The sequence below is a fragment of the Megalobrama amblycephala genome, linkage group LG3 (genome assembly GCF_018812025.1).
Source record: "Megalobrama amblycephala isolate DHTTF-2021 linkage group LG3, ASM1881202v1, whole genome shotgun sequence".
NCBI classification, from domain to species: domain Eukaryota; kingdom Metazoa; phylum Chordata; class Actinopteri; order Cypriniformes; family Xenocyprididae; genus Megalobrama; species Megalobrama amblycephala.
Window position 1 is genome coordinate 1,563,400 of NC_063046.1, and position 72,089 is coordinate 1,635,488.

General features: G+C 39.3%; 1 long non-coding RNA gene across 1 annotated transcript; it reads right to left on the minus strand.

Annotated features, from left to right (window-relative positions):
* Positions 1 to 44,712: 44,712 nt before the first annotated feature.
* On the minus strand, positions 44,713 to 55,328 carry LOC125264094. The gene is made up of 3 exons (XR_007183972.1): positions 55,187 to 55,328; positions 54,877 to 54,996; positions 44,713 to 45,297 (listed from the first exon to the last, which is right to left on the minus strand). It is a non-coding gene; the product is annotated as an uncharacterized LOC125264094 (long non-coding RNA).
* Positions 55,329 to 72,089: the final 16,761 nt, after the last annotated feature.

Sequence of the window (72,089 nt, forward strand, 5' to 3'; positions counted from 1 at the left end):
ACATAACGATGCACTTATTGCCTGTTCTAATGATGGAAAAAACACGACATTCGCTGGTCTTCGTAACTTATTTAAGTTTGAATTTGGTAAAATGTTAATAATATAATGACACACAATTATATGATCATATATAAGCCACAATATAATATATATAAATATGTGTATATATATATATATATATATATATATATATATATATATATATATATATGTATGTATATTGCCTATGTCACAATATGAGGTAAATCCAGCCCTGCATGATTTCATTTTTATTATCTGCTCAGTATTAATAATTTTTGTTTCCTCTTTTACTTCATTGATTTTCTAATATGAAATGAAAAGATCAAAAATTGTGTGAACCCATAAGAGACAGACATGCTCTCTCTCTCTCTCTCTCTCTCTCTCTCTCTATCTTGTCTGATGGCACTTTTATCTACAGCAGTAAGAAGAATCTGACAATAACATTTTTTTTGGCCCATCATCCTAATGGTCAATAAACTGAAAGGTCAGTCATTTCAGGCCCAGATATTGCTTACGACGGTGGAGAGAATGGTCTGAGTGCGGGGGCAAGAGATTGGTTAGCAAATCGCAATATGAAGCTTTACAGGGTCCCGTCAAGCACTATAAGCTTTGATGGCGGGAAATTGTGGGACAAAACATTTCATCCATTTACCGCAGGGCCTCTCTTTCACACTCCGAGCGCTGTATTTGCGTAAAGGTCAGCTATAGAGTGACTTCATGCTGATATCTGCACAACAAACATGTGAACCTTTCCTGTCACATGCTAGCATAGATTAGCATTGCGAGATCAAATTATTTGATTAGAAGGTGTTTGTGTTTGGATGTTTTCAGATGTCAGCTGATTCCTGTCGCTCAAACAGTAGAGCATGGAGCTACAGTATATTGTAAATGCACACATTTATCTGGACTTATTCCATTTTTTTTATTCCACTCATTTGAGATTTCAGTATTGCTGGCAGGTGACAATTCACCAAAAACTAAATGCAGTTACAGTGTATTCTTTCAACAATGTACATATGGGGTGGTAAACAATTACAAGATGAACAATCATGATGTTTTCAGGATATTTTAAATATAATAATATAAACATAACAACAATGTACATAAGAGACTGATATTTCTTTTATAACAATTGTCCTGATGAACAGAACAAACAGAAGTCAAAGATCCCTCAAACGATGTTTCAGGCAGAGCAGGATTAACTGTAACACATTACTTATTTTCTTTATATTAAAATATATTTGCCTATAACTGACATTTTGACTCAAATATCTATGACATGTCAGCAGTCATTATCCAGGTAAATGTGCTTAATAAAATCAGATACACATTCAATAAAACCCCTTCTGTATGAACGCAATGAACAGCAAAAGAAACGATTATGATGTGGATTTATACAGCATATTTTCCTAGTAGATACTAATGTAATTAAATACAAAACATATCTGTTTAAAATGATGTATGATTTAATGTCTTACAAAATAATTAGACAAAAATGGCAAAAAAGTAAGACAGAAAACTGTACATTGATTAATCTAGTTTTGAACAGAGCCGATTCAGAATTCTTTCAGTTGTTGATTTTATTTAGTTTTGCGATTTACTTTTTTTTTTTTTGTAAATGAAAGCTCTAGCGTAAGTTCTGCCAGGAAGACTCAATGTTATGTCACCTATTAGTTTAGATCTAACCAATCATTATCTTACACTTGGAGTATAAAAGATCGCTGACACATGTCTGAGTCCGCAGATGCTGACGTCAACCTTCACCTTCACCTCCATCCTCCCCACCACCAGCAGGACGGTCCCTGTCCATACCTCCCAGAGGGTCGGCTACACCCCTGCCTTCATATTCAGAGTCCGCAACCCTTTAGGATGTGAGCTATGGATGGGGCCTACGCCAAAGAACTTTATCTTACAATATTTTGCTTGCTGATTGTTAATAAATATCGTTGTTACGTTATCTTGCCTCCCGAGTCTTTCTGGTAGAACTTATAATACTGAAATGTGTGATTTATTCTGGGAGGTAACTTAAAGTAAAGTGGTAATTCAAATTTACTTTGACTACTATTGAGGCAAAATGAAATACTGAATTTATTTGTGTTGTCAAAGTTTTGTTTTGTTTAATAAGAACTATATCATTTGTTTTGCATGTTTGGATGACACAGGTTGAGTTTATGGCCAATTGACCCTTAAATAAACATCACTAATGAAATCCAGAGAACACACTGTTCCTGTAGAGATGGAAACATAACATGCTGAAATGCAGCAACACATTTTGTTGCAGTAATTGTTTTTTTGAATAATGATTACATGCTATTTGTGTACGTATTCCTCGTCTGATGAGAGTGATCAGACTAATACACTGATGTACCTGCTGCAGGGCAGACGTGTTTCCATCGGGTTTCGTGACAGTACATTACACTGATTCAAAGTCTAGGTGGATTTCTGTCCTCATCTGGTCTTTAATACAGTTTTCATGGCATTTCATGCCTGATCACAGGCCTGGCTGAGTGAGACCTCTGGATAAACTAATGTCAGATTGTGGCAGAAGGACAATATTAAGCAAATGTCCAGCGCAACAGTTGAAGTGTCACTTGTGCTTTTCACCTCCCAGCTCTGACAAAGTCCAATGAAATTCTGTCATTGTGAGGGAACGAGAAAGAAAAAAAGAAGTTCGGAGGGAAAAATAGATCAATATTTAATTTTCTCTGCTGGTGATATGTTCAGCGTCTAATCAGCAGGGACTGGGAAGATGACACCAGGAATGTCAATTAGATGAGAGTGTTGTGTGCATCTCTCCTCTTCATCAGTCACGTTACCCTTGAGCTCAAAGCCAGGGTTCAGAGGTCAAATGTTTGCTAGCTATTCTGTTCGATAGGTCAGTGACTTCTTGGGGTTTTCCACTGATCTGGGATCAGATGAGAAGACAAATTAGGACTAGCCCTTTTGGTGTCCATAGGGGTACATTTGACATCGGAGTTGGGTTCATTTGGTTGATGTGTCAAGAACACGGATGTTAACAGAGAGAATGTCCTGCTCATTTCTGCTTGCCTTCGGCACAAATGGACTAATGGGTGTCCTAATGCTAACCAATCAGACCTCAAAATACCACCATCACCAATCAGGAAATGAAAAGTCACACAATCATCATTTTCATGATCAATAATTGCTTTAATGATTAGGGATGGGCACTAGTACAGGATTAATAAAATTAGATTTCTTTTTTAAACCAACTCTTATATACTGATGTTTTTCATACACACTAGATTTTTAATGTCACCTACAGAATAAAACAAAAGTGTGCTTTGTGACGTTTTAGTGCATTTAGCATCAGTGTATACGAGTAGAGTCTGAGGCTACGTTCACACTGCAGGTTGATGTGGCCCAAATGAGATTTTTTTTTGCCCACATGTGACTCATATCAGTTTTCCCCATGACAGTGTGAACAGTACTAACCACATGGAATCTGATCTTTTCAATTCCGATTTGTGGCACTTCCATATGTGGTACTATGTAATCCGATACAGGTCAGATGTTTTGCAGATTTTTGAAAATGCGATTTTTACATCACTAGAGATTAAATCTATTCAAAGATTTTACATACCCAACTTTATCAAGACAGTTGCGAAAGGTAGTCAGTAGAAAAGCAGTGATGTGGCAGAACTCGCAGCTCTATAATACAAGCAAAACATGAGGGCTCGTATCATAAAAGTTTCAAAACTCTGCTCTCTTTTGTCACATCATTGTTTTCATTTTTCATATTGCCTGTGCATAATTTCTCCCTGCTTCCGCAGCAGATCACACTATAAATAAACGCGTAATCGCTTACTTTAATGCCTTCCGTGTTTACTCCCGTATGACAGCGCACTGTGTGGAGCCAAGTCCGTGATTTTCCCGCAGAACTGGGTTACTTTTTCACTGTTTCCGCAGGTTGTTTTGCAACTCCGTGGGTTTAAGCGACCGGACTAATGCGATAGTTAACCCCTGGAACAAGATTTTTACCGGGATACCCCACATAACGCGATTGAGCTAGTTTTGGACTAGTTGTAAGAAGCAATTGAGTGGATTCTGTGGTAAACACCTGGCAACCTCGTTTGTATCGTTCTTTTGTGCACGCACTTCAGTTCAGAACCATGATCTGTTCACACTAGAAATCTGATATTGGCCACATTTACAACAACGTGAACAGCTATACAAAAAAATCAGATCTGAGCAAAAATCATAATTGAGCGTTAAGGTTCACAGTGTGAATGTAGCTTGAGTCTTCTCAGTTCTGTACCTCTGCATCTGACGTTCAAGCTGTTTTACTACTTTTTTTTCTTCTCATCTCTTTTGCTTGTATTAAGTTGGTTTGTTCCTAAATTCACCAACATTTTCATTCACTCGTTCACCAGCAGTTGCTTTGTTTCTCTTCACTTGTGCTTTTTTTGAAAACAAATCCCTCTTTTCTTCCTCTCTGTCCTTCCATGTCTCCTTCATAAGTGAGGGGGCGGCAGTTAGTGGGCACTCTTTCTCTCAAATGCTTGTGCACTACACAGCTGTCCACAACTTAGCCCAAGAAAAAGAGCAGAGCAGCGCCTTCTTTCCTTCCTCTCCTCCACATTACTGACGGGTAGAGGCCTATTTTGGTGGCATAATGAGGCACAGAAGAATATCAGCGTGAACATTTGACTGAAACACCCTCGCCCAACATGTTTAGGAACTGAATGAGGAACTTTGCATCTGGAATTAGATCCTAAACCCAGAGACTGACGCTCATCGTCTCCTACGGGAGCTCGACTTAACAATGCCTTTCATTGTCACCATTGAAGAAACAGCCTGTGGCTCAGTCTGTTAGCTGCTATTTATTCTCTGTTATATAAATAACATGTTATTTATATGTTATTTATTATTAGTTATCTCTCTGTGTTTTTATGTTTCTTGTGCTGCTCCTGAGCGTTCTAGATCATTGATCAGATGATGGACAGCCAATCACAGCAGCAGAAATGTGTTCGGACCCAAGTTTGAACATACAGATAAAACATGAAATGAAAAAAATTATCTTATTTAAATTCTTAATAATTGAAAAAATAATAATATTAAGTAAAGTAATGCCACAACCTGACTGTTCATGATGATCCACTCAAACCTGTGTGTCCTGCTCTGCATGTATTTCCTGCTGATTATCTTTCACTTCAGAAATGTGTTTTTTGAATGTTTTCACAAGTTAATGATGTTGTTGTCTTTTTAAGGAAGGATTCACATTTTTGCAGAAGAGCAACAGCACTGCAGTGATGATCCGTGAATAGGGCTGTGGATGAAATCTAATGTGTGCCGAGCGTTTCGCCGTCCAGCATCCAGCTCACCGCTCTAAATCAACACAGCCGACATTTACAGGAGAGCACTTGAAATGTCAGTGTTGGTGTTCAGCAGGTGTTTCTGTCTCACTCGAGTCTCCAGGGAACACGGGAGGGATGAGAGCGGATAAGGTTGGAACAGTCGTTCTGTCTTCATATTGCACCCGCAGAAACTGTGGAAAGGTTCAAATAATGTCCATGATCATCAATATCTCAATTGTCACTTATTTGATTATAGTTTCATATTGCATAATGAAGCATGCGTATGAATCAGAGAAGGGTTTATTAAGAACGTGCAGCGATCCGTGAGGATGCTGGAGCCTCTCCCAGTGTCTCTGGCCGCAGGCCGGGAAACAGCCGGGATGATTGACCAGTCCTCCTCTCTCGCTTACACTCGCACCTGCAGGCTGTGTGTTTATATATGGCCTTCTTATAGTCACTTTACAAAGGTTTAGTTATTATTAGTGTTTTTGTTTTGTAAAAAAAAAAAAAAAAAAAAAATAAACCCACTACTTTTTAAAACATTAAAATGCTTTGAAACAAATTTGGAATGTTTTTTTGTTACGTTTGAGTACCGCTACTGTTGACAACACAATTCAAACAACAAATAAATTCCTTGTGTACCAATAAAAACTTCTGAAACTCTTGAGTACCAAGTTGATACTGAAGTTATAATAATATGATGTTCCTTCTGGTATAGTAGGCTACTGAGTACAGACTCGCTGCTTTCAAGCATTTCTGTGCATATTTGTGTTTGGATCATCAAAGATTTCTATTTACAATGTGTTTTTGCAGCTTTGAGCTTTGTAGCCAATCAACACTTAAAAATGCTGGGTTAAAAACCACACAAGTTGGGTTAAAAACTCACAAACCAAGCGATTGGGTTGTTTTAACCCAAAGGTTGGGTTAAATGTTTGTCCAACATGCTGGGCAGTTTTATTTAACCCAACAATTGTTTAAAAATTACTATATGACTAGCTTAAATTGAACCCAAAATAGGTTGGAAATTAAAAATCAGACACATAATTACTAGAAGCAACAATAATAATCAAAATGAGAACATTTATTAATAAGCAATGTAATGTTTATTATATAATTATTATTAATTAAACTTATTAATAAATATTCATTTATTAAACATATTAATAAATGTTAATTTTCAACATATTTTAGGTTCATTTTAAGCAAACAATACAGTAATTTTTAAACAATAGTTGAGTTGAATAAAACTACCCAGCAAGGGTGGGCAAGTATTTAACCAAACCACTGGGTTTATCCATTTTCAACCCAACCTGGGTTGTTTTCAACCCAGCATTTTAGTGTAGAGTGTAGAGATGTTTGTTGAGCTCATGAACGCAGTGGCAGAACCCACTTAAAACTGATTTTTTATTCAGCGAGTTCTGCACGCTCACATACCCTCTAATCCTAACCAACAAAGTGTAAACATCGTGTAAATAAGAGATTGATTGTGCAGTGAGTGCAGAGACTCACTGAAGTGACTGACAGCTGCAGTCATTATAAAGGGACTGCTATTTGCTCGCTTTCTGTGTGGAATCCATTCACATTTAGAATTAAAGTTTAGTTCCCTTTCATGGGGACTGTCAACGCTGCATCATTACGCATTGGGAACGCCTCTGTGTGATTGCGTCGTGAAGCACTCGTGTATCTAACCAATAATGTGACGAGACACCAGAAGCGGGGAGACATCACGGACCAGGAAACTATAAAGCATACCCAGAACAAAGAATGCTAGCTTCTGTTGTCTTCAGCAAGCGCTCAGTGTTATCTTGTGTGTCTTATTTCGTGTTGTTTGTCTCTTTACAAAAGTCACGATCTCTTCGTCTGAGGACTAGAGTATCCCACACCTCTCATATACATATATATATATATATATATATATATATATATATATATATATATATATATATTTAAAAAGACACTATTATGGCGGATAAACAGCAATTCACCAAGTGTGTTCATCCTTGCACTCGGTTTATCACGGGTGGGGATACACACGAGATGTGCGTTGTCTGTATGGGAGTTGAGCATGCCCAGGCAGCTCTCGAGGGAGCTGTCGTGTGCATTGTGAGAAGCTCACTCTCAGAACACTGAGATCACGCCGGGCACCCTTTGACAAAGATAAAGAGGGTGCCGCGGCCAGTGTTCCCCACAAATCGGGTCCCGCTGCTGCCGAGGCAGAGCGGCAACTCCATTCGTGGGGTTCACAGATGGATCTGACAGACGGGTTTGAGACGGGCCCAGCCTTATCTCTGCCTTCACCTGTCAGACCCAGTGTCTCTTCTCTGGTGGTGGAAGCATGCGCTGCAGTTTCTTCCCCCCGGAGAGAGACATCAGCGCTTCATCTATCCAGCTCCGAGGAGGTAGATGTGGTGAGCGTAGAGGCTGGAGAAGAGGACTCGCCATCCTCTTCTCCAGCATATGAGGAGCTTTTAGAGGTAGTGACCAGGGCCGTAGATAAATTAAAAATTGACTGGCCCGCGGAGAGGAGCGAAGTCTGCCCTTCTTTCCCAACCTCCACACCGAGGTGTCGAGGTCGTGGAAGAGGCCAGTACAATATCGTGTCTTCAGCCCCCAGACATCAACATACAGTAACATCATGGGGCTGAAACACCATGGGTATGGGGCAATGCCTTGGGTTTAAGAGACGCTCGCGAGCTATCTCTCGCCCGAGTCTGCATCGTCCCTCAAAACCTGTCCACCAAACCCCTAAAAACAACTTTGACTTTGGTGGGCAAAGCTTATTTGGCGGCAGGTCAGGCGGCAGCATGTCTTCACACCATGTCTATATTACAAGCCTATCAAGCCAACCTGCTGGGGGAAATAGATGAGAGCGGGGAAGCAACATTTGAGTCTATACAGGAGCTCAGAAAAGCTACAGATCTAGCTCTCTGGGCCACCAAGGAGTCAATAGTCAATAGGCCACTCTATGGCAGCCTTGGTGGCCACGGAGAGGCATTTATGGCTCAATTTACAGAAAGCCAGTGTGGCTACCTGTGCTCCCCCGCAGAAAGCTTGGGGACCGGGCGGTCAACACAGGCGAAGCCTTCAAGGGGTAAAGCGGATCTGAGCGGATCATTATTATCGCCAAGAAGGCTTCAAAAAGGTCTTGACGTCAATGGCCCAGGACCCATGAGGGCAGCCCCCTCCGGAGATGGTCGGGTATTAAAATATCTGGCACCCGTCCCTCTTCGGCGCCCTCAGGGGGCTGTTCTGCCAACCCTGCTACCCAGTGTGCTTCAGGGCGCAGCGGTCTCCACCGACCCTCCAAGGAGGGCCGGTCATCACTTGATTCGGCTGTTCTCTGCCGGTTCGCCGCTTCAGAGCGCCGAATCAAGTGCTCCAAAAACACCAGAGACCAGTCTCGAGAGACTGGTTCCCTTAGTAAATTTTCTGGCAGAATGGAATGAGCTTAGGCTCAATTCAAAGAAAAGTGTGCTAGTTCCGGCTCAAATTACCAACTACTTAGGGGTAGTTTGGGACTCCACCATGATGCAGGCACATCTGTCTCCTGCTCGTGTGAGTTCCATTCTCAATGTCGCGAATGGGGTGAAACTAGGCCAGTCACTCACTGTCAAACAGTTTCAAAGACTGTTGGGTCTCATGGCAGCTGCGTCCAACGTGATACCTTTTGGCCTTCTGCACATGACACCCTTGCAGTAGTGGCTCAGGACCAAGGGGTTTTCTCCGAGGGGAAATCCTTTTCGCACGATCAAAGTCATGCGGTGATGCCTTCGTGCTCTGCTCATGTGGAAAAGGCCTTGGATCCTGTCCCAAGGACCTGTGCTGGGGGCTCCTTGTCGTCCTGTAATGCTTACGACGGACACTTCCCTCACAGGTTGGTGGTCTTATACATCAACTTTGCAAATTGGCCCGTCGGATCCTCCTGTGGGCCCATGGGAAGCTCCTCTCACTGAGAGCAGCTTACATCCCAGGGCATCAAAATGTGGGAGCAGATGCCCTGTCGAGTCAGGGGCCGAGGCCCGGGGACTGGAGACTCCACCCCGAGGTGGTGGAGCTCATTTGGAAAAACTTTGGTCAAGCGGAAGTTGACCTATTTGCTTCAGGGGAATCAACCCAGTGTCCACTGTGGTTCTCCCTGTCTCATCCAGCACCATTGGGTCTGGATGAGACATTTCCCCTGTTCGCTCTGCTCCCGGGAGTTCTGGAGAAAGTACTCCAGGAAGGGGTCAGTCTAATATTGGTAGCCCCGTACTGGCCAACCAGAATATGGTTTTCAGACCTAGTGTCACTTCTAGACGGCTCCCCGATGGAGCTTCCTCTCAGGCAGGACCTTCTGTCTCAAGTGGGCTGCATGATAATTCATCCACGCCCAGAACTATGGAAACTGTGGGCCTGGCCTCTGAGGGGGCCAGGTTCATAGATGCTGGTCTCCCAACTAAGGTTGTGGAAACCATACTCCACTCCAGAGTTCCCTCCATGAGGAAGTTGTATGCGTATAAAAGGAAACTGTTCTCTACTTGGTGTAGATAATGCAATGTGGACCCTGTCCACTCTTCTATTAGCCTTGTGCTTCAATTTCTCCAAGACAAGTTCTCGGATGGTTTATCCCCTTCAACCCCTTGAAGGTTTATCCCCTTGAAGGTTTATATTGCGGCCATTTCGGCCTATCATGCTCCTCTGGGGGATTCCTCAGTAGGTCGAGACCTCCTTGTTATACTCTTCCTCCGTGGTACTCTGAGGCTGAGGCCCTCGGTATGTACAAAAATTCCGGCCTGGGACTTGGTCGTGGTGTTAGAAGGGCTAGCTGAGGCTCCCTTTGAACCACTAGAGGAAGTTTCTGAGAAATTCCTCACCTTAAAGACTATATTTCTACTGGCTATCTGTTCTCTTAAAAGAATAGGAGATCTTCGTGTTTGGAATTTGCGCCTGGAATGGTCAAAGCTTTCCTGCACACTAGACTTGGCTATGTGCCAAAGGTCCCCACCAATGTCCCAGGGCCCATTGTACTTCAGGCCTTCTGTCCTCCTCCATTTACAAATCCGGAAACTCTATCTGCTTTGCCCAGTGAGGGCTTTAGACACCTATGTCCACAGAGCTGCCCTGTGGCATAAAACAGATCAGTTGTTTGTGTGTTATGGGTCTCCTAAGAAAGGAGGCCCAGCATCTAAGCAGAGGATGAGCAAGTGGGTGGTTGAGGCCATCTCACTTGCTTATGAAGCGGCCGGACAGCCATCTCCCTTAGCTGTCCGCGCCCATTCTACTAGGGGTATGGCGGCCTCAAAGGCTGTAATGTCAGGAGTTTCTATCCAAGATATATGTGATGCAGCTGGGTGGTCTTCCCAGCATACATTTATTAGGTTTTATAACCTTGATGTTGGCTCCACTCTGGGGTCAGCTGTGCTGTCTCAATGATAACAGACAGGTACTTGGCACTACGGTGTAGTTGGGACAGCGTTCCCATTGCGTATCGATGCAGCGTCGTCAGTTCCCATGAAAGGGAACGTCTCAGGTTACGTATGTAACCCTAGTTCCGTTAATAGGGAACGAGATGCTGCGTTGTGTTGCCGTACCCCCAGAGTACCTGTGAGCGTCTTGCTTCAGCCATAATCCAGAAGCTAGCGTTCTTTGTTCTGGGTATGCTTTATAGTTTCCTGGTCCGTGATGTCACCCGCTTCTGACGTCTCGTCACATTATTGGTTAGATACACGAGTGCTTCACAACGCAATCACGCAGAGGCGTTCCCAATGCGTAATGACGCAGCGTCTCGTTCCCTATTCAGGGAACCAGAGTTGCATATGTAACCTGAGACATTTTTCATTCTGCTAAGAGGATCATCAACCACTTACACACTGCAAAGTCAGGAGTGACAAACGCATTTAAATGACGCAAAATTAAAATCACACTGCCTACTATTCATGCTACATTAGGGCTCAAATAATTTCCAGTAATATGTTTGTGTTTAGCATGACATAGGCCACAAAATAAACACGTGTTGAGTAGCGCTGCTCTAGCCAATGATTTGCCCTTTAAAGTGCCCCTATTATGGATTTTTGAAAATTACCTCTTATGTGGTGTGTAACATAGCTCTAAGTGAATGAAAACATCAAGTTTTCATTAAATCTGAAAGTGCACCGTATGTTAAGTTATTGTCTTTCAAAAGTAAGAGTCAACTCTGAATCAATTAAACGAGTCGTTTGTAAAACAAATCTTAAGCCGTTTCGTTGTGACGTCACAACGAAACATTAGCACATTGCCCGTCCACTTATTGCGTGCGCAGACCCCAGGGAAAACTTGAAACCAGAAGATTGTGCTGTGTGTTCCCGTCATTTTACTGAAGGCTGCTTCTTCAACCTAAATGCATTCAACGAGGGATTTGCAGGCCGGTTGTTATTGAAGGATGGGTATCAGTTCTGATGTGCAATTCAACTGAAACAGCACAAATCTATATGTCCTCTAAGTAAAAAAATAAATGTACATCTTCTAGAAAAATATGCAATTAGCTAGGACTAAAATCCAGTGTCTAACATCCACACGGTTCTGAGTTTCAGTTCAATGGCCTAAGTAGAGTAATGTTACTGGACTGAAGCCCTTATACGGTTCAGTTCGAACATGTCAGCGACGTCTCTGTGTCCAAATTCCGAGCCAGAATCACCTCATTTTCTGTAGCATGTACAATACGTATTTAGCCTGTGTGTGTCGTGTTCGCTCCGCGCAGCTTGTAGGTCTCCGGCTAACCAGTTAACAGCAATATGTGTTCACTCGCAATTGCCTAGAAATGTGTCAAATGTTTTTCATTGTTATTACGTGCAGTTATGATAAAGAATAGAGCAATACGTTGGTGTACAACTGCATTGCTTTATCAATACATTTCTGCGTTGGGCTGACGCATATACCATGACTGTTTGAGTGTTTACCACTGAGCTGTGGGCTAGGTTCACTAACATAAACACAAAACAACTTATTTCCTCTCTGAGACTTTATTTTTAGAACAGAGCGGAGCACCATCATTATTATAATATAACGTAAATGATGCAAAGACTGTATACTGTACTCTGTGTTAACCAGCAGAAGTCATCTGACCAATCACAGCAGATTAGCATCACGCAAACAAGGGGTTCGGTTCAAATGCCATAATAGGGGCACTTTAACTAGAACTGGTCTGTAAACTCATAATTAACTATCTGCCACATTTTAACTTTAGAAAGGTGTGTATGTGTTAATCATCAGACCTCTGCAAGTGTCCAACACACACAGTAGAGGAGAATCACTTACAACAAGCATTTAATTAGTTAAGCTTCAGGCTCTATGAGAGAGAGAGAGAAACAGGAGGAAGGTGATCAGATTGGGTTTGGCATATAGAGTGAAAGAAAGTATAGGGAGAAGGACTCCACTTCTCAGTGTTATTTACTTCTTTTGCTCTTCTGCATGTCAAACAGGCTGAGAAGAGAGACGCAAATAAAAGTGAAATAACAGCCTGTGGGTCTGAGCACTGAGCTGACGCGGCTCTGTGAGCCTGGAGATGACCTTTAAGGCCACACAAACGCTGGCTGACTCAAGCATGCAGTGTGTAGATACACATCACGCTACATTCTGCCCTGTAATTGTTGCTCATCTCTTACTATCTGTCCTTCTGTTTCTATAAGGACACTGTCTTGAAGGGCTTCACGCTCTATTAAAAAACAAAGTTAAAAAGGAGCCTAATGGCAGAGATCTCGCTTTTTTTTTCTTTCTTTTTTTTTGTGCTGTAGTACTGCAGGAAGGCACATTTAAGAATCTGAAAAGAAACATCTTAGCAATTCAAGTGTGTAATCATTATAAAATGTTTTATGACTTTTAATTTTAATATTTGTCATGAAACAGTCAGCAATTAACAAATGTTAATTGATTAAATAATAGCTTCTTAATTAAAAAAAAATAAGCTCTTTATCTCTTTCTGTTGTCTTCTCTGCCACCATCACTTTAGTTTTATTTGCCATTATTCAGCATCTTTAGAGTCTAATACTGGTCTGTCATGCTGCCATTTATTTGGCTCTAAATGCCCAAACAGACTCTGACATTATTAAACAGACTCACTCACATTTCTCATGCAAATATATTCACACAACAGATTTGCATTAGAAACGAAATGTTAATCCTTCCTGGTGTAATTTGGTGCATAGAAGCTGAGAGTAGACAATGCCACTTATTAATTTGTAAGGACGGTGTTCATTAGAAAGCACAACAAACAAGCAGACACAGGAGAAATCCGTATCTCACATTTGTGAGGAGTGGAGGAGCACTTCATCCCAGCAGCCATTAAAAGCATTCAAATTAAAGCTCTGGGTTTAAGGGAATAACGGCCAGAATCAGGAAGATTAGCAGCGGATTATCAATCTGTCTTTCTGTCTGTCTGTCTGTGATGTGTAGAAATAGATAATGTGTTGTATGTATGTCAGGTTAAAGAGATGTGTTTTTATTCTAGATTTAAAGTTCCAAAGTTTAGGTGCCAAATAGGAGAAGGATCCACTGCCTGTGTTTGATTTTGATATTCTAGGTATTATCAACTGTCCTGAATTCTGAGATCGCAATAGACGTGAAGGACTATAATGCTTTAAGAGCTCGCTCAGGTACTGGGGAGCTAAACCATTTAGTGCTTTGTAAGTAATTAGCAAGATTTTAAAATCTATACGATGTTTAATAGGGAGCCATTGCAGTGTTGACAGAACCGGGCTAATATGGTCATACTTCCTGGCAGAGATGGGCACTCCAGTTAGAGACTCGGACTCAGACTTGACCTGAAATTACTTCAGACTTGACTCGACTCGGCACAAAAGACTCGGAATATTTTAAAAATGACTCAAGTCTTTTACCCTTAACTACTGACTTAATAAATAAAGAATTTGTGTTGTGTTTAGATAGTTTTATAATATCTGCGTCTCATATATTTCCCTATGTGTCCTGGTAGATCTGACTCTTGTCATACACTTGGATTACATATGAAACATGACGGGAGCCACCATGCTATATGTTCTTTCATATGAGTTTTTATCATGTCAGATTGGCTAGATGCACAGAATGTAGGAAAACAATTAAATACACCGGGACAACATCATTAAATTTTATGAGACATCGCATTCACAAAGGTTAGTCACATTAACTCACACAGCTAGCTATTATACTGTGGTGTAGCTGCATGGCTCATTTGAATTGCCAGCCTGTTAAAATATGAACAAAAAAAAAATCTAGACTTTAAACCCAGCATTATGTTTTACCAATATTTTCGTATTATATGCAGCTTTTCTATGTCTTAATGTGTCCATAAGAGAGAGAGATAGATATGCTAATCCATTTATTACTTAAAGCTCATATTTTAACATATCACAATCAGCATGTGTAGTTTTCTATTGACATTTTTAATCAAATATCTTAAACATGTTTGATATTTTCTGATAATGACTGTCGTCACTAACAACGAAGCTGCATAACAAACTACTGTATAACAAACCGTGACTCACTGGCGCCATCTTGCGTCCACTTAGCGACTGTATTGAAAATGACTACTCGTGTTGCCAGGACGATTGTTTTGTACATTATAATGGATTATAAAGTAACAAGCTGGATGTACATTATCCCTTTCAACATAGAACCTTAATTATCAAATAAAACAGATGATAAAAAGATCATATTATTTTGTCTATGTAATACAACTAGGATAAAAAAAATAGGATTTAATTATGAGGAAAAAAAAAATGACCTGAGACTCGACTCGGACTCGTGACAAAAGACTCCAGACTTGACTCAGACTCCATATAAAAGACTCGTGAACATCTCTGCTTCCTGGTTCTAGTAAGAACTCTAGCTGCTGCGTTTTGGACCAGCTGTGGCTTATTTATCAGGCAAGCAGAACAACCACCCAGTAGAGCGTTACAGTAATCTAGCCTTGAGGTCATGAACGCATGAACTAACTGTTCTGCATTTGTCATTGAGAGCATATGTCGTAGTTTAGATATATTTTTAAGATGGAAGAATGTGGTTTTACAGATGCTAGAAACATGGCCTTCAAATGAAAGATTGGTATCAAAGAGCACACCCAGGTTCCTAACTGAAGATGAAGACTTAACAGAGCAGCCATCAAGTGTTAGACAGTAATCTAGGTTATTATGTGAAGAAGTTTTTGATCCAAAGATTAGAATCTCTGTTTTTTCTGAATTTAGTTGTAGGAAATTACTGGTCATCCAATTTTTTATATCAGCTATACTGTACATTCTGTTATTTTTGTGAATTGGTAAGTTTCATCAGGGCGTGAAGAAATATAGAGCTGAGTATCATCAGCGTAACAGTGAAAACTAATGCCATGCTTCCTAATGATATCTCCCAAGGGTATCATGTACAGAGTGAAAAGCAATGGTCCTAGTACTGAGCCTTGCAGTACTCCATATTGAACTTGTGATCGATATGACATCTCATCGTTTACTACTACAAACTGATAACGGTCAGATAAGTATGATTTGAACTATGACAAGGCAAATCCACTAATGCCAACATAGTTTCCAAATCTATTCAAAAGAGTCTTGTGATCAATAGTGTCAAAAGCAGCACTAAGATCCAGTAACACTAATAGAGAGATACAACTGATAATCTGATGATAAATCCTGACTGGAAATCCTCACAAATACAATTTCTTTCTAAAAAGGAATATAGTTATGATGATAATGCCTTTTCTAGTATTTTTGACAGAAAAGGTAGATTCAAGATCAGCCTGTAATTTATTGATTGAGGATAAAGTTGTGGTTTTTTAATAAGAGGTTTAATTATAGCCAGTTTAAAAATGTTGATATTTGGTACGTTGGAAATGTTGGTATGTATCCTAGTGACAATGATGAATTAATGATATTATGACCTCTGGAAGCATCTCTTTTAGTAGCTTAGTCGGTACAGGGTCTAACAGTCTGTCTGTCATCTGTAATGATCTCTTTCTCCTCAATTCGCTACCAAAAGGTGTAAATAAACATTTGTTGCACACAAAATCATATTCTATTGAATTATATGAACTTCACCGCAGTACGAATCCCATCGTGCCCCATATGCATCACGTTCTCAGAACACATCGTTGTTGAACCGACCCAATCACGGGCAGCACATACAGTCTCATTAGCTCTTATAAAGAAGTCACTGACAGCTCGAGTCTCAGCCTCTGCTAATCTACTGATGTGTTTGACATCGTCCTACATTCGTTCTTCCTCTATCAGCGGCTGTTCATCTGGTGTCTTTGGTGAGAAACCCATATAAATGCAAACAGCGATGCATTGATTTTCCTAGGATTTTTCTGCATTTCACATGTCAGCCTCATTAAATGTGAATGTGAATGTGATGGTGAACGTGTGAATGTTTTTCATCCAGAACTTACTTTGTGTCTCTGTGTGTCAATTCTGTCTTATTTTTATTTTGTTTTTATTTACTTCATGTTCTTTGTGTGAATTCAGTGTGTGTATGTGTAGGGCTAAAAGATTAATCAAAATAAAATCGAAATCACAATAGGGGGATCAAATTCAATCAAATAAATGTATCATTATACATTTACATTGTACATACACTGTATCATTTACATGTGCATCTTATGGTAACAGTTTTTCAGTGTCTTGGAGCAATACCAAAATGAATGCTTTAAGGCTTAATATTTGAAAATAAAGAAATCAAGACATAAATATTAGTATTGTAGTGTTATAGTTGTATACCTATGAACTGTTTCCTGAATGAGGTCTGATTTGGTTTTTCTAAATCCAAATATGAACACCCTTAAATGCCTAAGCCACTTTTTTTTTTTTTTTGGGAGAAATCGTTCAGCGCTGCGTATATGTTTGTGAACGTAAGGATATTTAAGCAAAGCAATTAGTGCTTAATACACTGTTTCTGTTGTTTAGATTATTATTTGCTCTTATTGTGTTTGTTTTTTAATTAGAATAATAGCTGTGACATGGACGAAGTTAATTGGTCAGGTACCAATCCAAATCCGATAGGCCTAGTGATATTTATTTTCTTCTCTTTTTATAGCAAGCATCTTTGTGTTTATAGTTTGAGTGAAGTGATTGTGTGTCTTCAGCTGTTTCTTCACTCTAAAAAAGTCCTGGGTTGAGCCTTTTGGGTCATTTTTTGGGTTATTTTTCCAGTGTTTGGGTAGTTTTTGTGTTACCCAGCTCATGGGTCAGACGTAACAATCCAGGGGTTGAGTTATTTATCACAGGCTTTTTGCACCCTCTTCAGGAGAGAGCAGTGCAGCTCCGTCAAATGTATGCATGTCTTTGGTAAAATACAGGTTTGTGTACATTTTATTTTATCTAAAAATTCATTATTGTTCCGTATATCGTTTAATTTTATGCAAAGCAACATACAGGGTGCGATGTGAATCACCTAAACGAGTGTCGCGTCGGTCTTTCCGCATTATGGAAACGCCTAATGTCTTGCATAACATTTTATGATTTTATTCAAAAAGGTAAAGAATATAAATACTTATGATGTTAAATATGTTCTCAGAATTGTACACTGATTATTTATGGACAGGTTATGGAGTCAGTCACAGCATATTTTGGCTACGAGTGAAACGCAGGCGGCGGTCTGAAGTTATCAGTTCCCCTGCCGAACGCAAGTCATCTCCGGCACATAATCCAGCGGCATTACGGTGGAAACAGGACAACAGAGACTGATCGATTACTAGGGGTGTGACGAGACAGGTAGCTCAGGAGACGAGACGAGACTCGAGATTTAGTTCACGAGAAAAAGACAAGATTTTTACACACTATTTTTAAGAAATCCTCAATGGCGAAATACATGACAAATACAATTACAAATACAAATACACAAATACATGTATTTGAAATGTTTTAACTAATTATCTTAGTTAAGTTCTACTTTCTGAGTATGAATTATCACATGCAGTAAAAGACAACAATACTCAAGTACTGTAAAAGGTTTTGCCACAAACTCAACTGACTGACTTCTCTCCTGTATGATTTCAGTCTCTTCAGACCTTACTGTACATAATTTATGAGCTTCTACAACCTTTGACCTCCTAACTGAACTCCTTTCCACAAACTGATCATAGAAATAAAAACAGTATAAATAAAAATGGTAACACTTTACAATAAGGTCTCATTTATTAACATTAACATATTAACAAACATCAACTAACAATGAGCAATATATTTGCTACAGTATTTATTCATCTTTGTTTATGTTAGTTAATAAAAATAGTCATTCATTGTTAGTTCATGTTAGTTCACAGTGCATTAACTAATGTTAACAAATGAAACCTTATTGTTTGTGCTTAAAGGTGCCCTCGAATGAAAAATTGAATTTATCTTGGCATAGTTAAATAACAAGAGTTCAGTACATGGAAATGACATACAGTGAGTCTCAAACTCCATTGTTTCCTCCTTCTTATAAAAATCTCATTTGTTTAAAAGACCTCAGAAGAACAGGCGAATCTCAACATAACACCGACTGTTACGTAACAGTCGGGGTGTACGCCCCCAATATTTGCATATGCCAGCCCACGTTTCCAACATTATAAAAGGCATTAGACAAGGGCAGCCAGTATTAACGTCTGGACCCACATGGAAAAAACCTATATAAACATATATGTTTCAATATAGGTTTTGATATAGGTTTTACATATATGTGACATATATAAAATTGGCCGTTTTCCTATATTATATGTACATATATGTACACATATATGCACACATATATGTACACATAATATAGGAAAACGGCCAATTTTATATATGTCACATATATTAAAAACCTATATCAAACCTATATTGAAACATATATGTTTATATAGGTTTTTTCCATGTGGGACCAATTTCACGTGTTCGTGTAGCGGTGTGTTTTCTGCGTTGTGTCGTAATCAAAGACAGACTGCGAAAAATCTTGCCATCAGGTCCTCACTTTATTCTGTATAACACAAATGGCAATATATGAGGACTTGTGCAGCATACAAACAGCATGCGGCAGCAACGCACAACGCTGAGAAAGAGAGATATTAAAAGTAACTTAAGTAAAGAAAAATAATCAACGAAACATCTGAATGTACATCACAGATGTACAAATTGGATTACAATCATACAAATATATCATGTGAATTCAGCTGTTACATGAAACATGGCCTTAATTGAATCACCGCAAAAACTTTGTGCGACCTACCGCTGTGATGTCTCATGCAGACTGGGAAGCAGCAAAGTGCGTCAACACCCCAAGTCAGCATGGCGGCAGGAAACCCCAAATATGGTCATGGCAAGTGGAATCACAAAATAATTGTCTAAATACATAACTGCTACATTCGCACATACATAAGTTCTTGCATAATTTTTTTCGTTAATTCTTAGTTTTTGCCTTGATAATAGAAAATATGAGCTAGGCATCATGTATGACAGTCAAAAATGAGATATGAGCTACAAAATGACCAGATCCTGCCATTAGCTATATAGAAGACATATCTTGTATGTAAAGGGCATATATGTGGATATGAAGAAGCAATACAGGAGACCTATATTTCCTGTATATGCACATATATGCACCTCAATTTTGCCTATATGTGGCATATATACACATATATGCAGTATATATATTATCATATATGTGCATATATGCAGCATATATGTACATATACACTGCATATAGGTTTCATATATGCGCATATATCCACATATAGGTTCTTTCCATGTGGGGATGTGCACAACCAAATCATCAGACTAGGTAAGCAAACAAGAACAACAGTGAAAAATGGCAGATGGAGCAATAATAACTGACATGATTCATGATATCATGATATTTTTAGTGATATTTGTAAATTGTCTTTCTAAATGTTTCATTAGCATGTTGCTAATGTACTGTTAAATGTGGTTAAAGTTACCATCGGTTATTACTGTATTCACGGAGACAAGAGAGCCGTCGCTATTTTCATTTTTAAACACTTGCAGTCTGTATAATGCATAAACACAACTTCATTCTTTATAAATCTCTCCAACAGTGTAGCATTAGCCGTTAGCCACGGAGCACTATCAAACTCATTCAAAATCAGAAGTAAACAATATAACAGTATACAATACTCACATAATCCGACGCATGCATGCAGCATGCATGACAAACACTTTGTAAAGATCCATTTTGAGGGTTATATTAGCTGTGTAAACTTTGTTAAGGCACTTTTCAAGGCAAGCGCGAGCTCTGTGGGCGGAAAGCACGGGATTTAAAGGGGCCACAGCATAAAATCGGCGTGTTTATAATGATGCCCCAAAATAGGCAGTTAAAAAAATTAATAAAAAAAAGTCTATGGGGTATTTTGAGCTGAAACTTCACAGACACATTCAGGGGACACCTTAGACTTATATTACATCTTTTAAAAACATAATCTAGGGCACATTTAATACGATTAAGAGAAAACTGTTATTCATTTTTATGGTAACACTTTACATTAAGTGCAACCATATTCGCACTCTCTCAATATTCAAAGTGCAAATAAGACCACATTTTTCTTTGATACAGAGCTAAGAGATGGTTACAGCTACACTGCCCAGCCTAAAATAGCTTACATATTGAGAGCTATTTGCATTCATCAGGGATCCGCTTTCAAAATGCAGGGTATTGAAATCGTGTTTGAATGCGCGCTCGCGTTTACTTTCACTTTTGCGATCGCTTGTACTCTGTAAATATAGAGCGGCGGCGACCGTTATCCAACTGAATTAAATGTTTTTTATTTAAATACAAAGCAAAACGACAGTGGAGGCATAATGTAAACGTAGCGGTGGCATATTCTTTCCTAATCATCCTTACACTCTGTCATGGCAACATCACGAGACTACTTTTCGCCTCGTGACGCGAGATCTCATCACACCTCTATCGATTACACTTGAATTCTAAATGTTTAGTTTTTATTTAGAATATTTGTTAAACAAGCTTAAATGTAGGCAATATGTATTAAATACAATATAAAATATGCTATACTCAAAAATATATGACCAAAATAAAGGAATTATAATGCAAACCAGTGGTTGTGTGGAGTATTTAAAAAAAAATTTTTTAGAGGATTTAAGCGAATCCGTAAACATTAATTCATGCAAAAAAAAAAAAAAGATAGAAAAAAAAGAAGCTAGTACTATAATAAAAACAAATCTACCCATTATGCTGGGTTAAATAAACAACCCAGTTTGCTGGGTAAAATTAACTCAACATGTGTTCTGTCCTATATTTACCCAGCCCTTGGGTTGGAAACAAACAACCCAAACAGGGTTGTTTTTAATCCAGTTTTTTTGAGTGTCGAAGCTTGTCAAAGTCTTTACAAATGCGCTCTCTCTCTCTCTCTCTCTCTCTCTCTCTCTCTCTCTCTCTCTCAATTTCAATTCAATTCAAAGTGCTTTATTGGCATGAAAATTGTTACAAAGTATTGCCAAACCATTTCTATCATCAACATAAAGTGAATCATCAACATACACTGTACATATAAAAACATAAAAAGCAGAATGATCAATCAATCAATCAACATTTAGAATTCTATGAACAATTTAGAACAAGATTGTGTGTGTGTGTGTGTGTGTGTGTGTGTGTGTGTGAGAGAGAGAGAGAGAGAGAGAGAGAGAGAGAGAGAGAGAGAGAGAGCGCATTACTGATTAGTCAACTCCTCCCTCTTCTTGTGACAGTTATCAATGTATCTTGCTGCTAGTAGAATACAATCACTTTTTTCACCTAATAAATGTTGAATTTCTGTTTTATTGTTTACTTGTATGAAGTTTGGGCAAAGTATTTCAAATTTTGGATAAAAGGTCTTTTTGATTTCCTTATAGTTAGGGCAGCTGGTGAGGAAGTGTTGCTCTGTCTTCAGTACGGGCAGATGCGTCTCCCTCTGGACAGCTAGTTCTGTCTGTATCTGTCCGTCTCTGTATCAGTGTGTGATTGCTCAGTCTGTACTTCGTCATTATTCTTCTTAATTTACAGTCTTTCACTGTACTCAGATATTCTGCTGTGGTGTAGTCTCTATATAGGGCCAAATAACATTCAAGTTTACTTTATTTTTCTGTTGTTTCAGTCCAATAGGTCAGGCCATTTTCTTTTTGTGCTTTTGTAACTCTCTCTCTCTCTCTCTCTCTCTCTCTCTCTCTTCATGAGCCTGTTCTTTTACTAAGGATGGAAGAAAAGAGTTTTTCCCACTACACAGTCTTTTCAGATGCAGGATTAACCTGACTCCCTGTTAAGATGTGGTAAAGAAAGACATTACAGAGAAACACAGGCTTGTCAGAGAGAATCAGAGCTGCACTGAATCTACCTGATCTAATGAGTTTGACCAAATCTGTGCAGTTTTTCTCTGCATAACATCACAGCACATGAAAGTGAAAGTGACATGTGAAGGCCAAGTATGGAAACCCATACTCTGCATTTGTCCTCTGCATTTAACTCATCCAGTTAGTGCACTTGAATTAGGAGTAGTGGACACACACACACACACCGTGACACACACTCCCGGAGCAGTGGGCAGCCATTTTTGCTGTGGTGCCCGGGGAGCGACTGGGTGTTCGGCTAACCATTAGGCTACGACTGCCCCAGAACGAACCAGTGACCTTGGCGTTATTAGCACCACGCTCAAAACAACTGATCTAACCGGCCTGCTGGCACATGCGTTGTATGTTCTCTTACAAAGGCAATTTGGAATGCATGTATTATGTTTGTGATTATAAACTTGTGCAAATGCTAAATGATTTTTTATCATAATGATTTTTGCTGAGTGTTGGTGAAGGTGAGATTAAACTTTACTGATAACTCCTTCTGATTAACAGCCATTTTTATATAAGCTCACACAGAAAACAAACACTGAAGGCTTGTCTACTGCAGCACCAGGCCGATGTTCAGGTGTGCTGTTTGCATCACTGTTTGACAAAATGAGGTTTTGTTTGATTCTAATGAGGAACTGCTGTTGACAGCAGGACAATGGCACAATTCAGTGATGCTAATGAGAACTAGAGGGTTTTTTTTGGCCGCTTTCCTGGAAGCTTCGCAGAAATGGCGTGTACTGTAGCTCCACCAGCCCGACCGCAGAACAGCTCAGAACAATGCCAGTTATTTACACAGAAACAGCGTACATCCAAACCTTGGCTAACAAGTAATTCAAGAGTCAATTACAGGCCACTTTTTTCTAACTACTCATTGCAATTTCAAAAGTGGCACAGTTGACACGCATTGCTGTGGCTCACTTCAGCATCAACAGTTTTCACTACTTTCTCACTACTGTCTGCTCTCGTGGGTTAGTGGAGGAGTGGAACTCTGCCTGCTCTTGCCTTGCTGGACCCATGAGAGATAAAAAGTATCTTGTTGTATTATTTATTAATGACTCCAGATATCATAGTTATACATGCTGTAGGTCTCCCTCCTGCCTTCCCTGAGCCTCAAAGCAATTAAAGTGGTGCAATGAAACTGGGCAGGTCATGCTAGGCTAAACCTGCACATTCATTCATGCTTTAACTCAGCTATCTCAGGCCTCAGAGACCAGGGGCTCTAGTTTAATCTCACCAGGTCAAGAGCTGTAATCCAGCAGTGAGAGCTTATCATTGCTCACATGTCAGTCCAGTGATCCTTTACAACAATTAACTGCAGTGATGCAGTTTCCCACAGTCTATTCAGTAATAAGTGCAGTTTTGTGTAGGACTGCACAATGAGAAACTGTACTGTGGTGTTTGGTCATTTGAATGCAAGTCAAAGTGCAGTTTTCACTACGTTTGTATTTTATCCAACTTACCACACTAAAAATCTGTATTTACATTTTGTTAGGGACATGTCTGAGATAAATAAATCCAAACTCTAAAAGCATGGTGTGATGATTAAAACACCGAAGCAACTCAATAACCATGGCAGAAGTTATCATCATTGAACAATGCTGACACTGATGAATTTAGCATAATATTTGCTATGTTGTTGTTTTCATTATTGCATACAGGGTCTAAAATTACAGTTGTGCACATAACAAAAAACATCCACAAAGGTTATGTGTTGTATGTGCTGAGGTGATCCAGCAGTGACTATGAAGTGGAATGAAGCATTGGCATGTTTGGCTACACAGATTCAATGTGTGTGTAAATTTTAGCTAACGTCCAAACCGGAGGAACCACAGGGCGCTGCAGTGCTTCACTTTCACCAGTGGAAAATTATGGACAGAATTCGAGAAGAACCTGGAATACACAGTCACACCTCAAATTTATTTACTCATTTTATTTCATCTTAAAAGTCACTAGCATTTTTGCCTGTGGTTAAGTAACCATTTAATTTCAAAGTTTTACTTGATCAGTTTAGATAATGTTATATTATTTATTTATCAGCCATGCTTTAATAATCATGGCATCTATTTTTATTGCTTTGTATGGTTGTATTTATACAAGGTGTGGGTGTAACTATCACAGCAAAGAACAGGTCAGATTACTTCTGAATCTAGTCTTTTCTATCGAGTACTTTTCAAGCATTTCTAGTTGGGCCATTCATTCTTACAAAACCATTAAAACACCACGGCACTAATGATTTTAAATATTAAACATGTATTTTAGCAATATATAAAAACATCATAAAGACAACATTGTTCTCTACGCTGAACAAAGTGTAATTTGTGCAAAGGGTAAATTTCTGTTTCATTAATGAGAATTTAATCATACAGGCTATTTTTATATACATATTAGTTAAATAATATTTACTATTAATAATATTTATTAAATAATATTTACTAACTGTAAAAAATTATTGTGATTTTAACGGTAAAAGAGTAAAAATGCTACAGTGAAAAAAGTTAATTGGTTTACAGAAAGTTTCCATACTATATACGGTGAATAACTGTAATAGATTTAACAGTATATTTAATGTAATTTACAGTTTTTGGAAGTGAAAAATAACATTGTATAATTTTTTGGAGGATGTTCTCATGCTCCAAAACATTTTTTAAAGACTCTTTACACACACACATAAAATTTTAAATAAATCTTGATTTTGAATTAAGCAACACATGCTAGAACCTCAAAGATGGCTACCAGCTGGTCAGATCTCTTTATATTTCTCCAGTTAAAAATGTCAGGCAACAACATTTTGATTATCATTATCATAACAGGACATTTTCCTCATTTAAAAAAACTTTAAATCAACAATTTTCTGTGAAAAATGTAGTTCATTCATTTCTAATTGTTACGGCTGGTTGAAAGCAAAGGAGAGGTGCAGGATCTAATTGCAGCAGTGAAGGTTTAACAAGAACTATAAAACAAAAACACTTTTCAATAAGCAACAAACAGAACAACCAACTTAAATACATAGTGAACTGAAGATCTAACGATACTAACTAACAAGACACAGCTGAACTCAAACACTAATCAATCTATAACCAAGGAGGGAGCGCCTGGGGAAACAGTCAGCACCTACTCATCTTGAGGGACTGTTCAGCAGGCAGCCCGAAGCATGGCAAGGCAATGCAGAGTCTCGTTCCCTGTTCTCAGGGAACCATAGTTACATACGTACCCTGAGACGTTCCCTTTCGAAAGGGAACTCAACTCTGCGTTTACCGCTATGGGGAACGAAATACCCACTCCGGCATGCTGAAGGAGAGTGCATGTCGAATGACTAGACAAACATCCAGCAGTTTCAGGCAGGGGCGGACTGGCCATCTGTGTGATCTGGAGAATCACAGAATGGCCGGTACTCCAGAACGTCCGGCGGGCCGGCCCACCACCCGCCACGCACGCAGTCATCACTTGTTTTTTCCCCCCACTAATCTGTTTCACACTCCAGTACTGTAGGTGGCAGCAATGCACCTTTAAGTTGGATGCCAGCTGCACTGGCCGTGGGCGTGGCCGCCAAGTAAGGAGAAGAAGAAGTGGAAGAGTAGGAAGAAACCAACAGCAAAGACGTTAGATAGAAGAAGCATAGAAACAAACAAACAATATGCATAACGCAGCCGTGGGTTCAGCCAGAGGGACTGCAGTGTGTTGAGACCTCCATTTCTATATGAGTATTCAAGTTAATCTACAATAATATGCTTTTAACACAACATCTAGTCAACATCAGTGCTATTGCTATAATTTGGATGGTATAGTATCATGAGCCACAATTAAAGTCTTGTGACACTCATGCCAGGCGTTATTGTTGTTGTCGATTTTCTGCGCGCCGATTGCTTTGGGCCTGGCCTAGTCAAAGTCCAGGGCCGTTTTTTAGTCCCAGTCCGTCCCTGGTTTCAGGGAAACGCTGGGAGCAACTCACCCTCGGGTCACAAGGCTGTCAGTGACAGCATTCCCTATGGACAACAGCCCAAGCTGAGCCTAAAAGAGGCTTTCCGCAGAAAGCCTTCCAAGGCTGCTCAGAGCTTCTGGGACCAGCATTCCCATGGAAAAGCGGTCCCTTAAAGGGAATGTGGCCAGGAAACTGAAAGGAACCCCGGCCAGTCACTAGAGGGAAACAAAGTCACCCTCAGTGCCACCAGGGAGGCCGTACTAATTTAGCGAAGGACAAAATTAGTCTAGGCCAACCCTGTCTATTACACAGAATCTCCATAACGCATTCTTCAGAGAAGAGAGCAGGTAAGAGTGACCGTAAATGAACAAAAAGCAATCACATAGTGGTATACCAGGGTGGCCTATAGGGCCACTCACCTGAAACTTAACATGCTGGGCGCACAACCAACCATGTAATTAAGTAACTATGAGTACCAACAAAACAGTCCACCCAACACAATCCAGCGAGCAGTGTACTCGGTAAAAGAACCTTGTTATCAAGCTCCAGGCGGGACAAATAACCGCCTAATTCCCTTTACTCTCCTTAGTAAAGAAGTGTAAATGGTACATGCCAACATGTTCCCAAAAGAGGCCCAGAGGGCCTACCTGTCACATGCAGCGTCAGCTAGCGGCCACTAAAGTTCTAGGAGCAAAATAGAACCAAGTTAAAAACAAGGTAACTACTTAGCTCAACTAGAGCTAAAGGAAACCATGCTCAAGGAAGTAAATGCATAGAAACCGAACAACAGAATGGTTTAACACAAGAACTCACCCTGAGAGGCAAGCCACTCAGAAACCATACTCAGTAAAAGCACCTTTTACTCTCAAAACGAGAGGAGTACACAGCCGAGCTCCAGCATGATACACAGGAGGCCTAAAAAAGGCCTACGACTCGTAAACACATGGCGTCAGCTAGTGGAAATCACGACCCATCCATGGTGATGAGTCACGTAGAAACCAACACAAAACTGTGCCATCATGTAAACTGAAAGGAGGCCCAGGTGGGGCCTTCGACTCCACAAGCACATGGCATTAGCCAGTGGTAGTTTCATGACCAAACCAGCCAGCAGGCCAAGTACTCTGTAAAAACACCTTAACAAGAGGAGTACACACTCCGCCACAGTACTCTACGAGAGGCCTGACCTAGGGCCTACTCTTACAGAGGTGGGCGTGGCCGATGGTGGTACAAGTCAGCAATTATGACTCAACCATGGAGATAAGTCAAATAGAAACCAACCCAACTGTGCCAACATGAAAAACTGAAAAAGGAGGCCTGGCAGGGCCTACTACTTTTAGCAACATGTGGCACCAGCCAGTGGTCATAAATAAAGGGGACCAGCTCTAGACCCAACAAAATTGCACTCAGTGAAACACAAACCCTAACTGGGGAGTATAACAAAGCACCACGTTCATAGATAGAGGCTAATTACAGCCTGCTATCACAGAAACAGGTGTTAACCTGTGGCAGCACTAGAGTAAGCTCACATATATTTAAGTATGTAGGGATAAGGCTTAGAACCCAAAGCAAAAATAAATGCTTTGTAATACATGCCATCAAAACAGGATAAATGCTTTCACGAAACAGATCTGTAGATCTGTGCTGAACCCTTGAGAACGGAGGCCAAACCACTGGCACCGTATGCTCAAACTTGAATATAATTCAAGGGGCTCACGGGAAGACATTATAAGGCATGACAAAGTTCTAGAAAGTGGGGCCTAGCAACACTGCATAACTTATCTCCTCAAAGATAAGGGCCTACCACCTGGGAAAAACAACACCAGGAAGGCTAATAACAGCCTATAAACTTAGCTGTTAACCTCAGCCATAGCACCTACATAATAACAAAGGGGAAATGGGCATATGGCCTAACAATTCCCTCAGGAGGAGGCCAGAACTAGGAACTATACAACCTCACAGGGATAGTAATAATAAGGATGATGTAATAGACAAACACCTAAACTAGCTCTAGCCTAGCCGCTAGCTATGGTCTACTGGGTCAAGCAAAGCCTGGGCTTCACTTTAAATCCTCTCAGATATGAGGAGAAAATTAAGCACTACAAGCCAATAGTGCCAGGTGGCCGATTTAAGCCGACCTGGACACAAATAACTGAAGTAACGAGTGCTAACTCAAACCAAACTAAAGTATTAGAGTGATGAGATAGTTAGCAGGTTATCATCACTCAATGGCTGGCTGTCTAAGTGGTGTCCGCAGAATAATATAGGTTTCATAGACAATTGGAAAAGCTTTTGGGGCAGACCTGATCTGTTGAAAAGAGATGGTATTCATCCCTCCCGGGATGGTGCTGCTCTTCTCTCTAGAAATTTGGCAAATATTCTTAGAGCTGAAACATGACAAACCAGGGCCCAGATCAGGACGCAGACAAACTGGCTAAACCGACCGTCTGCTAGCCGCCTCACGTCACAGAACTCAAATAATTCACAGCACATAGAAACTCTTTCACCTAGATATTATCACATAGAGACTGTGTCTGTACCTCGAACTAGTAAATACAAAAAACTTCCGAAACCTTTTAAGGGTAAAAATTTAATTGATGTTCAAAAAATGAAAATCACAGATAAATCAGATAAACAAATGATAAAGCTTGGGTTACTGAATATTAGATCTATTTCTTCAAAAGCACTTATTGTAAATGAAATTATCACAGACAATAAACTAGACTTGCTGTGTTTGACAGAAACCTGGCTAAAACCAGACGATTACATTACTTTAAATGAATCTAGTCCTCAAGGTTATGATTATCGACACAATCCTCGACAGAAAGGCAAAGGGGGAGGTGTTGCTGTAATTTATAGTAATATATTCAGAATCATTCAAAAGAATTTCAAATATAACTCCTTTGAAGTGATGGTGCTTTATGTAACATTATGTAAGTTGACATTTGTGCTGGCTACTGTATACAGGCCACCAGGACACCATACTGACTTTATCAAAGAATTTGCTGATTTTCTATCAGAGTTAGTACTGGCTGCGGATAAAGTCCTTGTTGTTGGTGATTTTAATATCCATGTAGATAATAATAAAGACGCATTTGGATTGGCATTTGCAGACATTTTAAACTCTATTGGAGTTAGACAACACGTGTCAGGACCCACTCATTGTCGTAATCATACCTTAGATCTAATACTGTCGCATGGAATTGATATTGATGCTGTTGAAATTCTACAGCAGAGCGATGATATATCAGATCATTATTTAGTGTCGTGTATAATACAATTAGCCAAGGCTACAAAACCACCACCCAGCCATAAATATTGTAGAACCATCACGTCTACCACTAAAGATTGCTTTATAAATAATCTCCCCGAGCAGTTTCATCGCCTTAGTATACCTGACAACTTAGAAGAACTCGATGCTGCAACAGAAACTATTGGCTCTCTCTTTTCCAGCACATTAGATGCAGTCGCTCCTTTACGTCTAAAGAAGATTAAGGAAACTAATCCAACGCCGTGGTATGATGAGCACACTCGGGCTCTAAAACGAGCTGTTAGAAAAACTGAACGTAGTTGGAAGAAAACAAAACTAGAAGTTTTTCGCCTTTCGTGGAAAGAAAAAATGATTGAGTACAGAACGGCTATAAGAAATGCTAGATCTACTTATTTTTCAAATCTCTTAATAGAAAACAAACATAATCCTAGGTATTTATTTGACACAGTGGCTAAATTAACTAGAAACAGAGATTCAACTGCTGACGTTTCCATAGAGCACAGCAGTAATGACTTTATGAACTTCTTTACTTGCAAGATTGATAATATTAGAGAGAAAATTAAAAACATGCAACCGTCCACAGTTTCGCTTCAGACAGTGCACTGTAGTGTCCCTGAGGTAAAACTAGAATCATTCGCCGCTATAGGAGAGGAAGAATTATCTAAACTTATCAAATCATCAAAATCAACGACATGTATGTTAGACCCAATGCCGACTAAACTACTGAAAGAAATGCTTCCAGAGGTCGTAGGTCCACTTCTTGATATAATTAATTCATCCTTAACACTAGGATACGTGCCAAAAACCTTTAAGCAGGCTATTATTAAACCTCTTATTAAAAAACCTCAACTAGATCCGAGAGATTTAGTAAATTACAGGCCAATCTCGAATCTACCTTTTCTGTCAAAGATACTAGAAAAGGCAGTTTCAACACAACTGTGCTCCTTTTTAGAAAGAAATGGAATCTGTGAGGATTTCCAGTCAGGATTTAGACCATACCATAGTACTGAGACTGCTCTCGTTAGAGTTACAAATGATCTACTCTTATCATCCGATCGTGGCTGTATTTCTCTATTAGTGTTATTAGATCTCAGTGCTGCTTTTGACACTATCGATCACAACATTCTTTTAAAAAGACTTGAAAACTATATTGGCATTAGTGGAATTGCTTTGGCATGGTTCAAATCGTACTTATCTGACCGTTATCAGTCTGTAGTAGTTAATGAAGAGATGTCGTATCGCTCACAAGTTCAATATGGAGTACCACAAGGCTCAGTACTAGGACCGTTGCTTTTCACTCTGTACATGCTGCCCTTAGGAGAGATAATTAGGAAGCATGGTGTTAGTTTTCACTGCTACGCTGATGATACTCAGCTCTATATTTCCTCGCGCCCTGACGAAACCTACAAATTCACAAAACTAACAGAATGCATAGCTGACATTAAAAACTGGATGACAAGAAATTTCTTATTATTAAATTCAGAAAAAACTGATATCCTAATCTTTGGACCAAAAACTTCCTCACGAAAAAACCTTGAATACTCTCTAACACTTGACGGGTGCTCCATTAAACCTTCGTCCTCAGTTAGGAACCTGGGTGTGCTCTTCGATACCAATCTTTCATTTGAAAGTCATGTTTCTAGTATCTGTAAAACCGCCTTCTTCCATCTAAAAAATATATCTAAATTACGACATATGCTCTCAATGACAAATGCGGAACAGTTGGTTCATGCATTCATGACCTCAAGACTAGATTATTGTAACGCTCTACTGGTTGGTTGTTCTGCTCGGCTTTTAAACAGACTACAGTTGGTCCAAAATGCGGCAGCTAGAGTTCTTACTAGAACCAGAAAGTATGACCATATTAGTCCAGTTCTGTCAACATTACATTGGCTCCCTATTAAACATCGTATAGATTTTAAAATCTTGCTACTTACTTATAAAGCTCTAAATGGTTTAGCTCCCCAGTACCTAAGTGAGCTCTTAATGCATTATAGTCCTTCACGTTTATTGCGATCTCAGAATTCAGGCCAGTTGATAATACCCAGAATATCAAAATCAACTGAAGGCGGCAGATCCTTTTCCTATTTAGCACCTAAACTCTGGAACAATCTTCCTAGCATTGTTCGGGAAGCAGACACACTCTGTCAGTTTAAATCTAGACTAAAAACACATCTCTTTGCTCTTGCATACACATAACACATTATCAATACATTAACATTTTTCAAATCCGTTAAAGGATTGTTACGCTGCAATAATTAGGTCGGCCGGAACCGAGAACATTTCCTATAACACTAGATATACCTGTACATCAGAATAAGAATGGCATCTACGCTAATATCTGTCTCTCTGCTTATCCTGAGGTTTGCCGGGTGCTGGATCCAGGCCGTATCCAGATCAGATGGAGAACCTGTGTCTGGACCTGACTACAACGTAGCCCAGGAGACAATGGGCCTACAGATCCAGTTCTGGCTGCATCTATAATTCAGATTTTTAATCCCCGTATCCGCTTACATATATTTATATATAATCTATTTTTAATCTCTATAATAAAAATGTATAATTCAGATTTTGATCTCCATATCCATTTACATATATTATATATATCTTCCAAGGGGTTTTTTCCCTCCTAGGACTTTTTTCCCAGTGTTAGCACGCTGGGTTTTTCTCCTAGGGGGTTTTTTCCACCCCTGGGAGTCAGCCGACATTGGCTTAATGTAGCACCATCTTGTATATGTTACATATTACCACGCTTGTTTGTACAGCTTATTTTTAACCACTTCCCTTTTTTCTGTGCTTCTAATATGTAAAGCTGCTTTGAAACAATTACCAATTGTAAAAGCGCTATATAAATAAATTTGACTTGACTTGACTTGACTTGACTATTAGCTGAGAAGCTACTCTAACGTAGGAGGCTACAAAATAGCGGCCATAAAGCGGCATGCATGTTTTGAAAACTAGCCAACCTAATGATTCAGTTATTTTGCCCAAAAGAACCCCTTCTAACTTTACCGACTACATGCTCAGGAAAGCTGTACAGGAAAAACAAGGTCTACATTTTTATAAACATAAAACGAACGAAGAACAAAGAACGAAGATTTTTCCTCCTTATTTTCATGCATGAAGAAGGATGAAATCAAAAGTTCTTTTAAGCCTAAAAGCACTTTCAGTATCAAGCCAGAAGGCGGCCTTAGAAAAATATTATCAAAGGCCCAGCCGTCAGCCTAACTGTTAAAGAAGCACCTGAGCATGTAAAATGAAACTATAAACTACATGCTCAGAAAAACTATACAGGAAAACAAAGTCTTACTTTAAAAACATAAAATAGACCCATCTCATATTCCTGTGGCTAAAAAAACGAAGATCCCTAATACTCCTTTTTTTTTACATTAAAAAGGATAGAATCTAGGGTTCTTTTAGGCCTAAAAGATCCTCTCACTATCAAAGGGTAGATATAAATCGCCCTTTAACTCCCTGAGGTCTGAAAACGTGCCGGCGCGTTTTGCAGGATTTTTTTCACATTGCAGCAAAACAGACTTAAAATACTCCGTCATTTCTTGTCATAGAGACATAAGTAATATATCAATTGAAACTATAGAATGTCTTCTTTTATTTGTGTACACTCAAAACACAATGTTGTGCTTTTTGTAAAATAAAGAAAACTAACATGATGCGTGATCTCTCGTCTCCCTCTGCACGAAGTCCAATCTGATAGTTCTCAGAAAATGAACTTAGTGAATACTAATCACAAAAAAAATACACTTATGTCTAAAGACACGTTGAAATGTCAGGTTTTAAATCATGCAAGTCAAATCGAAAACAAACATTCTGTTTATGTAATCTGTATGAAAAGAGAGCCATGTCAGAAGTCCGTGATTCAGCTCATTATCCGCTAATGCGGCCACGCCCACGGAGCCAGCGCTATTCAGAGGCAAATTCAGAGGCAATACTTGTATGCATTGTCTCAATCGTGTATTTATTGTCCTGAAAAGTGTTTATCTGGATGTTAAAGCCATGGTTAGCGACCTCTAGAAGACATGCCGTTAGTTCCTGGTTCCTTTTCTTCTTTATATGAATTTGTGGCCTAAAGGTGTACAGAGAGCGCCCTCCGGCTGCAAGTATGAATTGAAAACACCATTCCTGAAATGTCCTCTTCTTCTTTAGAATAATTTGTGGACTAAAGGTGTACAGAGCAGCCTCCGGCTGCAAGTATGAATTGAAAACACAGTATCCAGCACTCATAGTGATGATAATAAATATTGAATAAATATTACTCCTCAGTATAGAATATTGACATAAACATATAAGAATCCATCAATATTTCTCCAAATGTGCATGCTTTTAAGCTAAAAGCCTATATGAAATGCCATAGAGGTTACATAATTGTTCAGACACTTTGCATCACAGAAATACATTATTTTTTAAAGAATATAATAGAATACCATTTTTTTTAAATTGAGCTCTGACCTGATTACAGAGGGTTTTTTCACAGCCTACCTGACTGAAAGGCCTCATTAATATGCAAGTCATTTCAGGTCATTATTATGTGATTCATTTGTCTTCTCAGGTGTGAATCACCCATTATTCATGATGATTCACACCTCCACGCATACTGTGTTTCTTGACAAAAAGTGTCTTACAAAAACTAAATCAATATATTGTTTTATATGAACAAGTAGGCATTATAATTTTTACATAATTTTGAAGTAAAAACTCTAGTCTACAACCTCCAATACCCAGAAGTCTTGTGAACACAGATTTAATATACTTTTTTTGGCCTTATTTCAGTGACTTAAGTTTTTTGTTTTTTCAATAACCACACATAAACATTATTCCTTCAAAAATACAAACATGTACATACATGTTCCTCACATATTATGGTAGCCTAGTTTGTGCTGAATACATTAATATGTTTATGAACAACTGAAAAAAGCACAAATGTCAGGGCATGTCAAAACTTCTCCAAGCCCCAAATCAGCCTCAGACTCCAGAGGGTTAAATAGCTGGGGGATTGATTACAGACGCAACAGTGTTACAATCGATCACCCATCTCACTCTCACTTCTTCCTCCTCCCGTCTGTCTGGCTCAGATCCAAATCTGAATGGCTAGGGGTTTTTCCATGCCCTCCCGATCTCAAATGCGGAGATCAGGAGAGAATGGAAAGTCTATGGGAGCTGCAACATTCATGGACAGAAACTCGCACTCTCACGGTAGCTGCAGCCCACCGAAAAACGCGTCCCAAAAATACCAGCAGCTCCACATACCCAGCAGCCAGACGAGTGCTCGCTATCCGACGCGATGACGTCAAACACGGACATCACCGTCATCCAGCCACTCATCCTTGTCAGCCCCGGGGAAACCGAGAGAGAATAGAACTCTCTCAAACTTACCTACGAGCTCACCTGCGAGCCCTATGATTGCAGCCACCGTATTGCCTCAGCACACACAGGGCTAGAATCACCAGGTACAGATGCGGACACTTCTTCCCTCGAGAAGAGTGCCAAAAGAGAATGGAGCATCCCGATAGGGAGACGCTCACAGTGAACAATAGACAAACACACACAGACAGCGCCCTCAAGCACTGTCTATGCGCGCTCCTCTCCAGACAGAAAAAACGCCAGAAATGTGTAAATCAAGTGTCAAAAACCTGGGACATGGATGAACACATTCTCCTGAATGTTTGTAAGGCATATATAGAGTAATTCCTCACCGGTGTTGAAAACAATGGCATAGACAGAACAGTCCCGAAAGACGAGAAGATGCTGACTGTTTCCCCAGGCACTCCCTTCATACTTCCGGGTCCGCACTATGATGACGTCATAGGCTGTCGCCGGCCAATAGGATTGGAGTGGTGTGATTCTTTGGCATTCGGACACCTGTCACGAGTAACGGTTCCCCATAGCTGTAAACGCAGAGTTGAGTTCCCTTTCGAAAGGGAACTTTTGTTTCGGCAATGAGAATTTGATCATACAGGCTATTTTTAAATATATATTATGAGTTATTAAGTTAAATAATATTTACTAACTGTTGGTAAACTATAGCAAAGCTTAGGGTAACAAATTTTAGAGAAAAGGTTTTCAAAAAGAAATCACTACATTATGACACTACATTATGAAGACATTCGGTCCTCACAAAGCAAGTCAAAACACTATACACTGGGGTTTGTTGCACTATATTAGTGAGAACATCTTACAGACTTCCAGTGTTTTTATATCTGGTTAGTGATATCATGTCCTAACCTGACACCTAACCCGCACAGAAAGCTGTGCAAATAATTAGATTTGAATATAAACATGATTTGGCCAATTTATGAGCATTTTAAAAACATTTTTGGCAAACGCTCCAGTGCATATTTGTGTTTGAGCTTTGGAGAGCATTAAAGGTAAGTTAGAATCCACTCACCCCCTTGAAAAGCAAGTTTTTGTTCAGAGTTGAGTTCTCACAATGTGTATTTCAACTTAATTCACATTTATTTGTATAGTGCTTGTCAATACATATCGTTTCAAAGCAGCTTTACAGGAAATACATGCGTATACATTTCAATTTATTCAGAATTTTAATAAAAGCCTTGTTTTTCATGCTGCTGAGATGATTGATGAGGAGTAAATAACATGCTGCAAAGTGTTGGTAATGACATCCCCATATTAATGCGGAATGTTTGAGCTCTTCAAATTTGGTCAAATCTAATCGGCTATCAATGTTTGCTGTTCAATATCTGGAAGAAAATTGTTTTGAAAGTGATTCCAGCAATATTGTTTTTCTTTGCCACTGTCGTTGTGGTGTGGACTCTACTATTCTCTTAAATTATGAACAATTTTTAAAACTAATCTGGTAAATGGATGTTGCATGTTGTATTGTTAAATGCACATTATACTGTGTTCTGTTTTTAGCCTAGTAATGTAAGCCTATATTTTTGAACTTATATCCATGATTGTGCATGTGCAGAATATATACAAGAATACATATGTTCTTTCAGGTTCACCATATCATTTTGAAAATATGTCAGGTTTCAATAAAATAATAAAAAAGATTTGGTTGTAAATGGCAGCAGGTGTTGTGGTTATGAGAAAATCAATCAAAATCAAATAAAAATAGAAAAAAATTGGCCTCAGTTTAATTCAAAACAATTTGATATTTTATCCTTTACTTCTTTGTTAGCTAGGCGCCGTATTCTGCTCAACTGGAAATCTAATATTCCTCCAACAACCTCCCAATGGCTAGTGGATACCATGTTTTTTTGAAACTGGAAAAAGTAAGATGTTCTGAGAAAAGTCATTTTTTTAATAAATAGGGTCTTAATATTCAAGTCTCTTAATATTCTACCTCCTAGTTAATATATGATAATGTGTGTGTATATATATATATATATATATATATATATATATATATATAGTATTAAGTATATATTGCATTTATTTATTTATTTATCTATCTTTTCTCTTTTCTAATTTTTTTTGTTGTTGTTAGTGGTTATGTATTATATTTAGGTTAAGTCTTAAAATGTAAAAAATGTTACATTCGTAATCTATTTTCTTGTAATAATAATAATTGCTCTAATAAAATGTTTGAACATAAAATCAAATAAAAATGTTAATTTAAAAATATATATTATTTCAGAGTTTCATGTAACTGTGCATGACCATTAATAATCAATGTTGTGAAAATGTATTAGCTTTCCCAATGGTATTGACATTTGCAGACTGTCTGACTGATTATCAGACATTTGTGACTACAATGCAGCCCTGAAGTATCAGCAGAGATTGAGTCAACTAGATCATCCACTGTGAAGGCCTCATCAACACGACAACCAGTGGCACAGTTCCTCAACAAACCGTGCATACCAGTGTGATGAATACGATGTTCAACTAGATGGAACTGCATCCCCCCCCCCGACTGAGCCTGGTTTATCCCAAGGTTTTTTTCTCCATTGTAACACCTGATGTCACCTGTTGGAGTTTGGGTTCCTTGCCGCTGTCGACCTTGGCTTGCTTAGTTGGGGACACTTGATATTCAACAATGTTTTTGATTTGCCCACATTGACACCATTGTATGCAAACTGAACTGAGCTGGACGATGACATCAATGTTTTCTCCAGTGCTAATACAGATAAATTACCTAAATTAATATCTATTGATTCTTACATCGCAATGAATCAATACTGAATTTACTTAAGGTGGATACTGACACCATTTTCTTTAAGAGCTGAGCCAAAATTATTTGCCAGTTATCAATGTAAAGCTGCTTTGACACAATCTGCATTGTAAAAAGGGTTAGTAGACTTGGTCTCCTCTGAGATTCAGGGCTGCGTTTTGGTTGTGTCTAGATGCAGGTCCACCCACCATCTGATCTGAATATGGGCCAGATCCAGCCGACGATAACCTCTGGATAAGGAGGAGACAGACAGACTAATATTAGCGTAGATTTTTTTTTTTATTATTAAAGATGAAATGCGTTTACAGAATCAAAATACAAATTTTTCTAATAAAGACGCTACATTTAATTGTAACCTTATTCAGTTTAGTTATCAAGTCAACAACACTTGCACCATCACCTCAACTGCCACATTTTCAAAGTGAAAAATTAAAGCAAACACAATAAACCGTATCCTACAGAGGTTGCAGCGTGTATAAGATAATAAACCTAATACAATAAAATACCATTCTGTCTAATTGTTTATGTACAGTGGCCGAGAGAGCTCCATGCACTGCAAATGAAGAAAACACATGCAAATAGAAAAAACACCAGCAAATAAAGAAAACATTCTTCATCAGTTTGATAATAAATAAATGTGTTCTCATAATTTCAACTAAGATACTGTTACATTGTAAAATCCAACAGCTGTTCTAACACTTTTAAGTTAACTTTACTTAAATCTGCAGTCCGTAACTTTTTTGGTTAAAAATTATCCAAAATCAATTTTTGAGCAAGTACATAACCAGCCAGTGTTCAAAACTATCTCATTATCTTAGCTCGATTCACAATGGTAAGCTTGTAATAATGTTATCATGTTTTATTAACGTAGTTCGGGAGGAACAAGTCAAATAAGCTACACAATCATTATGTCATCTCATTACGTCATCTCAATCAGCTGTCAACAATCTGTAATCAACGTATCTACCCAATCGGCATGAGTTCAGGCCTATATATATAATCACAGTCAAACTCACCCAAGGATCCTCGACAGTTTCCAGAATCCCTCCACCACCCCGTCTCCTCACACTCTCTGGGTTACTTCATATAACCTAAAAGGGGGGGGGGGTACTCTGTGTTCGGGCCGATTTCAGATCTCGGAGCCCTCTTCCCGGACAGCTTGCCAAATACGTTTACTAATTAATTTACCTGACTTATTTGTAAGTGTGAACTTATGAAATATAATAGGAGCGACCTGGTGGATTTCTGCGGGAAATTCGAGCATGCAGCAGTTCGTCTGTGCGTTATTACGTCACGTCCGTAAACAGAAAGGAAGGAGTCCAGGCTAGTCGGTTTTATCACGTGAGGATGCTGCTGGTAGCGGATCATTTATAGCCTGTTCTCACAGCAGCTGAAATAATTAAACTTATAATTTTGATGGCGGATTTGTAATCCAGAAAGATCCAAATGACAATCATCAGTGACGACTGGAGATTCTCTCGTAGTCAAAAAGCAAAATACTTTGGACTGTGGAGTGACTACAGACTAGGTAGGGGGGTTGAGGCGGGGCAATTCTTAATAGGCTTTTCACTCTCGTCCTCCACTTCTGCAGTTATTTGTCTCTGTTTGCATCCACTGATTTCCCAAATTCAATTTTTTTTTTTTTTTTTTGTCCTATTGATTTTTAATGCAGCGACGTCATAAACTCATTAGGATGCTGAGTCACACTCTAGAAGTATCAGACATGATGGCGTATCACGACCCAGTTGACTCACCTCCGGCATAACGCTATTCCCCTGCTACTGGCGCTGGTGTCTTCAAAGCCACAGGTACTTCTGAGTGTTTGTAAGAGAGCGATCTCAGCACACAAGCATCAGGAACAGATGGATGAACTGTCATAAATAAATCATGAGTGTTCCTCCCAGAAAGGCCAGAATTATCCTGCATTAACCACAGCGTGGCCATCGTCAAGGTTCATTACACAACTATGCATACTAAAGCACAAACACAGACTTTCTCTGACTGAGGTTCTCCCTTTACTTTTTTCATATAAAGGTAAAGACTATGGAAGAGAATCTCTTCAGAAATGTCTTTTCTGTATTATACATGACTGTAAACCTGCAGGTCCCTATTTTAACGATCTAAGCTCATGGTCTAAAATAGGGTGCAGGTGCACTTAGGGCATGTCTGAATCCACTTTTGCTAGTTTAAGAGCAGGAAAAACAGTCAGCACACCCGGCACATGGTCTTGAAGGGTTCTATTCTCTTAATGAGTCATGGGTGTGTTTTGGGTGTGACGTACAATAAACCAATCAGAATCTCATCTCCCATTCCCTTTAAAAGCCAGTTTTGCTCACGCCATGGCGGATTCACTATTTACATGGCTGAATTTGCAAGCAGAAGAACTGAAGGCGTGACGTGATCTTCCTCGTCGTGCTTTAAACTGCCACGAGTCATGACAGATGGAAAAATGAGTTGTGCCGAGATGTACCCTAGTGAAAAAAAAGTATACTAAGTATACTTGCAGCAAGACTAATTATTAGTATATTTCAAGTGTGTTAATGATTAGTTCATTTAAAGTGTGATATTTTGAAACAACTAATTTTGTACTAAGTATATTTAAGTTGAAATTAAGTAGTATTAAAATACAACTTTAAGTATATTTAGTATACTTATGTGTACTAAATTGGAACAACTTCAAGTATACTTAGTACACTTTAAGTATATGTCTGTGTAGGGACTAATTACATGCTTGATTAGTGATATTAAAGTGTACTTAATTTGTGTTATAAGTATACTTTATTTGTGTTAAAAGTATAATTTTTTGTTATAATATACGTTGTATTATAAGTATACTTTATTTCTGTTATAAGTATACTTTTATTTGTGTTATAAGTATACTTTATTTCTGTTATGAGTACACTTTGTGTTATAAGTACACTTTATTTGTGATTTAAGTACATTACAAAATAATTACGAGTGTCTTCAGAAAACACAAGCAATATACAATGAATATATTATTTTACAGGTAATAGTATATACTGTATGCTCAGTACCTTTGGCTTATTCCAAATATTAAACATTACACACTTTGCAGTCAATAACAATACACTTTGTTATTACTTATACTTTGTATAATATAGTCAACATTTGAAGCGGATCAAAACCTTTAATCAAAGTTGTCCTAACTTTTTTGATCCACTTCAAATGTTGATTACTGTAGTTTGAATTACATAATCTCACACAATACAGTTGTGCTACTATTTAAATACAGTTTAACACATTTTCCCAAAGTTGAATGCATTTGTTTTCAAGGCCATTAAAACAAATAAAATGTAACAACATCACTAATGAAGAGACATATTTCAATGACAAATCCAATAGTTTTTATTTAAACTTAGATTCAGCAAAACTTACCATGTTTTTCATTAAAGAACCCTAACCCTCTATACACAAAAACAAATTACACATTACATTCCATTTTCTGATGAGCTTCTCATTGTGTCTGATGGCACAATGATGACCGCAGAGACTCGTGAAGAACAGCATCTGTTGACAGAATATACCAAAGATATAAGACAGCATGTTCAACTCTTTATTCACGTTTACAATAGTCTGTCTGAATCATTGAACCAATACTATTTTTGAACAGTAAATGAGGATTAGCAGCAGGGAACTGTATCAGAATGGCATGTCGATATTTTCGGTAACGTTACATAGTCGAGCATACAACACTTTATGAATTAATATCGTACAGAATATGGGCCGATTTGACCAATCATATGAATGTTTTGGTGCTGCATACAAACATGTGCCATAAACCACCACACAAACTCAAAAAGGAGATATCAAGCCGAAATATCGCTCTCCGTTTATTAAATAAAATAAAATAAAGTTTGTTAACTGGTAGACTACAACTCACCTCCCAATAGCAGCACTTTTCTCCGGTTCTTTCAGGATCGCGTAGGCCATTAGATTAGCCGGTTGTCGTCGCCATCACGGTCAGGCTGCGATGTCACTTGATTGAACTGGTCAGAATCCCCAAGATTGAGCGATGTATTGCGCTTTCAGTGTTTTATTAAATAAATTATACATTGCGACATTATACTTCACCTGAGTGAGCAAGGGGATTCAGACGACGACCGTGACGTCAGCAGCTCTGATTGGCTGAAGGCAGTGAGCAACAAAATCTGATTGGTCACAGACCAAGTTGAAGAGACATTTGAATTCCGATAAGTTTAACCACTCGACATATTTTTTCGCATTACTTGTGCTGCTGGTGTGTTGTTTAATATAGATTTGTGTGTACGACTGTAAAATGGTTCTGCCAGTGTAAACTTAATAAACATTTACACATATTTGGAAATTGCATAGGCTACACTGCATATACTAAATGGGCTTGTAATGCATTCATACTGAAATAAATAGCACAAGTAATATAATGAATTCCAAGGATGAAGAAGTAAACTTAAAAAATATACTCAAATTTAACATTAGATACACTACAACTTCAGGATATTAAATAATGTATTTTTTTTTACAGTGCATTGTTAGTGCATTGTTACAATGATCATTTTCAGCACACTGTTAAAATATACCTCAAATATATTTTTATAAAGTGCAAATAAATACACTTTTAAAAAATAAACTGAACTTACACTTCAAGTATATTTTTCTAAAATATATTTTTTAGAAAATATACTAAAGTACAATTATTTTAAAGTGTGTTAAAAGGTGCATTGTGAAAATATGATACTAATATACTTTTTATATATTTAATGATAGTACATTTTTTGTTAGTATATTTGCAGTGTGCTATAGAAAATGGGAATATATTTAAAATACAATAAAGTATACTTTTTTTTCACTAGGGTACACTGGCTAGGTCAAGGTCAAGTGAAAGTTACATTAATACACCATTAGATGGCAGCAAAGACTGTCTTTATGAGTCAGTCAGTCAGTCAGTCAGTTGCAAAGACTTTTATATTGAAATGGATTGAAACAAGGAAACAATGACGTTGTTTTTACTTTAAACATCATCTTACGAGACGCAGCTGACAAATGCATTGACTAGAGCTGTCATGGGAAATCCTCTTAAATGTTAAAAGGACAAAGACAAAGATATCGCTTTCCTCATCAGACATTCGAATGATTTTGTGATTATGAATATAAGATTGACCTGAATGCAGGTAATACACTCGCTCAGGCGATCTCTCTCTCATAATACTCCACATATTACAGTGAATTTCAATGAAGAGACTCAACATTCCTTCGTTACTAGTTGAAGTGATGTTTTAGAATTAGTAACGGATCTTGGGCTCAACTGTTAAACTGTCAACTTGAGATTTGAATCCATGGCGGAAGGAAATAGTTCCTCACAAAAGACTCTGTTGTTGTTTGTTATTTATTTACACACTCGTGCCATCTAACTGTTGTATAAATGCAATATCACACTTGTAGTGATTATGGCTGTATATCAGCATACTGTGTATTACCTATTTTATATATATATATATATATATATATATATATATATATATATACATACATACATACATATTTTTTGTGTGTGTGCATGTGTGTGTTGATAGCTGTGCTCTTGCAGCCTGTCTCGGAGCTGTAAATAGATAACTCGGTTGTGCTCTCACAGATCCCCTGCACAGGAGATGCAATCTACTGCCCTGCCACTCAACCCCCCCTTCTAGTAAAGACTCTCATTTCATTACTGAAACAAAAACCAGCCATTTTTTTCATTTAAAGAGAGGTGAGAGGCTTTCCTGTTATAATATCAATAGCATTGAGAAAGCAAAAAATGAAGATTCATTGGTCATCACAGTATTACAATGTAAATAACACTGTTCTGCCAATAGTCGTGAAAATATGCTAAATGTTACACGTTGCTTGATATGTTCATCACATTTGTAGTACCAATTTTTGGCATGACCATATGCCAGAAAAGACAATGGATAAAATGAGGAGAAATTCAGTTTTTTTGCATGTCAGCTAACAGTAAGTGTGAGACTAAGAAGGAAAAGAGGCCGGTTTGAGTAGTAGTAAGGACATTGACTGTGTTAATGAGAGCATATCTGTGTAGCACAAATCACACAGGATTATAATAGTCCATAGATTTCATTACTGAATGAAAAGACAGAGGAGAGAGACAGAGCGAGAGGTTTATTAAAGTGATGGAGCTCGTCTTGTTTATCAGCTGTCTCAAGATGTGAAAATGCACAGCTGGCTCACTTCATTAGAACTAGAGTACGTGTCAGCGTGCCTTTTCGCTCTTTACACAGTCACTAGTAGAAAACAACACAGTATTGTTGGTGCCAAACGATGACAAACTCTTGGACTAATTAAACAGAGCTCTCTGTATGTGTGTGTGAATCACAGTGAGGCCTCTGAGCTAATTTCACTCCTGCATGTAGATCATTATTTTCATTTTTTTTTGTCAATTCTTACGTTCAAAATGGTTTCCTATTCCCTATATATGCCTGCACCATACACTGAATAAGTGGTGTCTATCAGTTTGTCCAAATACTGTATAATTTTATAATTGGTGCACTGTATAATTGTTAACCCTTTTATACCCATCATGTACTAATTTTTAGTGCAGACCTGAAGCATACTTGCTGACGCTGTACATCGTTGAAGCAATGAAGACTATAGACATGCATTGCAGCTTCCTTTATTTCTGCAATCCATTTATTGAAATATAAAGAAGTAAAATGACACAAATATACACATCACAAGCAGTGGATGGACAAATATAAGACACATGTTAAGAGCCCCCTAAAAGAATATTAGCAATTCAAATGTTGCAAAGGATTTTAATATTTCAGAATACATATCGTCTATTGAATGTCCATCGGTGGATAAAGATGTTTTTTGCTGCCAGATGGTGTAGTTACATCAGGCCAGCTAAACATTGTCCTCTTGGTCGCTTTAGGAAAGAAACAAGTACAACATTGAAAATATTGAACACCTGACCACTCTTAAAAATAAAGGATTTGTTGGCATGTATCTTAAAAATAAAGAGTGGAATTTGTTATGTGAATTTTGTTTTTCCACTTGAAATTTAATGTAATGATAATTATTCAGCTATTTTTTTTTTCCTGCTGTACTTTATTTCTTTTAGAATCAAACTCCATTCCAAATCTTTCTGTTCCAGTTTAACCGCAGCTCCCATCACTGCGGTCAGGTCGCTGCTGTCTGGTAAATACACATGGATGAATGTTTCAATGTGCTCATAAGTAGCTGATGAGAACTAAAAATGTAGGAGATGGTAGAAGAGCTGATGTCATCACATGAAGGTCTTTCCTGGCTCTGCAGCACCCTCTGCTGATCTGCAACAAAAGTGTTATGACCATGAAGGATAAGTGGTTTGAGTCAGCACAGTATGACAGAGACAATATAGCAAAGAAACTGTGGACTCTGAGAATTTGTGGACCGAATATTAATTGAAAGGAGACAACACAGTCCACAAGATTTAACTTTAAACGTATTGTAATTTAGAAATATTGCTACGAGGCTAATTGTCTGTAAGTGTGCAGCAACAGTGAAATACAATAAAACAATGAGCTTTGAGAGAAGTTTGTTTTCATTACACTACTGATAAGAATGGTATAAATGGTATAAATACTTAGGTGTTTATATGGACAGTTCGATTTGTTGGTCTTCTCACATCAACAGTCTGTGTTTAAATGTGTTTGGGGTAAATCAAAAGCTTTTATTTCTGTTTTATCACTCTTTGAGATTTGATACGATATGGTATTACAGCATGGTATGGAAAAATTGAAATGTGCACGACTTGTACAAGGGTGGGAATAGAAATGACCTACACAGGAGCTGTATGAGGTTTCTATTTTAAGACAAGCAAAGAAAATTGTTGCTGATGACACACACCACACATGCTCTTAACGCATTGTAGTCCTTCACACCTGTTGCGATCTCAGAATTCAGGCCAGTTGATAATACCTAGAATATCAAAATCAACCGCAGGCGGTAGATCCTTCTCCTATTTGGCACCTAAACTTTGGAACAGTCTTCCTATCACTGTCAGTTTAAGTCTAGACTAAAAACACATCTGTTTAAACTTGCATACACATGATCTACTTCTATAATTCAAATCATGTAAATTGTTAGGCTGCATAGATTAGGTCAGCCGGAACTGGGAACACTTCCCATAACACCTGATGTACTCGTTACATCATAAGAAGAATGGCGTCTATGCTAATATTAGTTTTTCTCTGTTTATCACAAGGTTTACCGCAGCCTGCCAGATCCAGGCCGTATCCAGATGAGATGAAGGACCTGCATCTAGACATGATGATAATGCAGCCCTGACGTGTCAACTAAACTAAACTATCGACTGTGAAGGCCTCCTTCCCTTTCCATTCCCTATGTATAGATAAAACGTTATCAAAATTATTCCAGTTTGCATAGATCCACGGATGCAACAAATTTTTTTTTTATTATGCGGACCAGACAAGTAATTTGGCAAATATCACTTTTTCTAAAAAAGACCAAGCTTCTGCGCACATACACACTCAAACACGCAAACCTATAGACTAAACACGTAAATGAATGGCAAGAATGCATTAGGGGTATTTGGTTTTCAGTAGGAAAGGTATCGTTTAAGCGCCCCCTAAAGTAATAATTAACAATTTTTACAATGGTAGTGTTTCAATCAAAAACCATCTTTAGCTCGATAAGAATTTTCCTATTGTCACTGTGAAGCTGCTTTGAAACAATATGTATTGTTAAAAGCGCTATATAGATGAAGATGACTTGACTTGACTTGACTCGACACATCTTACATGAGAATTTTAACATGTTACCCTCAGGGAGACAATTGAGGATTTTGATGTGCAAATCAAATTGCTACAAAAAATATTTTGTGCTAACTGAGGTTAAATTATTCAATAGAAAATTACAAAAATGAGATGCCAGATTGGTATACTGTAGTTTAAATACATTTTTGGTTATGGGTAGTTTATTGTATGTTATGTACTGTGTTATGTGAGTCTAATGTTGTCTATTCTGTCTATTCTAATACTGTCTATTCTGAACTCGGTATGCAACAAAATACAAAATACTGCATTGTTTTAACAACACAATAAAAAATAATAAAAACCCGTACCCTCACCTGAACTGCATTGCATTACTGGTGCTCGATGACCATATTTACAGTATTAGAGCAGTTCTTTGATCCTTTGACAAAAGATTTTTTGAAAAGACATTTGGTCCACCTTCCCTAGGCAGTCACCTCTCAGTTCTGCAAAAATAAGGAGTTTTTGGCCATGAATCAGTTTGTAAAACAGCTCCAAGTTTGAGGCTGTAGAACATGCTACGGTTTTTACTATAAGAACAGTGAAAGTTCTCACATCTAAATGACTGTACCTGTCGGTGTTTTGCTTGAGTTGTGTTGTGTTTTGGCCTCTAGAGGTCCTCATAGTGCTCTCTGAAGACAGACTGAGTATGTGTTCTTTAAAGGGTCATGAAACCCCCCTGTTTTACCCTGGTCGTTCACACCTCAAAGCTCAGAAAAGTCTGTAAAAATGGCCGTGAAAAGCTCTGGAAAAGTGGGAGTGTAGAGGGGGAAAAGAGGGGGGAGAAAAACCAATGAAGCACAGACATAGAACACACTCATTATACAGAATGATGAATATTAATATATGAGCATGGAGAAAATGACAACAAACTCCCAAGCACAAAGGAGAAATGCGAAAGAATATTTAATAGGGCACTGCAGTCTCAAAATCAGTCTTTTGTCTATAAAATAATTGTGTCGTCGTGTTCAGATAGGCTACACCACTGTATCAGTGTCCAGTTTGCACATATAATTCATTTGAAGAAGACTTGATGAAATATGTGTGCATAACAACACCGTGCTGGTTAATGTTTGGTGCAGGAGAATGTGTGAAATAAAAACTTTAAACACGGATACTTTATTCTATATGAGCTATGTGCCACGTGGCTAGTATTATTAAACTCATCGCGGAGCTCCGCGCTGAAACCGATCATATGCGCGCTCCGCGTCTATATCATAACAGTCATATTTTTCACGTGTTCGTATTCAAACTCCAGTTCTGACCGCATCGCGAGCAAAATACAAACAACACTCATGTGCTGCTGTGCTGAGGGAAACAGCCTACGGCTCACGTGTTTGAACGCAGCTAGAGCAGGCAGAGGAGAATGAGCCGCACTTTTGTGACATTTGAATTCTCCGCTGTAATGCGATCTCACGCGAACATATTTTCCATTTGTGCTGGTAGATTACAGCAAAACAATCCACATGCACACAAACCTCTGCTCTGGTCGCGTCTCAGGAAAACACATTGTGTTGTGGCACTGAGGAAACGAACACCAACGATATGTCTCTGAATGACAAGAGACCGCGGCGAGAGAAGTGACACTTCCTCATGCATAATACCACAATTATAATCTTATGCATACTACAGCGCAGTGATTGGATTAAATGAGCTTTATGTCATGAATATATGCCGAGAATCGCTCGAAACGGTCTACGTCAGCATGTTCGACCATGCCCATACTTGGGCCGAAAGTACACGATTACGTCAGATTTTGTGACGTTGCTCCGACTCAGCTTTTCAAACCGGAAGACAGAAATTGCTCTGAAAAATGCTGAAATAACTATTTTTCACTTATGAATAACATTAATGAGTACCTTTAGTGTTTGCAATGATGTGCAGTCTATACATATCTGTTTACATCTCAAAAAAAGTGTTTCATGACCCTTTATCTCTGAGACATTTTATTATGTCTTGCCTTTGGATTACCTTTCTCTGTTTTATTTTTTGTGGACTTTCTCCTCTGTCGTTTTTTGCTTTAAGATCTTTTGAATATTTTTGTGGACTGCCCTTTTTGGACTGGTTCTGTGATTTGAGAATTAGAATTTTCAGTTTTTTGCTCCTGCTGTGGATTTTTGTTGCTTGAACTTTTATTAAAACAAATTCTACATCTTAATCTCTAACTGTTGGGTTCATCGTCCTCCAGTGGCTCAAGGATAGAGAGTCTGACTCTCACACCGGAGACCCGAGTTCAGACAGAAACACAATAGAAACTGACAAGCATTTGATTATTTTCTTCAACTGTTTATATGTTTGCTTAAGACATAACGAACTGCATTTAAGTAAAAACTCGCCAAGACTGACATTTTGACGTATTTTTGTCCAAAGGAGCTTAGACTTGTCCTTGTTTTGCTTTGCATGCACAGAAGCCGCCTTAGAAACAGTGTCTATTTCTGAGCTTTCTTTCGAAGCGTGCAGGGGCGTGTCTAGAGGGGTGGCACCCCCCCCCCCCCCCCCAGACACGCCCCCCTGGTTTTAGTCTGATTACTTTCATGTGACTGATCAAGCTATTGTATAGCGATGACTTAGTGTTATTCAGCAGCAGTGCAATACTGCAAGCACAATCACAAGAATCGAAAATGGGCTACTAGTACTTTCCCATAGACTGGAGTGACACCATATACGTCTCTCGAGGTGTTTAGATGTTCTTGGCGCTCTGTGGTGTGACAGATTGCTCTAGCGATTCAGTTCAAAGCAGAGGACATGTGAACCGGTCATCTCTTTCGCTTTACTAGTTAGGCTACGACACGAAATAAACATGAATGAACATCTGAAGATATGTTGAAAGATACAGTACAACTGACTGAAATCAGTATCATGTCACATGGGTCGATCAATCACCGTTTCAACCGCAGAAACCCATCAATAAATCAGTTTGTAAAAATGTCACATTTACTGTCATGTTTACCTCAGAAAAGCTGTTCAATGTCCAAAAACTTGTTAGTCAGCTACAAAAATGAACTTAGAGAGGAGCATTTTGCTAAATATATGCACAATAGGTAGGCTATTTCATTGGATTGTACTTAACATACATTTTTTTCTTCAATATTGAATGTATAAATCTGTTTTATGACAGTCACCATTTAAAGGTTTAGGCCTAAAAACGAGTAGAACCCTAATTATGTCATTAAAAATTATTATAACATTATTATAGAATCTTCTAAGTAGCTTACAAATCAATTAATTGTAACTGTTAATATTATACTGATGTACCAACTGTGGTTCCCTGTATAGTTTACAGCATTTGTTGAGATTTTTTTTTTTTTCTTTGAGGAAATTTGCCATGTACTGTATGTTACCTGATGGGCCCCAAACTAATTAATATTTAAGGTAATCAAATCGAAATCGGAAGCTTCTGAATCAAAATTGATTCCAATTATGAAATTTGTCAATGCCCAGCCATAGTGTCAATACATTTTTGTTGCTGTTGTTGTTTGTTTTTTACTTGAAGCAAATGTTGTTGTTTTTTTCATTATTTACTTGTGAGAGTGCACCAGAATGCTTCGTTAACATGATAAAATCACAAAAATGTTCTCCTGGGGGAGAATGCCCACAGAAAATTCCCCTCTTAAGTTTGCAGATATAAACACTTTTTTAAGGGGGGAGAGTTAATTTTTTCGGTTTATGAGTGAAAATTCCCTTTAACTGTAATCCTATTACCCTAGGATTGACCTATTTCCATCTTCCTAATTTGTGAGGAATTCATTATCATTTATTATCTGTTATTCAAAACTTGCCCGTTTCCAGCTTATTGAAGACTTTTCCCTGTTTAAAAATAACTTTTTCCTCTAAGAGAGCATTCAGAATGTGGAATGAGTTATGGATATACATCTGTCATTACCCCGATCATCATCACCCCATTATTTGACATTTCTTTTTTTTCTTTTTTTTTAATGTTTTTAATATTTATTATCATTTCTTTTTTTCCTTTTTTTTCACTACTTAATGTACATCTTTTATTTTTTAACACACATGTTCTTTAACACAACATAATTCAACTATTCTCTGCATAATTCTTAAATAAACATCAATAAACTCTTCCACCCGATAACTTTCGCTCCCACAATCAGAGACTATGGGGTGACCTGGGGGCATAAACTGGGTCTGCCATTTGTCCCAGGGCTTATGGGCTTTCGGCAGCAAATAAAATCCTCTTGGCCTCGGATTGGATTCCCCCACCAAATACCTGGCCTGCCACTGCCAAATAAAACCTTCATGAACTAAATCCAGCAATATTTGCTGTATCTGGTGAATTGTATCTTGAAAAATAGGGGCTTGTAGCTTTGAATAAAAATTAACATCCCCTAACTGCCTTAAGCCCTCCTGTACGTACTCTGGTCTGTCCATAATTACTAAAACGCTGCTCTTATCAGCCGGCTTGATAACAATATCTCTTTTGCCAACAAATTAGCAGGCGGAGCCTGTGCCCGTTTGGCCACCTCATGGACACTCTCCAAATTCAGATAAAAAAAAATCAAAGACTTCTCCCAGCAAGGCTTGGGGAGGGGGAACCCAATCCGATCTGGCACAAAATGGATGGGCTTGAGAATCTGAATCTTGAATCTGACGTAGGCCCAAAGAAAACTGCCCTTTTCATTCTTTTGTGGAAATTACCCAGATCATCCAAAACGGCTCCCCTAACAAAGAGTCTAACTAAAAATGACGGAACAAAAGATAACCCCTTGTCCAATAACTGAAACTGTGCCGGGGACAACTGAAAAACTTGGGATAAATTAACTGAATTGTTCAAAAGAGGGCCCTGCCCTGAGGGTAAATTTAGTAAAACAGTAAATTTAGATGCCCCAGCCAGTGCTTCAGCATTGCTTCTTCCGTGGGCGTTGTCCAGTGAAATTTATCCATCTCTGTTTTGAATGCTTCCCATGGCAGCAGGGGAATACTGTGGCCAGTCTTTTAAAAGATGTTATTGAGTGTTTTGATGTTGTCCACCACTTTACCTGACAGGGTCTTATCATAGTTAATCAAGGGTATATGAAGAACAGTGTTGGTAAAAGTCTGGCACGCCGCCCCCTGTAAGCGTTCCACACTCTTGCCCAAGATAGTAGGGTTCCCCTGTTCCCTATTATTAAGGCAGAACGAGATGATCACATGCTGGGTCCCCAGTGACACCGGTGTTTTGTGTTTGATAATATGATATGCTTATGCTTCCCATGTTCAGGCACCATGTCTTTCTCACACACGTCTACACCTGCACATACAGAAATGCATTTACTGTCTACGAATGGGCAGAACTCTTCATAACTCTTTGTCCACACACACACACACACACACACACACACACACATTTTTTATTCCAGAGTCACAGAGCAGCTATTCTTAAGATCATAACAATAGCAATCATAAACATGTTCAGATGACTATCACTGCTCATGAAAATGACTGTCAGAAACATTTAAGCACAATAAAGAATTAATGCTGCCTTTTGAAAGCAGGGATTTTATCAGATATGACAATTCTACTTTATCCCTTCAAGAAATAACACTATAAACAGATACACATATTTAAAATTAACGAGATCATCGTCAAAGACACGTGTTGTCAATTAATAAGCCTTTTAACGCAGTTTTTATTGTATGAGTAATATTAGTGAATAACGTGAATATTCCGTATCAAGGGCGGCTCTAGGGGTGGGCTAAGGGGGCTGGAGCCCCGAATGTTTTTCCAAAAGCCCTGAATCTTTCAGGTTTGAGGCTCCTTAACAGTGCTGTCAAAATATATTTTTTTCTAAACATTAATCTAATCTCTTTAAATTAATTAATTAAATAAATGAATCTCTCTTAAAATTTGTTAACTCCCTCGGGTCAGCGGTCACGCCGGCGTGATCACCGCAGTTTTTTTCTAACTAGTGTGAAAGAGACTCAAAATACTCTGTCAATGTTGCACATACAATTAAGAGCTATACACCATTTTAATCTGTGGAATATCTTTTTTTATTTGTGTACACTCAGAGTAAAAACAAAATGTTGTGCTTTTTGTAAAATAAAGAAAACTAACATGATGCGTGATCTCTCGTCTCCCTCTGAACGAACTCCAATCTGATAGTTCTCAGAAAATGAACTGTAACTTATGAATACTAATGACAAAAAAACAATGACACATATGTCTAAAGAAACGTTGAAATGTCAGGTTTTAAATCGTACAAGTCAAATCGAAAAAAAAACATTATGTGTTTATGTAATCTGTATGAAAAGAGAGCCATGTCAGAAGTCCTTGATTCAGCTCATTATCCGCTAATGCGGCCACGCCCACGGAGGGAGCGCTATTTAGACGCAAATTCAGTCAATACAAACATACATCGTCTCAATCGTGTATTTATTGTCTTGAAAAGTGTTTTGAATAGCCATTGTTAGCGATCTCTGGCCTCTGTTAGTTCAGTTATTTCCTGGATTGCCTATTCTTCTTTAGCATTGGCATTTGTGAACTAAAAGTGCACAGAGCGCCCTCCAGCTGCAAGTATGAATTAAAAACAGTATCCAGCGTTCATAGTGATAACAATAAATATGTGCAAATGTGCATGCTTTTAAGCTAAAAGCCTATATGAAATGCCATAGAGGTAACATAACTGTTCAGACACTTTGTATCATAGAAATGCATTATATTTTAATAATAGAATACCATTATTTTAAATTGTAATAATATTTCACAGTATTGCAGTTTTTTCTGTATGTTTGATTTACACCATGATGAGCTGAGACATGATATTTTCCAAAGCCTACCTGTCTGAAAGAGCTCATTATTTATGCAGGTCATTAGAGCTCTTTATCTGATTCTTTTGTCTTCTCAGGTGAGAATCATCCATTATTCATGATTATTCACGCCTCCACGCATACTGTGTTTCTTGACCAAAGATGTTTTAGAAAATTTTAATCTCTCTATTGTTTTATATGAAGGAGTAGGAATGATAATCTTTACATAATTTTGAAGCAAAAACTCTAGTCTACAACCTCCAATACCCAGAAGTCTTGTGAATACAGATTTAATATATATTTTTTGGCTTTATTTCAGTGACTTAAGTTTTTTGTTTTTTCAATAACCACGCATAAACGTTATTCCTTCAAAAATACAAACATGTACATACATGTTCCTCACATATTATGGTAGCCTAGTTTGTGCTGAATACAGTGTAATGACACTTTTTCCATTAATATGTTTATGAACAACTGAAAAAAGCACAAATGTCAGGGCATATCAAAACTTCTCCAGGCCCCAAATCAGCCTCAGACCCCTGAGGGTTAAACAGTTCAATACCGCTTTTCTACAGTATCTGACCATACACCTGCAGTGCTTTCTCTCTCTTCTCTCCAACAGCGCGTTCACGCACACAGCAGTTGAACAGAGCCACGCCTCCTGTCACTCACTCGAGCAGCGGCAGGCCTTGAGACGCTCTTTCGGTCCGGTTGAAGGGTTTATGTTATGATTTAATAACTAATATGATGCAATGAGCTAAAATCGAAACTGTGATATGGCTTTGTCTACAAGTCAATGCTGTTTCTTTGTTCAATGTGCACACTGTACATAGGTTGAAGCTCTTAATTTTGAGCTTCTAGAGTGCACCAGATTGATGCATTTAACCTTAAAATGTGCAAAATTTTCTTAAGTCCCCCCAGGGGGGGAGGGGGGGGGCATGCCCCCGGACACCCCTTCAGGACGTACACAAAACATAGTTCTACAAATTCCATTGAGAAATAATGTACATTTTATGACCTTTACTCAAGAATACTAAAACAAAGTTCCTTTCATGTCAGTAATGCTGTTAACAGAAAATTTTAATGTCATTGTTCAAAACTGATTTGGGCTAAGCCCCGAATGTTTACAATGTCTGGCTCTGCCCCTGTTCCGTATTAAAGACCTATTCATTTTAAGTGTTTGTTTTTTGAACAATAAACCAAAACGTGACAGCACGAGATAACATTTCAACAAAACAAACGAGATGGATTCAAGTACAGGAAATGACAGAGATTAGATGGGTTGACATTAAAGAAAATGAAATTTAGATTAGATGTGTAAATTGTAATGTTTTTGTAGATGTTTTACCACATTTTCAACAGCAGCAGCACTTTCATGATGAATGACGGCGGTGCTTCCGTGTTCTTGATGCGCTATGAACGCTGGGAATTGTAGTCCAAAGGAGACGCTTTGATTCTGTCTGTGACACTTGCATAGAAAACAAAACAAATCTTATTTATACACCAATAAATAGAGGGTCTGAAAGTGCACTTTTACTAAACTGTTTTTGTTGAAAATTAGTAATCTTTCATGTTTATTTTCATATTGTGCCTTATTGAAGGACTCTATAATTTTTAATATTACTTTATGAGGAGCAGAACAGGGTAGAGTCAGTCACCTGCAGGTGCATATCTAAACCAGAAGCACAGATATCAGATGGGCCCCAAACCTGGTGATAAAAACTGGCGATCAAATTTAATTACTATTGAAGCTGTTCTAGTGTTTACAAAGAGTCCCCACATTTCTGAGCAATACACTGAGCTGATAGCAGGGACTGATTGGAAATGGGTGCAGGTGATTAGAATTCAGGTGAGAGAGATTGCTGTGAAGGTTTAACGGGGGGAGCCTGGTGACAACATTACATTAGTTATATTCCCCTTTTGTGTTTATTCATTTTTTTTTTAAAATACTCTCATACCTCTATTTATTTTACTATATATTGCTATGCCTTTACCCCATTTGTATTTGTCAGTCAAATTTATTGGAACATCATTTTTCACAAATCATTTCAAAGCAGCTTAGTCCATTATATACTAGAGTGCTTTTTCTTTTGCGCCACTTTGCATTTTAGAATTTGCCCCTTTCCATTTAAGCCTTTTGTGCTTCTTTGTATTTCAGTCAGGACCACTTGAGTCAAAAATACCATAAACAAGTCTTTGACAATTTAAAATTTTTATTTGCATGTTTGTTAAAGTTACATTTGGCGGTATGGCTCTGTTCTAAATTCCCCATCCTTTTCATGAGCTCCATGAAAGCCAAGTCAGGGAACAGCAGCAGCTTCTGGGGACAACTTCCCATTTAACTGGGAAAGCAGCACAAAAATCCCCCCTATTGAGAACAAAGCATGCATCAATGACAACAGAATGACACTGATTAAGTTAAACACAAGTTTAAAAGAGGAGCTGGGGAGGAGGTGGGTTCCAAGCAGTGTGCAGTGGAAGCAGCCAAGCAGGCAGACTATGAATGCATTTAAATAAGGCGCCCTGTTTGAAAGTCACCAATCAAGTGCATAGGAATTGGATCAGCTGATAAGCCGAGTTAGGATTTTAACAATCAGCTGATAGCGGAGCTTGACTACGTGACCTGCCTGAAATGACGCTGACGCTTAATTTCAGTCAGGACCACTTGAGTCAAAAATACCATAAACAAGTCTTTGACAATTTAAAATTTTTATTTGCATGTTTGTTAAAGTTACATTTGGCGGTATGGCTCTGTTCTAAATTCCCCATCCTTTTCATGAGCTCCATGAAAGCCAAATCAGCAGCAGCTTCTGGGGACAACTTCCCATTTAACTGGGAAAGCAGCACAAAAATCCCCCCCAAACAGACCATACCAGGCAATCCTCCCTGGCTCTTCTGGCCAAATTGAAGAGCCAGCCGAGGATCGGAATGAGCGTAGATTTAACTAATCTTGATTAGTTAAATGAATAAGCCAATAGATCTATGTGGAACTATCAAAGGAAAGAAGCTAGAGCTAATGAAGCGGTAATAAAATAAGCCCATCAACTACTGAAACAATTTTTATTTAAACTACAGGTCCTGAGCATAACTCATAGCTTTCTGAGCCTCAAGTATGGCTCAAGTATCTGGCCGGAGGTACCGTTCATAAGCTGTCGAAGACCATCTTCCCATAGCCTTAAGGGTAGAGATGGTAGTAGAGGAAGCTGCAGTTGTAGCAGCCCCTATGCGCAAAGAACGAGCTGTATAATGCTCTGGGGCAAGCCGGCAGAATTGACAGAGCAGGCGGAGGCGGGAGGCAAACCAGGCTCTGGACATGGGCTTCCCTTCCTCCGTTGCAAATAATGGGTCCTCCTGACAAGCTTGTGGATGACTCCTCAGATAAGCCAACATAGACAACAAAGGACAAAAAACAGAGTTAGTTTCAGAAACGAAAACAACAGATCCTTCCCTGTTCCTATCGGTTTTTGAGTGCTTTAGATATATGGTGAAGTGGTGAGAATAGATTGAAACATCAGATATTGTGAGGTCATGTGACAGATTAAAGGAATCTGTGCGTGTTGTAAACTCACCACCCCTGAGAAAGCCATAGAAAGCTGTAAGCAAAGCAGATTTTAACATCATATCAGAATAAAGCCCAAAGCATACCTCTCTCAGACGTGATATAACTTTTTTCAAGAGTGGAAGTGTGAGAGGGAGATGATGATCATTGCCTTGAGGTTTCTCTTTTTTAAGTCCGTTAAGCAGGAGACGAATGGATGGATGTTCTAGCAAGCTGATGGTGGATGGATCCAAGCAGCGCAGGTTGAATTGGATGCCGGCGACCATACTTTTGATGGATGAAGGCTGCATTTTGCGGGACTCAAAACAGTGGACTATAAAAGCACTAACATATGAAACATTGACAGGCAATACATCTACAGAGAAAGTGGCACAGAAAGAACTAAAGTGAGACCAAGCAGATTCGTACATTTTTAATGATGATGCTAGACCACTGCGCATGTACTTAGCTGCCGAATGCATATAAGATTGAAGGGTCATATCTAATCTATAACAGTTTGGCTGAAAGGGGGGCAGACCAAGCTGGCTGGTGCTGAATCCAGACACAGGAGGTGGAATTTCTGAAATTCAAAACGAGAAAGTGAATCAGCAATTTGATTGTTTAAGCCTGGAATGTGAGCAGCTCGAAAAATGAAGTTACCCATGACTGATAACCAAGTAAGACGCCTAACAAATCTGTTGATAAACGGAACTGAAGAGCGTCCTTTATTAATGATAATAACAGTTGCCTCACTGTTGCAAAAAACAGAATTTGTTTTCTAGACCATTGTTTGCCCCACAGAATACATGCTATCACTATGGGATATAGTTCTAACAGAGCGGTTGACATGTTATTATCAGGCACGGATAGCAGCTCTTTTGGCCATTCGCTAGCAAACCACTGACCATTTAAAAACCCCCCCAAAACCAACGGAAGGCGCAGCATCTGTATACAATTTAAGGGCTGCAGAAGACTCCAGATCATCATAATGAAAAAAAGAGATGCCGTTCCAATTTTCAAGGAGCAAAAACCAGAACCTGAGATCTGATCTGCAGCCTGCATCTAAGGTAACTATGTCCTTAAGATCTTTAACGGATTTGGATAGTTCAAGAAGTCTGGCAATAAAAGACCTGCCCTAGGGAATTATACGCATAGCGAAGTTAAGGTGGCCTAACAAAGAAAGCAAATCTCTTTTGGAAAAAGATACCGACATCTGAGCATTTTTCATAATTTCTCTAATGCGATTTAATTTCTCAAGGAGCAACGAGGCTTGCATTAGGTTGGAATCTAATGTAATGCCTAAAAACTCAATTTTAAGAGGCCCTAAAGTTTTTTCCTCAGACAGGGGAACACCCGAAGGTGTGTTTTAGCGCTGAGATGCATCGATCTGGCTTAGCATTTTTTGAATCCACTAGCAAAAAATCGTCTAAAAGATGGAGCACGTGCGGCAATTTACAGTTATTAAGGAGAATCCAACACAGCGACTCTGACAGTGTATCGAATATTTTTGGACTACTGCGACAACCGAAGGTGAGCCTTACCGAAAAAAAAATTTTTTTTCTCCATTTAATACCAAATAAATGCCACTGTGATGGATGCAAAGGCATAACTTTAAATGCGTCTGAAATATCTGCCTTTGCGAGTCATGCACCTCTGCCTGCTTTTTTAATGAATTTAATTGCGTCGTCGACGGTTGCGTAAAATAGAGAAAACGGGCCAAAGAAATAAGACTGTTAATACTTTGAGTAGCGTCATTGTGAGGGGCAGACAAGTCAAAAATTAAGCGTTTTTTTCCTGAACATTTCCATGTAGCGATCCCTATAGGATTAATCCGACAAGTTGAGAAAGGAGATTTATCAAATGGCCCAATCAGAAATCCTTTCTTAACCTCCTTTTCTAACAAGGAATCGACAATTTCAGGTTCTTTAACAGCAGAAAGCAGATTTCTACAGGAAAAAGAGTGATTAGGCAACCATGACAATCCTGCAAGAAAACCTTGGACAAGTCCCGTTATTAAATAATTGACAAAACAGCGGTTAGGATGATTTCTCAGTGCCTGTCCCAGCTTTGGAACGTTGACTGGGGTTGATGGCTTTATTTCTTTTTTTTCCTTTTTCATGAAACGGGTTCGTCTTGGGCACACAGACTTTGGATGACTGTCCACGCAGTAACTACAAGCATGAATATATTTACAATTATAGAATTTGCAGACATTTTCATTAAAATTAAAGCACAATGGAGTGGCAAATGGTGTCACCTTAGAGTCACCAGTTTGAAAGCCAGGCTTAGATGGTGGAGGAGAGATAGATTTTGGGCATAGATTGAGAGTGTGAGAATGAGAGCCACAAATCGAGCAGGAGAGAGCTTGGTGACCAGTGAAATGTCTGCTTATGAGAGTTAGGTCGACTACAGACCAGTCCAATCGCTGATTAAAACTATGAATAAACATAGCAGCTTTTGCCGAGAATGATTTATGATAATCATAGAAGAGAGTTCCTCCGTAAGTCAGAGCCAGGTCAGAAATTATTGCTAAATAAGTGTCCAGCTCGGCTCTACGAGACGGAATGACTTCACATATGACATCTCTGTAAACCCCGAATGCCTCGTTAAATTCAGCTAGAGTTAACATTTTTGAAAGCCAGGGGTCGCTGTCTTTAAGCATAACGGACACATCGCCGCAATCAACAACAACACGCTTCTCGCTCATTTCTGAGCACAGCAATATTTTCACAAAGTTAACATCATTACCTGCAACGATTTGGCTTCTCAACTGATGAGAAATTGCAGCAGCCGGTGGAAAAAAAATGGAGAGCCGGTGGACACGGGAACTGCACTTCCCATCATTCTTCGTGGTATAGTCACCAAATTGACGACGTCATCATCCTGCTGCTGAGTAAACACGGGCAGCCGTGCCGTGGCCGATGAGGAGTTCTCAGAAGACGAAGAGAAGATTTGTTGAGGACTTAGATGTTGAAGAAGACTCCAAAGCCTGGATTCTGGAATTCATTTCGGAGAGCGAAAACTGAATGTTGGACAATGCTGACAACACTGGGTCGTTGCTTTGGACTGAAGAAGAGTAGACTTGTCGGGCTGAGACGGCAGAACTGCCGGCCCGCTTGGGTGCAGGATCAGCCGAAGTGGAAGCCGGGTCAAGGTTCTTCCTCTTCTGCACCTGTTTCCTGCCGGAGAAAGGAGGAGGAGGAGGAAAATCTGCTGTGGAGATGTCGATTTTCCCACAGAGCAAAGTAAACAGTTCCTTATGCGTAGCTCCAATCTGAGCCGGGATATCGTGTCTGTACAAAATTTCCAGTAACTTGGGTATTGGCCAGTCAATGATGCTAGGAGGACTAATTGTTTTACTCGCCAGACGAGAGCTCTGACGGACAGAAGCGTTGCTTTCGTCTTGAATAGCTTCCTCTGCTTGACTGATTTGCTGGGATTCTTCGATGGATTCAACTTGCCATTGATCCTCATCATTTGCGGTGGAAGACATGGTCAACAGATAAGTGAGTACAGCAAAATACAATATTAATCAAATTTTTTGCAGTTCGCGCTCTGCAAGCAGTGTGCAGTGGAAGCAGCCAAGCAGACAGACTATGAATACATTTAAATAAGGCGCCCCATTTGAAAGTCATCAATCGAGTGCCTAGGAATTGGATCAGCTGATAAGCCGAGTTAAGATTTTAACAATCAGCTGATAGAGGAGCTTGACTACGTGACCTGCCTGAAATGATGCTGACGCTTAATTTATGTACATCTCTATAGGTTTTTTTTAATGCCCCTTTCTATTTCAACATTTCTTTATTCCTCTATGAATTCCTTGTTGTATGATGTCCTTGTTTTTTTTTAGTATTTATGCTTTTGCTCTTTATGATTTATAAGACCTATATGATCATTTGTATGTAAGCCTTTATGCCCCATTGAATTTATGCTTTCATTTAATGACTTTTGCTCTTATGTCTTTCATTTTGTTCCTTTTTATGTCTTTGCCATTTCTATTTGATTCTTATACTAATGCTTTTTCACTCCTCTCATTTGTCACTCTTTCATTTATGACCCTTGATCTTGTACATGTGCCTTTTTGAAGCAAATTATTAATGTATAACTTGCATGACTTTTTAGTATATAACTTTATTAGTGTTGTTAACTTGGCTATTTCTGGCTTTATGCACCTTTTGTATTTACTCCTTTTTCCAGATGTAGTGTTGACATTTAAATGCATTTGCTTCATTTATACTGCAAAACTTTTTTTTATTTTATTTTTTTAATTTACTTGTTTGAAGTCTTTTATGTGGTCTGGTCTAGTCTGTTGTGATGTGCTGGTAGACTCTGGGGTCTTCACAAGTTAGCTCTCCGAACAAGGACAGCTTCACAGACCAAGACTGCAGGATTTGACCACAGGACAAACTGACCCCTAGTAGAAGTTCAATTTCTCGCAGGCCCCTCACCATAAACTGGGAAGGGAGATTGAACAGGTTTCCTTCTAAAATACCTGTAAATATATTCTATACAACATCTCCTTGAATGTCATCAACTTCACAAGTACCATGTCTTCTAGATGAGTTGGTCAGCTTCTTTGACCAGTTGGATGTGTTGCTTCTTTGATGGCCTCACTTGTAGTCATTTACAACTTCTCCAGAATTAAGCTCTTCTACCCTCATTTGCTTTTTGAACTTTGGGAATGTGGAGTTTTTTTGGTAAACCTTTTGAAATTGACTCCAGGTATCCATTTGTCCTTACTCATCTCTTTATTGGGTTGAGCCATGTTACTTAACACCTTTGGAGAATATGGCTATTCTGCAATGCAGCCTCTGATCAACCCATGTCAGGGATATTACTTGGTGAGGAGCAGAATGGTGTAGATTCAATCACCTGTAGGTGCATGTCCAAAACCACAAGCTCAGATATCAGAGGAGTTACCCAAAATTCGGCAGCAAATATGTATTTTACAATACGCACACTAAGTTTGAGGGAAGGTTGACCATTTGCATGTTTATATATTAAATCAATGTTAACGAGCAGTTAATGGTTTGTTTGCTTGCTTTTTTTTTTTTTTTTTTTTTTTTGACTGGCCTTCCAGCCAGTGTAACTAAGACATTGAGCATGATCACATCTGTTTTGCAATCAGCTAAACATGGAACACACGACACCGGGACAGCCTGCAACGAACTGACAAAGACACCATGTAGACACGCACATTAAATAGCAAACACTGAACAAGACACGGCTGGCAGCACATCACAATCAGACAGGTGGGTGACGCCCACACAATCACTCACTCACAGGCAACACACACCACAACCACACGAGGGCGAGTAAGTGAACCCATGAACCGTGACAGTACCCCCCTCTCCTACGAGCGCCTCCTGGCGCTCCCAGGAGAGCCTACCTGTCGATTGTAATCATCAATAAGAGAGTGGTCCAGGATGTCCCTGGCAGGAACCCAACTCCTCTCCTCCGGACCGTAACCTTCCCAGTCCACCAAGTACTGGAATCCGCGTCCCCTCCGCCTAGCGTCCAAGATATGACGGACCGAATAAGTAAGTTCCCCATCTATGAGTCGCGGCGGGGGAGGAACCAGAACCGGCGGATTAATGTTAGAATGAAAAACAGGTTTAATTTTAGACACGTGAAAAACGGGATGAATTCTGCGGTACGCTGGTGGCAATTTGAGGCGGACAGTCACTGGGCTAAGAATTTTGGTGACCGTAAACGGGCCAATAAATGTGGGTGCTAACTTGTTACTCACGGAGTGGAGTGGAATGTTCTTGGATGAAAGCCACACTTTTTGATCAACGACGTATACGGGAGGCTTCAGCCGGTGGCGGTCGGCCTGGGCCTTGGTGCGCGCTCCCACCTGAAGAAGAGTCTCTCGGGCTCTTCTCCACGTGTGACGACACCTCTGGACGAAGGCGTGAGCGGAGGGGACCGCGACTTCGGATTCCAGACTGGGAAAGGCAGGTGGCTGGTAACCTAGACTACACTGAAAAGGCGACAGGTCCGTAGCCAACACTGGTAACGAGTTGTGCGCGTACTCCACCCAAGGAAGCTGCTGACTCCAGGAGGAAGGATTCTGAGCAACCCGACATCGCAACATTCTCTCCAAATCCTGGTTGGCTCTCTCAGCTTGCCCGTTCGTCTGGGGATGGAATCCAGATGACAAACTAACAGTTGCCCCCAGTAAACGACAAAACTCCTTCCAGAATTTGGAGGTAAATTGGGATCCCCTGTCAGAAACAACGTCTACCGGGAGGCCATGGATACGGAAGACGTGATTAATGACAGTAACCGCTGTCTCCTTGGCAGTGTGTAATTTGGGCAAGGGGATGAAATGCGCCGCCTTCGAGAACCGGTCCACTACGGTCAAAATCACCGTATTGCCCTGTGAAGGAGGGAGGCCTGTGACAAAATCTAGCGCTATGTGGGACCAGGGTCTCGAAGGGACAGACAGCGGTTGAAGGAGTCCATCAGGGGAACGATTGGAAGTCTTACCATGAGCGCAGACAGAGCAAGCCAAAACAAAACTGTGAAAGTCGCGAGCCATGCAGGGCCACCAGAATCGTTGTTTAACCAAAAAATTGGTACGACTAACCCCTGGATGACAAGCCAGATTGGAATCGTGGCCCCATCAGATAACGTCTGAACGTAACCCCTCTGACACAAATAACCGACTCGGTGGGCACCCGGGCGGAGGCGTTACCCCTTCTAAGGCCATGCGGACCTTCGACTCGACCTCCCATGTGAGTGAAGAGACAATGAGTCTCTCAGGTAGAATACACTCGGGAGTGGATGGGCGCTCGGAACGATCAAAAACACGAGATAAAGCATCGGGCTTGATGTTTTTGGACCCGGGACGGTAAGATAAAGAAAACTCAAAACGACCGAAAAACAGAGCCCACCGAGCCTGCCTAGAGTTAAGTCATTTAGCGGATCTGATATATTCAAGGTTCTTATGATCAGTCCAGACGATGAAAGGTACCCCCGAACCCTCCAACCAGTGACGCCACTCTTCCAAAGCTAATTTGACCGCCAGCAGCTCCCTGTTACCAATGTCGTAATTGCGCTCGGCAGCAGTTAAACGATGTGAAAAAAAACACGCAAGGATGCATCTTATCGTCCGCTGCGGAGCGCTGGGATAGAACTGCACCTACCCCCACCTCTGACGCATCAACCTCCACCACAAACTGACGTGAAGGATCAGGGGCGACAAGAATGGGAGCCGAAACGAAGCGGCTTTTGAGGTTGGAGAATGCAGCCTCAGCTGCAGCCGACCACCTGAACGCCGTTGCGGGGGAGGTCAAGGCAGTCAGAGGAGCGGCTAGTTGGCTGAAATTGCGAATAAAACGCTGGTAAAAATTGGCGAATCCCAAAAACTTCTGCGGGGCCCTGCGGGAATTGGCCAATCCACCACAGCCTTAACCTTGTCAGGATCCATGCACACCCCCTCGGACGATACAATGTACCCCAAAAATGGAACTGACTGTGCATGAAAAACGCACTTCTCCGCCTTGACAAAAAGCCCATTCTCTAACAGCCTCTGGAGTACTCGTCTGATGTGTTGCACATGTTCCTGGAGAGAGGAAGAAAATATCAGTATGTCGTCCAGGTAGACATATATGAACTGATCGACCACGTCTCTCTACATGTCATTGACGAGTGCTTGGAAGACGGCGGGCGAGTTGGAAAGGCCGAAGGGCATAACCAAGTATTCAAAGTGCCCTCTAGGGGTGTTAAAAGCCGTCTTCCACTCATCCCCCTCCGTAATGCGAACCAAATGATAAGCGTTGCGCAGGTCTAATTTTGTGAATAGAGATACGCCCTGCAGCCGTTCAAAGGCAGAGGACATCAACGGCAAAGGATAAGTATTCTTTACCGTGATGTTGTTCAGTCCTCTGTAATCAATGCACGGCCGCAGGGACCCATCCTTCTTACCCACGAAAAAAAACCCTGCCCCCAGCGGGAGACGAGGAAGGGCGGATGATCCCAGCTGCCAGAGAATCAGAAATATATTTCTCCATGACCTCCCTTTCTGGATTAGAAAGTTAATATAACTTGCCTTTAGGCGGAGAAGACCCTGGAACTAAGTCTATGGCACAGTCATAGGGACAATGCGGAGGGAGAGAAGCAGCCTGGGTATTTACTGAACACTTCCTTCAGGTCGTGGTACTCCTGGGGCACGTTTGACAGGTTCACTGACTCCTCCTGCAACACAGAACGAGATACAGAAGAACAAGCAGACAACAAACAAGACGCATGACAGTGCTGACTCCACTCCGCCACGGATCCCTGGCCCCACTCAATCCTGGGCTTGTGTTCCATCAGCCATGGGTGCCCAAGGACGATGGGATGATGAACCGTTCTGGAGAGGTAAAATGACAGCAGTTCAGTATGATTACCAGAAATGATGACGGTTATGGACTCCGTGACGTGTGTGATGGTGGGTAATTTCTGTCCGTTGAGAGCGAAAACAGATATGACATGATCCAGAGGGTGAATAGGAATGTGCAATCGTGTTGCCAGATCCCAGTCCATAATGCTTCCCTCAGCGCCCGAGTTGACCAGAGCCTGGCAGATGTGATGTCCCGATACCCACTGCAGTCTCACCGGGAGGAGCGTCGCAGACGAGGATTTATCCAAGGCTAGACCGCCCGACAATAACCTCGGTCCTACTGCTGGACTTCTGTCCTTTACTGGGCAGTCCTTAAGAAAATGTCCAGCTCCACCACAGTACAAACAAAGTCCTTTTTCCCTCCGGTGTGTCCTCTCCTCCCGGGAGAGCCGAGCTCTCCCCACCTGTATGGGCTCAGGATCAAACGGGTGACCGACCGTGTTCTCTCCGCTGATCCCCACGGCAACCAGTTCCTCGAGATGCGCTACAGGCTTCCTGTGTTCAGCACGTTCGTGCAAAAGTGCAAACTCGCAGCGCGAGCTCAATCAGTCCGTTACGAGTGGTGGGTAGATCCAGTGAATAAATTTCTTGTTGAACACGGTCGGCCAGCCCATGCAGGAACACATCCCACTGCGCCTCCTCGTTCCATTTACACTCCGCTGCCAGGGTGCGGAACTCAATGGCGTAGTCGGAAACAGGTCGAACTCCCTGCCGCAGGTCCGCGAGCTTGCGAGCAGCCTCCCGTCCCGCCACCGAACGGTCGAACACTCGCCTCATCTCCTGCGACAGGGACTGGAACGAGGAGCAGCATGGATGGTTGTTTTCCCACACCGCCGTTCCCCATAACGCCGCTCGTCCAGTCAATAAAGTCACAACCAACGTTACTTTAGACTCCTCAGAAGAGAACGTGTTAGGTTGCAGAGAGAAATAAATAGAGCATTTAGACAAAAAAGCTCTACAAGCATCAGGTTCTCCACCATACCTCTCAGGTGCAGGAATACGAGGTTCTTGTTGCGTGCTGGCAGATGAGTGGGGAACGGACGGTGGGGCTGGCGCAGTGGGAGATGAAAGATGTAATACCTGGGTCGAGAGCTCAGCCACCTGCGCCACCAACGCTTGCACGGCACGAGCAGTGGCCATCACCTGCTCATCCTGCTGATCCATCCGTTGAGCGCTCTCACTCAAAAACTCCTGAATATTCGACGAACTTGCTGGATCCATTCTTGGTCAGTTCGTTCTGTCAGGAAATGAACATGGAGAGAGGATCCAAGTGCAAGTAAAACAATATTTATTGACAGAATACGCTGTACAATAACTTCACTCCAAATGGGCAGTCGTTGCAGTGACTGAGGCGTGCTGAAGCAATGGCGTGCAGAGGCAGATGAACAGGGTGGCGCAGGGCTGCAGCGGCTATCAGAAACCAAGGATTATCCAACCCAGACGTGGGCACAAGACGACTGTTCATATAATCCAACCCAGACACGGGCACAAGACGACAATCCAGAAATCCAGGAAACGGGAAGTGAAACACGGAACACACGACACCGGGGCAGCCTGCAACGAACTGACAAAGACACCATGTAGACACGCACATTAAATAGCAAACACTGAACAAGACACGGCTGGCAGCACATCACAATCAGACAGGTGGGTGACGCCCACACAATCACTCACTCACTCACAGGCAACACACACCACAACCACACGAGGGCGAGTAAGTGAACCCATGAACCGTGACATAATGTTAGTTTAGAAACACAACTGATCATTGTTAGTTTTATCTCAGGTCCATTAAATAAGTTCTTTTGATTTTAGTAATGTTATTAAACAGTAACTAAGAAATGAACATTAACTAAGAATAATTAATGCTTTATAAGTATTTTTCATTGTCAGTTTGATAATAATGAATTAACATGTTAACTAATGAAGCCATAAGTCACAAAGTGTTACTGAACAATAACAAATAATCAGAACATTTCTAATCATTAGGGCATGTTGTAGTCCAGATTAAAATATAAAAATGTTTAGGTTTGAAAATAAATATCCTTTTAAGTCTTTTTTAATTATTCAGTTTTTGGTGCTGTGATGAACAACACTGAGATTACAAAAAAATGAATGGCTGTTTGAAGCATTTTAAAAACTTCACCAGCGCAGTTACTTTGTTTGCACGGTTTCCGTGGTAACCGCTGCATGCTGCTGTTCCATCAGCGCCCTCTGCTGTCAGAGAGTGAACGTGCGCTTTCATTCAGCGCGTCTCCTTCACTCGTTCAGTCATGTGCTTCTCATGCACGATGGGCTTGTTTACATCTGAGCGCGTGTCCTTTTGACGCAGAATACAGTTGTGTTGTACATTTTATACGAGTGATGGGTAAAGTATTCTTAATTGCATTATAAAAAAAATTAAATTGGTAATAAATTATTATTTACGGTATTCTGAAGTGCCCACGATTACAATATCGTGCTTATTCATTATCGCGATTTATCGCATTACCGAATATCGGCACAAGTCTACATCTGACCATAGAAGCCGGTCCAGTTTGAAGTTCCAGTCGTGTCTGACAACTGAATATGCTGGAGATTGTTTCTGGATGAGAGCAGAGGATTTTTCTTGAAACCCTCCTGAACAACTTGTGGGGATGTAGGTGCTGTTTGATCTTTTTTTTTTTAGGCTTTCTGAGACTCAAGACTCAACTAACCTCTGCAATTCTCCAGCTGTAATTCTTGGAGAGTCTTTGGCCATTCAAACTCTCCTCCTCACTTCACATTAGGATGATTTAGACACACGTCCTCTTCCAGGCAGATTTGTAACATCTTTAGTTAATTGGAACTTCTTAATTATTGCCCTGATAGTGGAAATGGGGATTTTCAATGCTTTAGCTATTTTCTTACAGCCACTTTCTATTTTGTGAAGCTCAACAGTCTTTTGCTGTACATCAGAACTATATTCTTTGGTTTTACTCATTGTGATGAATGATTAAGGAAATTTGGCCTCTGTGTTTCCTCATGTTTATTCTCCTGTGGAACAGGAAGTCATGGCTGGACAATTTCATGTTCATGATCACCCTGGTGTGCTAAAAAAAATGTAAATATGAATGGGAATATACTTCAGAGATAATTTACTCATAAGAATTTCTAGGGGTGCCAATAATTGTGGCCAACATGTATTGGAGAAAAACATTTATTTCATAATGTGAGTTTCCCCCCACATTCAACTGTTTTCCTTCAATGAAAGGTTAGAATTTTGTGAATTTTTTTGAATGAAAGATCAAAAGGATAAACAATGCAGATTTATTTTCACAGCCGCCTTTGCTCATAATTACTAAGGGTGCCAATAATTGTGGAGGGTAGTGAGTGTAATATATGTATATATATCTATATATATATATATATATATATATATATAATTTCATGGGAGCAAGTCAACTTATAACAGACATAAGTCTATTATGGTTTTCTACTATGCACCAAAAGGGGGCGCTAGTATACTCAAGTATAGGGTTTAAATCCAGGTGCGTAGTAGAGGAAGATATATTTGTTTGAGCCAGAGGGAAGCATGGCTTACCTGCTGCATCACCTCAAGTCAAGATGTCCTGATTAAGAAACTCTTGGTTTCCTGCTCAAAGTAAGACATTATTTTGTTTTATCTGTGCAGTGTAATTCCAACAATGTGTTTGCTGATGTTATTTTGTGTTTTCATAGCTATTACGTTTGTGTTTGCGATCATGCCATTTTTCTAATGTTAGTTCATCTGTGTTTATAGAGGGACTTCTTGAACATTGTATGTGAATTATGGTGTAATTCATTGGAAGCAGAGATCAAGTGGATTTCTGTTATATTCTGAACTTTTTTTTGGCATCGCTTGTGGATCCTGTGGGATTTGGCACACAAGGATTAAGATCAACTTCTTTCTATGTGTTTTTTTTTTTTTTATGGATTTTTTTTCTTCTTGTATTTTTCTACATGCACAGATTTTTGCTTGACCTCAACTATAAGGGACAATTTCTTTCATCAATGGACAATCTTTAACAAATTGTTTTGCAGTCATCATACTCCCAATATGAGTCCTTATCTGAATTTTCTCATTTATATTTGATTCAAAGATTTGGTATTTATTTTTTTGGTTTGTTTCTTTCGGTTGTTGGTTTTTGTGCTGTACTTTCATATGATATATATAAACTATTCATGACACTTAATTGCTTGGTTTTAAACTGTCTAATTTATGTTTATGGTTAGTTATTGAGTCCACCCAAATTTCAGATTTATAACCGCCTCTTACTCAGAGTAGTTGGAGTTTTGTTAAAAACTAATATAGAAGTAAATTATACTTGATTGCATTTGGTCGTCACAAAGACATTAATGATGCCAAAGAGCCAATATTCTGGGGTCCTTGAGGACAGTTCTAAATTTGACGGGGGTCCATTACTCAAAGGTTGAGATTCTCTGGTTTAGTTCACCGTAAGGAATGTGGCATGCTTGAAGTACATGCCCCCTTTCAGCAGTAATAATAATAATAATAATAATAATAATAATAATAATAATAATAATAATAATAATAATAATAATAATAATAATTTATTGTCATTGTAAGAATACAACGAGATTACATTAGAGCATCAGTCGATTTCATAAAGTGCAAAAGATCTACAATAGCACAATATATAACCCAGACAGCATGTGACAAACAAGGAATGTAAAACATAAGATAGATAACCTCTAGTAGCCAGTGTGTGTCAAAATTCTATGAATGAAGTAATTTTACTCTTATTCTTAGACTTAAGAATAAATGTGATTCATAAAGGTTCCTAAGTGTTAAGGCTAGATCTTCGCTCTTAAATTATTTAACCCTCTGGAGTCTGAGGCTGATTTGGGGCTTGGAGAAGTTGACATGCCCTGACATTTGTTCTTTTTTTCAGTTGTTCATAAACATATAAAGTGTCAAGTATAAAGTGTCATTACACTGTATTCAGCACAAACTAGGCTACAATAATATGTGAGGAACATGTATGTACATGTTTTTATTTTTGAAGGAATAATGTTTATGCATGGTTATTGAAAAAACAAAAATTTAAGTCACTGAAATAAGGCCAAAAAAGTATATTAAATCTATGTTCACAAGACTTTTGGGTATTGGAGGTTGTAGACTAGAGTTTTTGCTTCAGAATTATGTAAAAAATTATGCTGCCTACTCCTTCATATAAAACAATATATTGATTTAGTTTTTGTAAGACACTTTTTGTCAAGAAACACAGTATGCGTGGGGGCATGAATCTGCATGAATAATGGGCCATTTACACCTGAGAAGACAAAGGAATCACATAGTAATGATCTGAAATGACTTGCATATTAATGAGGCCTATCAGTCAGGTAGGCTGTGAAAAAACCCTCTGTAATAATGTCTCAGCTCATCATAAACAGCAATACTGTGAAATATTATTACAATTTAAAATAATGGTATTCTATTATATTCTTTAACCTGTTAAACGATCATCATGAAAAAACTCCACAAAATAACATCCCTCGGGGCTTTTAGCTTAAAAGCATGCACATTTGGAGAAATATTGATGGACTGTCATACGTTTATGTCAATTTGCTATACAGAGGATTAATATTTATTAAATTTTTACCCAAAACACGCTGTTGTCATTATATGAGCGCTGTATACACTGACTACTCTGTGTTCAAACCATACCAGCAGCCGGAGGGCGCTCTTTGCACCTTTAGTCCACAAATAATACATCATGAACAAGAGGCAGTCATGTGACATACACGGAACTAACAGAGGCTACCAGACATCGCTATAATCATTGATATAAACATACAGAACGTCACTTTTGAAAGTAATAAATACACGATTGTGACGATATGTGGTTTATCTGTGTTCTTCACGCCATGTCAGGTATTCATAATAGTAGATTATATTTATAATGCAATGCTAATCGAGATAGCTTTTCTCATTGTGCAGAATAGCCTAAAATGATATATTTTCTGTCTGATTTTTGATCCAAAGCCACAACACAAAGAAGGTTATTTAAAACAATCGACTAGTAAGTTTGGAGAAAAAACATGGTTTTGATTGTATAAATTGTCGTGTTTTGATGGTGTGCTAAGCTAACAAGCCCAGAGATGCACCTGTTCTGAGCTATGATGTAAATAAATAATTTTTAATCGTAAAGCTCACTTTTTTCTCTCTTTTTTCCAAGAAGGGCATTAGATGCAGTTTGAAAGAAGGTGAAGTGAGAAGTTTGGTGAATGAAATGAGGGATTAAATCATCTTGAATAGAACATCAGTAATTATAATAGAGACAAAAGAAAAGAATAAGAGCCATAAGCTGGCTGGAGAGGTGTGAATGTGTTCAGGGGAGACTGAAACTGAATGGGGCTGTTAGCACCACAAACACAATATAGACAATACCCTTGAATAGATGACAATAAACATCAGTTAACATTTTAGAGTCCTTTCTAAATAAAGTCTCATGACATGGTCTTGAAAAACATGTAATAAAACTCAGAGTTTTAAACCTATCATCTTCAGATTTGAAATATAACATGGTCAGACATGTGGCTTTGGCTGCAGTGCATTTCTAGATTGCCACAAGGCCAACTTCACTTTTATTTTCATAAATATATTTCATAA